This window comes from Rissa tridactyla, chromosome 4 (assembly GCF_028500815.1).
Source record: "Rissa tridactyla isolate bRisTri1 chromosome 4, bRisTri1.patW.cur.20221130, whole genome shotgun sequence".
Taxonomy (NCBI): Eukaryota; Metazoa; Chordata; class Aves; order Charadriiformes; family Laridae; genus Rissa; species Rissa tridactyla.
The window spans coordinates 48,664,527-48,725,474 of record NC_071469.1 but is presented as its reverse complement, the minus strand read 5'-3'; the positions used below and the strand labels follow the sequence as shown (position 1 = coordinate 48,725,474).

Genomic DNA, 60,948 nt, shown 5'->3' with positions numbered 1-60,948 from the left:
TCAGTGGGGCAAAAGGGTGTTCCAAAATTATTCCTAGCACTACAAGATCATTGAAAAATCTTGTAAAAGATTTAACCTTGCAAAGGAGAACTCACTTAACAGTTAGTGATGTTGCAGGTAAGAGCGCCGGGAAGGAAAAGCGGGAGGCACATTGGCTCAGACAAACCAGGCCAGTTCTGGTGTCTCCTGCTTCCTCTGCAAGGTGAAGAGGATCCGAGGTGGCTGGAGATGGGGCAATGCCACCTTGTCCAGCCTCAGGTCCCTTCCCAGCCAGGTCCCTGTGCCGTCCCCCGTGCGGAGATGCCCGCCGCGGCTGCGTGCAGCAGAGCCCTGGGGTTCAGGGCTGCAGGGAGGGGCTGTCACCGCACGTATCTGACCCCAGGACAAGGCGTGTGAGGAATTTGATGGCCCCGCACAACCGTGGCTGTGTGCTAGCGCTTGAGCTGTTTCTCAGAGCAGTCTCTATGGGGACCTGTGGATTTACACAGTAGCTGTACTCCCCTGCCATAGCTGCTGTCTCTAAATTGAGGGTAGTAATTCCTGACCCAGTGAAAGCCAGAGGAGACATTTTGCTGCCCCACCATGCACGTGACCCCCAACATTGACCGTGACCGTGGCAAAGCAAACCTCAGGTGCTCCCTGAGGCAGCCGGCCGTGCTGGGAAGCTATTGCCTGCTGGGGTGCCCGCCAGGTGACCAGGGAGCGGGCAAAGACTCCCAGCGTGGTGGCACCGTGCCCTGTTGGGAAGAAAAGCATCCCCTTCACAGGCCTCTACAGCTCCGTGCTTCACCTCAGACTGCAAGATGGAGAGGAAGGAAGCAGGGTAGAAGGAGACAGGATAATGTTGCCTTCTTTCTAGCCCTGGGTATCTTCCCAGCTCTGTTCCCCGTTCAGCTGGGGGAAGTTGTGGCTCCTGCTAAGAAGACAGGAGCAGCCTGAGAGGTGTCTCTTTGCTGGTGCCAGAGTCCCCATCCAGTCCCCTGCCCAGGGCAGAACAGATCTGAGCAACACTGTTGACAAATTAGGAGGGGATGTTTTGTGTGTGTGTGTGTACGGGGGTGGGGGAAGCCGCTGAAATGCCAGCCGGCTCTTGCTCTTTGGAAAGGAAGATCTGGTGTCAGAAAAAGGAGTGGGGAGAAAAAATGCCCAGGTTATTGGGGAGGTGGTGGTGAGAGGGGACGCATCCCGACCCAGGTCTCACTGGAAGAGGTGCTGCTCCACAGCCTCCCTCTCCCTGCCTGATCCCAGGAAGCTGGGAGCTGCCACGTTCATGCTGGAAATACTCCACTTACGTTAACATATGTACTTTATATGCCTAGGGTAGCTAAAAGTGCTGCATTCAGATCCCCGAGGAGGCAACTGCTGTCTGGAGTCCAAGCGGATGGATTTATTGGGCTGTCCCCATGTGCTCTCTCCGTGTCTGGCGGGCGCTGGGCTGCAGCCCTGTCATGTCGCCCAGGAGATAGCGGCGCTGTGCTCCTTCGCTTTCATCCTCAGGGCAGCGATGCTGGAGGTCTTGCGGTCCGGCTCGCTGTTCAGCTCGTAGCCATTGAGGCCAGGGCTCATCCCGGCTGTGCCGAAGAGGCCGCCCATGTGAGTCTGTCCCACGTGGCTGCCGGGGCCGGAGACGCCGAGGAACTCGGAGACGCCGCCGGCCGCGTGGGGGTGAGCATGGGGGGACATGCAGGAGGGCACCGTCTCGCAGGGGACGACGCACGCAGGCACGGGGGAGGCAGCTCCGTTGTTGCCGATCCAGGAGGGGTTCTGGATCTGGGGGTGGGAAAAGAAGTGTCAGGGCTGTCCCGTGTGGGATGTGGCCGGCGGCTGGCCTGGGGAGAGAGAGTGTGTCCGGCCCTGGCCCCTGGGGCCAGCCAGTGCAGCGGGATGCGGCATGCTGGCCCCTGCAAGCAGTGGCTTCCACAGCCCGCCCTGAGCCAGTGGGTCCCCTCCAAAATCTGTATGCCAGCCCGGACAGCGGCAGGGAGTGTGCGAGACTAACTTGCAGGGGAGCAGGACTGTGCCCCTCCTCTGCCATAGTGTCTCTCTGTTCATCTGTTCCCGCTCCCAGCCATTTCTCTTTCATTTTTTGGTACCACGAGCACTTTTTGGAGCAGGAATGCTCTCGACACAGAAAACCTGGTACCATCCACCGTGTTACTGTGGGCCTACCCATCACAGGGGGAACAGGCAGAAAGGGATGCTGTGGGGCGGCTGATCTGCCTTCCTGCCCCAGCTTGGGGCAGTTTTGCCAAGGCAAAGGCTTTTCGTACCACACAGACATGCCCATGGGAGCTGAGCTGCCTGCAGCCCCCCTGCCTCTTGTTGCCCATTGCAGAAGCATTGCCTGCTGTGCTGCAGAGCAGAGCCCTGCGGGGCCACCTCGTGCAGCCATCTGGGCTCCTGCAGTGTCCCTCATAAAAGGATATTGCAGAAGAAGAGAGGGGGGGGCTCAGTATGTGCCAGCAGGAGTAGGTGCACTGCGGCTGGGGGGGGTGGACACAGGCACGCAGGATGAAAGCGGGGATGAGGCGAGCAGCTGGCTGGAGTGAGAGAGCAAAGGGCCCTTCATCCCACCGCCCCGCTGCACCCCTCACCCTTGGGCCCTCTCTGATCTCTTACCTCCTGCAAATTGCTTTTCATTTTTTTTGATCTCTGGGGCTGGGAGAGGAGGGCAGCATGGAGGGAGGGAGCAGTGTAAGTTACAAAGGCAAGAGAATGGAGTGCTGAAAAGGCTGCTGAGAGCGTCATCTGCTTGAAAAGCTGCTTTGGCATCTCTCAGCTGTTTCATAAGGGCTTCTTGTTCAGTTTGGGGGAGACGCCAAGCAGGAGAGAGGTCAAACGCTCCTGGCTTGGCCGCGGGGGAGCTTTGGTGCAGCGCTGGCTGGGGAGGTAGCTGACAGACGGGGCGTCAGGCGGGGAGGGCTCCCAGCAGATCTGCGAGGACAAGTCGGGTTCAGAGCATCACGCCTGCAGAACTGCGCCCTCCAGCAAATTCTGGGTGGCGGGAAGAGGAGTCGGCAGGATGGAGGGAGTGCTTTGTGGGGGCACAGCCTAGCCCTCCAGCTAATGAACGCCCATCTGCCCTGGCAGCGTCTGAAGGCAGTGTTGTGAAACAGCGGCTGGGCCAGTGCTTAGGAGGCTACTGTGGTGACAGGTTTCCCAGGCAGCTGTGTCACCTGCCTCCTGGGCCAGGGCAGGAATGATCTCAACAGGACCCCGGAGCAGCCCCAGATACCCCAAGAAGGCTGCTGCTACCCTTCCTTTGGAGCACAAACACACAAGCCCCATGGGACGCATCCCCAGACGTCACTGAGCATGCTGTGGGTACCACAGCCCATTACTGGGAGATGGCTCTGGGAATTTGCCAGGGGAAAAATGCTTTTGCCCAGCTGCCTAAAGAAGCAGCATGGAAACTTAGGCAGGGTAACAAGAAGTGTTCCTGAGAACTACTGGCTTTTACGCATGAAATAGCCTTTGGGACCTTTTCCAAACCAGTGGGAAGTTAGCGGGCAGCAGCACACGTGACGGGAGAAGGACAGCGTAACAGGACGTGCTAAGCAGGGTGACCTGTGGCCAAAGGGTGGCCGCACCATATCACGCAGGGCTGGGCTTGGTGCCTGCTTTAGAGACGGCTGCTTCGGGCCAGGGCACAAGGGAACTGGGCAGGACACCCGGCTAAGTAACTCCTGGCCTTTCAGTGCTTGGCCATATAGCCCCAGCCCCGGCGCTCTTGCAGCCTTGCCCGAGGGCAGGTGGATGAACCCGAGAAGGGAAGCATCACTTGGGGGGGAGAACAGGAGCAGAAGTGGTGTGTCCAGCTGGCATCGGGACAGATGGACCAGGGCGGGGAATGCGCTCACCTGGGCGTAGTTCTCAGCACGGGTGAGCAGGGGCAGCTCGTAGGCGGTGGAGAAGTGGGTCCGGACCTGCTGCATCTGGCCAAACCGCTCCCGCTTGCGCCATTTCGCTCGCCGGTTCTGAAACCACACCTGGGGAGAGGGCGACAGGGGGGCTGTGAGCAGGGGGGCCGGCAGCGACTGGGAGCCCGGCAGCCCTGGGGAGCCCACGGGCAGGCAGGGCTTCACACACCAGCCCCACAGGGGAGCAGCCATCCTGCCCTACGTCCCCGGGGGGTCTGGAGCCAGCCTGCCCTCACAGACTGGGAGCACCACAGACAAAAGGCGATGGCCGGCTTTCGGTGTCCTGCCTGTCTAGGGACAGTCACAGCTCTTGCCTCCCACGGCCTGATTTGCCCTGGGATAACCCATCTTCCTCGCGCCCCTGAATCGGTGTTACCCCGGCGCTGGCCGCAGCTCTCGTGCCGTCAGCCAGTCTCAGAGACGCGTGAATACACCCATGTGTGCTGCTGCCAGGCTGAAACCAGCCGCGCTGGGGCTTTCCCCGAGCCTAACCCTGGCTTCTGATGGTGCCGTTGGCTGAGAACTTGCTTTTCTCACTGAACTCTCAGTCTTATTTTTCCTAACTGTGAAAAAAAATAAAAAGTGTAACACCCCTCCCTCCTTAGCTGCAGGAAAGGACAAGTGCCCTCTACAGAGCTTCATGTCCTTTGCTTTTCACCGAGTTTTCTTTGCAGGGTTTGCAGCGCTCTGCTTCACAGTGCTGCCCAGATCCCTTCAAGGCAGAGGAAAGACCAAAACTCTGTTTCTGCTCTTATTTTTACTGGCTTGACATCAGTGTGGATTATTGCACTGTTGTCAGCACCATTGCTCCTGATTTGCATCAGCCTAAGAGAGATCAGAGCCTGGCCCAGTGTCTTCAAAGCCTCTTGAAGCTTGTGAGTCAGGGAAACACATCAATCAAGAGCCGCTTTGAAGGCAGCGAGAGATGCAGGCGATCACCAGGGGCTGGGTTGTGCAGGTCACGCCAGTGCATGAAAGCAGCAGCCCTAGAGACGCTCGGTTCTGCTTCGAGTTTTACACGGTGACCGGTGGGGGGGGAGGAGGGGGGGGGCATCGCTAACGAACAGCTCGGCCCTGCCTGCGCCTGGCCATGGGGCAGCCCGGCTGCTTGGTGGGCAGCTGGGGCAACCAGGCGCCAGGTGGGAGGCTCACATCTGTGGAGAATGGTGGGGCGAGCCGGGCACTGGGCACAGGGTGGGGGGGCAGGCCGGCTTTTGAGGGGGCAGGAGAGCGGTGGCACTTGCAGCCTGCATCAGCGCAGCTAGAAGCTGCTACAGGGAGAGACGGGCTCTGTGGTTTCTGGTCTGAGCTTGTGCTGGAAGAGTCATTTCAGGCTCTCCTGCTTCAGTTTCCCCCTCCCCACCGTGCAGGCAGCCTTGTGCTGGCCTCTTGCAGCTCCCCACCGCGGCCAGCCCCGCGGTACGAGTGGGCAGCTGAGGGGCTGGCCATGTGCTGTGGTCTGCTCGGCGCGGGGAGCAGGCGGTACGGCCCCCGGGCACGTCCTCCCCATGTGGGCTGCAGATGGTGTAGGGTTTAGCGCCCTGCCCCGCGGCCATGGCAATGCCACTGGCATGGGCCATCCACAAGCCAGCCGGACTGGCCACACCCAAAGCAGTAACCTGATATTACCCCCCCACCCCGAACCAAAAACCCTACGAGGATTTTCAGCGGGTGCAAAAAGCACCAGCAGAAAGGGCCTAACATAATCCCAGCTGAGCACACGCTGCACATGAAGAGTGTCCTACTGGAGCGGGTTTGATGCCCCAGGCATCTGTCTGCTTTTCTTCTACCTCTTCTTGGCACGGCCGCTCCAGCCCAGCTGCAGGCCAGTCCCAGGGCTGGCCCAGATGATGCCGCTTTGATCTGCAGATTCAAAGTTAGCGGTGGTGACCCGATTCCTCCTCGGGCGGAGGAGGCCCCGCTGTGCACAGAGGGGTGGAGAGCAGGTAGGGAGCAGAGCGCTGGCTGCTCGCAAGGCTGGGGCGAACATATGCCAGGCATATGCGGCCATTCCTCTAGCCTGGCGAAGGCACCGGCCGGCCTGCCTGCCCGCCAGCCCGGCTGCACACCTGCGCTGCCGAGCCGGGGAGCCTGGCTGAGCATCCCTCCCGGGAGCCGGGCAGCCGCCCTGACGGAGCCACAGGGAGGTTTCCCGGGGCCGGCGGAGGCGGAACAGGGTCTCCAGCACAGGCTTCTCCTCTGCTGCTCCTCATTTACGCATCGGATTGAACTGGCGCTGGCAGAGCAAAATGGTTTAAACTGGCAGTTCCTGCACTGCCAATGCCCACGCGGCTGGTGGGCTGGGAAGCTGTGGAAAACCATCACCTTAGGCCGAAAGGAAGAATGCCTTCAGCCTGGGAGCACTGGAGATGCTCTGAGGGCTGGCAGTGAGACACTGCTCCAAAACGCTTGCGACAAGGTTTGCACTGCTTTTTAAAGTTCTCCTTTTTCTTCTGGTCCAGGTCCTTTTAGGCTGCTTGGCATCTTGCACTCAGGTGTCTCCAGGCCTCCACAGTGCTTCAGGGAAAACGGGTCAGGCAGGACAATAGATAGTGCGACGATGTCAGCAAAAAACCAAATAATCCTAAGTATTTCCTGGCTTCCTCAGTCTTAGAAGACACCTGCTTTTAAAAAGCAAATCTAAAACCCAACAGAAGTCCATTTTCCTTTCACTGCCTGTCACCTTCTGTCAAGCGAGGCTGCTATGGGACAGGGATGTGACAGCTGAGGTTGCAGCAGTCGGTGCAGCGTGTCCTCTGGGGTCAGGATGAGGTACTCCGTGCAGGGATAAGCAGTCGCTGTGGGCTGCGTCTCAGTGTTAACAATTAGAGTGGGAGTGTAGGGTAATGTCATTTATCTGACTCCTGCAGACAATGCTTTGATAAGCCCTGATGTACCAAATCAGCCCTATAAAATTCTACAGAACAGAAAATGTTTCATGTCTCCATAAACATTCAGCCATATGCTGGTACCTAAATCCATATGCATACACAGCTGACGTGCTGCGGGGGGTGGAGAGGCCGGGAACGGCCTGAGACAAAGAAAGCAGGAGGCTCCTGCTCACTGTCCTGCTGCCACCACCCTGGCACCCAGCTGGCGCTGCAGCTCTGCCCCTGCCACCAGGCCCCACGCACCCCGCGCCGGGCACGGCTGGATGGGCTGAGCCGGCACCTCACGCTCTGGCCATGGATGGATATTTGGGGACTGCATTGCTGCATTCGTCCTTCCTCCAGGTTAAAGAAAAAGATGATTTCCCCTCTCTGCTACCTGCGGCGGAGGGGGAGGTTGGCCTTTGCGGACGTGAGGGTGGGCTGGTGGCAGCTGTGGGGCTGGATGCAGCCCGGTGCCCCATGCCCTGTGTTCAAGCCCCCCTCGCTGCATCGCTGCCTGGCTGCAGGCAAGAGCTGCCCACCGCCTTCAAGCTTCACGTGCTCCCGCTCTCCCGCACCATCCATTCTGCCCATCCCTGTCCTCCAGCCCTGTTGCCCTCCTCCCTCTGCTCAGCCTCTGTCTGTCTGTCTGTCTGTCTCTCTCTCTCTCTCTCCAGGACCCCATCCCTCTGGTACAGGCCAGGCCGTCTGCCCTCTTCCCGGAGATGGCCACCAGCCCTTTACTTTCCAGCCTGCAAGAACAGAGCCAGAATTCATCCTTGAGCGCTGAAACTGGACACCATTTTATCAGTGGCCTGGAATGGGAAATTGGAGCCTGGGATGAGAGAATTGAATAACTTGAGCTTGTTTTCATTTCATGTTTAATTTCCTGCAGGCTTAGCTCAGTCTTTCCGCTCCTTCCACCAGCCTCCCAGGGTTTTATGGGGGAAAAGGGATCAAGATATATTACTTCTTGCTTTGCTTTGCTTTTTTTCTTTTCTTTTTTTTCCAAGGCGGTGATTTTGCTACAGCGGAGTTTGACATTTCCCTCTCACTTTCAAGCCCCCGCTGCATCACAGACTCACCGCCGAAAACATTTCATTAATGGTCCCAGCAATCATAAGGCTGGCTCTGGGCGGGGGGGCTGGCTGAGGGGTTATATTCCCTGGCCGCCAAGCCTCCTTCCAGCCCCAGCTCTTTCTCCTCTGCCACAGGGCAGGCCGGGAGGCAGAGGTACTTGCAGCCCAAAGCTGGGCTGGCGTGGGCTTGTGTGTGTGTGTCTGCTTGCAAGGGGAAGGAGCCGTGTGTGAATACACGTGTGCGTCTACCACGTTTCTCCAGTGTCATCGCCTCAGAAATCTGCTGCAGCCCTGGATGGGCTGGAAGAAGCTCAGGCAGTTGCCGGTACCAAGCAGGAACTCTTTCTGGGGCTCTGCAGCCCCAGACATGGAAGAGGAGGAGAAAGGAATGGGGTATGCATGCCATGTAGGATTACACGGAAACAGTGCACACCTTTGCAGGTTTGTTTCCGAGCCCTAGCAGCCTCTCTCTGGTGGGGTGGCTCTGCCTCTGCGCAGGGCTTACGCACGGCTCCCATGTCGGAAAACAGGGACATGCAGTAGCTTAATAGAACTTGGCTGCAAGAGGCCAGGTCGCGGCGGGCAGGCAGGGAAAACGCAGTGGGAATTAGCTTTGACATTGTCAGACACCAGCACCGATGGCTGGCAAGCAAGGCAGGCAGAGGAATGGAGCAGAAGAGGGATCAGGCTGCGGGATGCCACCACTCCGCAGACAGCACGGCCCGCCCCATGCCCGCTGCTGGCATGAGGTCTTCTCCAGGCACCGAGGTCTCCGTCAGCTCTTTCACTAATGAAGCATGAGCTTGGGAAAGGGATGGAAAGAAAACAGAGCTGCCGCTTGCCTGTCTGTGCTCTGCATCTGCCCCTGCCTGCAGCGCGGTGGCTGGTTGTGCTCCCTGGGGAGCCGAGCCTGGCCAGAGGGGACGACCTCCAGCCAAAAGCTGGCTCAGCTGTGGGAGGGAGTATCACACCTCAGACCTGCTGGGCACCTCGCCTTCCTGCCGCTCTGCTTTGCTTGGTTCAGCCTTGCAGGCAGGTGAAGCTGGCCTCCATGAAAGTAGCCCAGGATGCTTGCCATCCCTTAGAGGACCGTACCTTCCTTGGAAAAGGGGCCGTTGAGCTCCCCTCGAAGCCCATGAGGCTGCAGTAGGTGTGTGCCCAGACACCCCAGAGCAGCCAGAGCCCCTGCCAGCTTGACAGCAGGCGCCTGAGTACATGGCTGCTGTTTGGCTTGCAGAAGGAAACAAGTAAGGGGCTCGTGACTTATTTGTGATTTTCACCCTCTGCCTTGGTGCTGGTTGGGCCCTTGGTCCTTGCAGTAGGCATCTGCTTCTCCATTGATCCCCTGGGCTGCTGCCCCATGCCCGTGCCCGCTCTTCAGCTGCAAGCTGATGCCCTCGGAGCTGCAGCGGGGAGGCACTGCAGAGCAGAGCTGCCCAGAGGGGTGGGAGGCCAAAGCCAAGCCAAAACAAGCTACAGCATAACCCAGAGCTGGAGACAGGCGCTAGGGTGATTCACAAAGGCCTTGGTCCCGAAAGCCTCCCTCGTGGGAAGCACAGCCCTGTGCCATCAGCAGAAGAGCCCCATGCCACCCCAGGCTGTGTCCCCGTGCCTCATAGGGGCTGCCACCACCGTGCCAAGGCTGAGCACCTCGCTAGCCAGCACCCCAACCCCCTGGGAACCCACGTGAAATACCTGGCACCCGGGGTGCCCCTGAGCCTGCCCAGCCAGCACCCACAGCACTCGGCACAAGCCTGCAGGTTCTCGCTCGCCAGTGACAGGGAGACTGCATTTCTCCCCACGGCACGGCAGCCCTTCAGCATGGGGCAGTGGCTGGGTGCCAGCCCGCAGCCTGAGGGACAGGGTCCTTCCCAGCGGGGCTGGGGGAATGAGTGAAATGCACGTGCTTACCCCTTTCACCCCAGGGTAAGTGCTCGAGCGGCCAGGCCACTTAGACAAGTCCTTCAGACGCTCTGTTATATGAGCCCTGTCATCGCCATCCCAAGTGAGAGGTGCAAGCTGGCGGCCGGGAGAGGAGAGGGGCTGTTCTCGGCTGCCCATGCCGGCGGGCTGCTGGGGCGCTTCTCTCAGGGCAGGGTGAAACCCCCAGGCTGTCCACCCCTCCCCTTGCCAGATTTCCTCCTGGCTGCCTGAGGAGGTGCTTCTGCTGTCGGCTGCAGTGTTATCCAGTGGTAAAGTGGTGAAAAAAAAAACCCTGAGATCATGGCTCACATGTAACGAACTCGTGGAATGCATCTGGCTCGCCCGCCCTGGCTCTGCTGGCCAGCCCTGCACACTAGCTGGGATGTGCTAGCTGCACACCCGGGCTCAGAGGCGAGCAGGAGGAGCCCGCCACCCTCCAGCACCTCATTCCCATTCCCGAGCTAAAGGAATTTCATGCACCGTGCAGTCGGTAACCTGATGCTGCGCCTGGCCTCCCAGGAGACCCCATCAGCGCTAGTGATGTGTCCCTGGGAAATCAAGGGCTGCGTCCAGCGGCAGAAGCAAAGAGCTGGTGCTTTCAGCGCTGCCTTCCCCTGCCCATCCCGCAGTGCTCAGCACGCTACGCGCAGGACCAACGGGAATCGCGCTGCTTTCTACTGAAATGCAGCCATGTCCGGCCTGAAGAGAAACAGCTGTGGGGAAGAAGAGCATTGCAAACCAATTTAGGCAAGCAGATGAGAAAAATCCCGCAGCTAGTTGAAACTGGAAGTAAATGTACAGAGAAAGGATGTGTTTACAGGATATATATACAGAAAAATGTACTTATGAAAGGATGCTGGCCTGACTGTTTGCAACAACTGCTTGTAAATGTTAGAGCAGAGGAAAAGCTGGACTGCCTGGGACCTGGGAGTCTTCCTGGTATAAGATGATAATCAACTGCCTCCACACGCTAGCTATTCTCAACGCTAAGGCAGGTTCTGGGAGTGGTGAGCTGATAAATGCCTGCAGACGGAAGTCACAGGATTAGCTAGACTGGAGAATGAGAGAGAGCCTAAGCTTCAGCAGAACCTTTGATGGCCATCAAGGCATGAGCTGCAGATGCCCGCTCCAAGTGATGGTGCTCCTATTTGCAAATGCTTCTGAGCTCTGCCAGGCCTTCGGTTTAACCTTGACTCAGAGGAAAGAGCAGTGTTCAGAGAATCATTCACTTCTCCAGTGCGGAGTTTGGCTCTGCTGGACGCCCAGGTCAGTTCAGGGGAGCTAGTTCATGGGAGGTGGCACCTGTGTGGGTGGAGGCGGTGAGAATGCAGCACAGCTGTTTGACTCTCCTGCTTCTTCCAAGATGGTGGGAGCACTTTTTTGCTCCAGATCACCAGGCTTCGTGCAGTCTTAGTGCCTGCTCAGCTGCCTCTCCTGTACCACCTCATACCCTCTGGTACTGAACGTCCTGGTCACCTCCACATCCCCATCTTGCCAGAAAGCGCCCATACTGCGGGAAAGCTTGCTCTTACTCAGCCTAATGAACCTGTGTTCCCTGCAGAGTCTCCTGAAGAAAGTAGGTTTTGTAGTAGCTTTGTTTAGGGTGGTGGTGAGGCTTATCTGCCTCAAGGACAAGAGGCCTCTCTCTGAACACTGCAGCTCGGGACACCAGTCCAAATTAAGGAGCTGACACTAGTGTCACAGAATCACAGAATGGCAGGGGTTGGAAGGGACCTCTGGAGATCATCTAGTCCAACCCCCCCACCAGACCAGGGTCACCTAGAGCAGGTTGCACAGGAAGTCGTCCAGGCGGGTTTTGAATGTCACCAGAGACGGAGACTCCACCACCTTTCTGGCAGCCTGTTCCAGTGCTCTGCCACCCTCAGGGTAAAGAAGTTCCTCCTCATGTTTAGGTGGAACTTCCTATGCTCAAGTTTGTGCCCATTACCTCTTGTTCTGTCAGACATGGATGTACCTCAGCACACTGGATTGGTGTGCCAGCCCGCAGCATAGGCTCTGGGTCGGGCTTGGCTGCCTGCAGGCTGTGGTGGGGCTGCAGGGGACCTCAGGCACAGCAAGGGACAACCAGTTTGCAGGTCTCATGGATTCATTCCCCAGAGAACAGGGGCTTGTTCGCAGCTCGCCCACCCCTCGCCCAACCCCAGGCCACCCCCATTACCTGTACACGAGCCTCGGTGAGGTCTGTCCTCATGGCTAGCTGCTCCCTGGCATAGACGTCTGGGTAGTGGGTCTTCTGAAAGACCTTTTCCAGCTCCTCCAGCTGGTAACTAGTGAAGGTGGTGCGGTTCCTTCGCTTTTTGCCCTTGTTGCTCTCCGAGTCGGCCTTGTCCATGGGACTGGGGAGGTCCGTGCTGGCCCTGTCCTGGGGCACTTTGACCCCGGCCTCCTTCACGCTGAGGTAGCTGCTGTCCATTCCCGAAGGGTCGGAGCTGGGCTGCAAGTCGGCCTCTCCCAAACTGCTCTCCTTACCTATTTGGGGGGTAGGGCAGGGAGGGGAGAGGAGGGCAGGTTTGAGCAGGGTGGGGAGAGAGAGGGAGACGAGAGGGAAGCAGATGTAAATCTTTTGACCAATGAATTGGTCCAACCAATGACAGCTGGCCATGGCGGTTGGGCAGCAGTCCCCACAGGCGGGCAGAGAGGCTGACGCCAGCCTGGGCAGAGGCGGAGGAGGGAGGCGAGGCAGGGGGCTCCCTGGGCGGGCACAGGAAAGATGCCGGCCTCGGCCTCAGGGGTGCTGGCACCCAGCTCAGGGGTGGCCTGGGCACCTGGCTGGGCTCTACTCGAGGGAAGAGTTGGCTCTTATGGCGGGGGGGCTGTTGGCAGCCCACGGATGCCAGCACAGCTGGGGAAGGGAAGGTTGGGGTGAGCTCTACCAGGTCCTCCTGATTCCCTTCCACGAGCCTGGAATGGCACCCCAGCGAGACCCTCCTTCACCCTCCCACTGCCCACAGTGGGACTGAACGCCGTGGAAGACTACATTCCTTGGTCCCAGCCACAGGGGCGGTCTCTGAGAACAAAGGGACCCAAACCCAGAGGATGGTCACCAGTCACCAGCCCATCCGTGCTCCCCTACCGAATAAAACATGGCAGAAAACCAGGGGCACACCGCAGCCACGCGTGGTGCTCGGTGGGATCTGTTTTCTGCTCATGCATCCCCAGGCAACGGTGGTGTGCCAGCAGAGGTGTTCCTGACTGACACCCCCGGTCACCCCCACAGCCTTCTGCGGGGACTTGCGCTGCTTTTGGCAAAGCAGCAATGAACGGCCCTCAGTGCCACAGAAAAGGCTGATGTGAGACACCTGTGGAAACTTGGTGGGATCTTTGGACAAAAAAACATGCCTGTGTGTGGGGCAGAGAGAAATGAGAGGAGTCTGACAGCAGCCTGGAAGGCTGTTCCTGCCTGACTGCCCTGAGCAATTAATAATTAACAGGCCATGACATACGAGAGCAGTACCGTGAAGCAGGAGGTGGACGTTTCAACCGCTGCAGTGAGCTGGTTCCTCTCTAAGGCTTAGCAGCTATGAGTGAAACCAGGTGTACGTGCCCTCAGGCACAGGCAAAGGCTGCTGTGATGGGGCATCCTCTCCTCCTCACCTCCTGCCTCCAACAATGGTGGTGCCCCCTTCATTAGCAAGACCCCTGCCATGCTAGCAGGATCTTGATGGGTACCCAGTGGCATGTAGCGCCTCTGGTGACAAGTGGCCATGGCTCTCCCTTGCCTCCTGCCGCTGCTTCGTGCAGCAGGCTGTGCCCAGACCAGAAGAAGAGGGATTTGTGTGAGCAGGTGGCCCACCGGGCATGTGCTGTGCAGTATGGTGTCCTGGTGTCCTCTCTGCCCACATTTCTGGCTGGGATCTTTGGACAAAAAAACATGGTAGCCGTACTTCAGGGTTTAGCCTTGGGCCGCTACACTCGGCTCCGAAAGGTCTGGGAAAGAAAGGGTGCAGTAGTAGTACTTCCCATCTGTGCTTTCCTTACCAAGCTGACTGGCTATTTTTTTTTTTTATTTTATTTTTTTAAAATTTCTCATTAGCCTATTTTTAAATGTCCTCAGTCCCAGATCAGTCTTTCTGGGAAACAGCTCCACCATCTAGTGATGTCCCCCACTGGGAGATTTCCCTCAGCAGCATCATATCCAGGGTCTTTAATGACAGCTCAGGCATCTTAGTCCATGTCTCTGGAAATTCCCATTTTTTCCAGCACTGATCCCTCGTTACAACATCCTACCACCTAATTCACTGTATATTATGAGTTTAGTCCTTCTGTGAACAGCTCTGTCATGGCTTCACAGCCAAAAGCCCGTGAGCAGGCTTGTGAGAAGATATACATATCCTTGCCCTTTTCTCACTCTCACAGCGGAAAGACTGCATCAAGGTGATTGGGGTGAAGACAGGAGGATGAAATGTAGCTGTTGTTCTCGGCCACGATGGCAAGAAAGACCCAAGTTTAAGCTTGGGAGTGTGAGCTATGAAAGGTATTTGTGAAAAAGTTGCCCAAGTTAGTACAGAGGAGTTAGGGGCAGAACTGGGATGAAGGCACTGGACGTGCAGGGGCTATCTGCCACTGCCACCCTACTGTGGTTTCAGATTTATTGCTTCCTCTAGTACTGTTCCCTAGGGCTTTTGAGGAGCTCCCTCTAAAGCTCAGCAAAGCCCGATGTTGTCTAGCTCAACTCTCTTCACTTTGATCCTTAGGAATATTTTGTCAAGATTTATACTTCCTGGGTGCCAGGACCGGTGTCCAGGCCAGTGTCACCCTGCTTCCTCTTTGCACCTGCACCCACTGATGGGCTGAGCTGCTCCACCGCTGTGGGGGGATGCAGGGGGACAGGCCCGTCCAAAACGGGCTGGGACAGTGCCCTGCCCCACAGCCTGGGTAAATTGTATGCTACAGCCATGATATTTATTCTTTTCAAAACTAATGATGATGAAACAGTTCCAGAAAGTTGCAGCAAGGCAGACCTACTGCCTATGAGAGTCAGTAGAGATGGAGTAATAAGTACATAAATAAATAAGTAAAAGTATTCTGGGAAATTTTTTCCTCCTTTCTTTCTATTTTATTATTTATGATATCAGGAAGCTCAGTACATTTTCCCCATGCCTTTGGGCTGGCTGCCTCCCTAATTCCCAGGTCCCTCGCGACGCCAGCAGCAGCAGCAAACGCAAGACCTGGGGCTTCTCCTCGGGAACTTCCCTGCCGCTTCTTATTGCTCGAGCAGCTCAGCTAGCTGGGGAAGGGTCTGCACAAACGCACACACGCAGAGAAAAGCTCCGGCTCTGATGTCATTTCGTTGGCTGGAGAGCTGGAGCTGCAGCTGGGAGCAGGGCCCAGGGCTTTCAGCAGTGATACTTATCTCTGCCGCAAGCCATCAGCCCCAAGGAGCAAGCGGCGGGTGTCCCCATGCCTGCCTGCCGCCAGCCCAGAGCCCTCCTTGCCAGCGCGGCCACGCTGCTCTCATGCTCCCACGCTGCGGGCGCTGGCAGGGATGAGCTGTGGCCATGAGGGGGGCAGGGAGAGCGGGATGGAGGGTGGGAGGCAGGGAGCACGGACGGCAGCGTAGGGAGGGGATGGCGTGCATCCACCCTCGGCTGAGCATCCAGAGGAGTAACCCTCATTCCCTAAGAACAGGCTCCCTGACCTCAAAACAGTCATGCTAACTGCTGAAGTGAAACAAATTGCATACATCTGCATATGGATATGTCCAGACTTCCTGTAACTGGAGATGGCCTCAAAGTTTCAGTGCAAAGTTTGGGGTGTCTGTTTCTAATCAAACCTAGAGAGACCTTGAGCAACATATTGTGAAGATCTCCATGACAAGAAGGTAATGCGAGTATCATTGCACCCTTACAAGCCTGATAGGACCGCTTGGTACCTCCTTCATTGCTTACGACTCCGTCCTTGCCCTCGCAGCAGTAGAAAGAGGATATTTTATGGCTTCCCATCCTGATACTCTGCTCTCCCAGTGCCTTGGCTGCCTGCTAGACCATCGGCACTTCCGAGAACTTCCCTGAGTCACTCTGTTTCAGTTGCCAACGGGCAGGGACAGCCCAGGACAGCTGGGCACGTGGGCCCCCATCATCATGCTGCTCCTTTTCGGGTAGGAGAGCTGCCTGCATCCCCACCTCACCTGGAGGGGAAATGCCTTTCTGATTTCACCACATCTGTCCTGGGAACCCCATGGAGGAGAAATGGGGTGCAGGAAACAGCCCATGCTGCATGCGTGGCCGTGCGGTCAGCCCCCTGAGAGGTCCAGGCAGCACAGCGCTCTGCTGACACCCCGGCTAGAGGGAACGGGCATTTTAACCTCACCGTCACAACATCTGGATTCACAACTCATATCTGTTTTTTTCCTGAAGTGTGCTATTTTGGGAGGGTGATGACATAAAATCTTCTCTATGTAAGATCTTAACCATGAAATTTAATTTAATGCAACGTCAGCTTGGTGCATCCCAAGCTTGGTGCATGCAAAGTAGAGCGAGATGTTTCAAATACACAGCTTCGGGCCCAGCTTGAAATGACAGGTGTCCTTTGCACAGCACAAACATGACAAGCCGCGGCTCCTTTGTGATAAGACTCCTTCACATAGATCCTGTGGTTGCAGCCCCACAGCCTCAGAGGTTGGAAGACAGCTACACAGCCAGCAAACCCCAGGGCTGCAGGCAGCACAGGGCTCTTTCCCCCAGGCTCCAGGCAAAGAAGCCTCCAGGGTCTTGGTGTTGCTAACGTACTGCTCTGGCAGAGTCTCCTCCAAGCCGTTACGGTCTCAGTGAGGAGCCACAGGCTACCCCAGCCCTGGGGGGCTCTGAGAGTAGCCAGGGACCCCTGGACACCTAAAGGCACACAGCAGCTCACAGAGGCTGCCCACCAGCAGCCAACCCACGTCCAAAGCGTGTGGCACGGGCAGCGTGTGGCCGTGCCAGGTGGCCTCTCTGCTCCCACACTAAGTGGTGTAGGGGCCTTCTGCCTTCCCACCCAGGCATGGACACAAGGCTTTTCTCCCTGCCCATCCCCAGATCCCTATGGCCTCCTACACCAGCCATTTCATGGTGCCTCTCCATGCCTGCAGAGCCGTGGTCTGACTTCTACTTTTCACAGCAACAATGCTTTTTTTAAAAAAAAAAAAAAAAAAAACAACAACCCAAAACTTCTAGTGCAGATGCTTAAGAAGGCTTTTTAAATCCAGTTCTGGCTCTTAATGTCATTCTTTCAACTCCTGCTTAAATACCAGTGCTAAAATTTTGCCTGGATAGGGTTTGGGCAGTGTATTCTACACTTCTTACCAAGGAAGATTTGCAGCACAGCCCAGCCAGCACACCTCCAGGACTTGGCTGGCTGTAGTAACCTTATCCAGACCTTGTGATCTTGCCTTAACACATGCTGAAGCCATTATACTTGTTCCCAAGTTGTCTGTTGCAGCCTTCTGCCTCCTGTCTGTCATTGCAGCCTAGAAGTCAGGGCTATCACTTAAAAAATGTCCACATTTTGGGTTACATAGGATAAAAAGGAGTGGCTGGATTTTAGACGTACAAAGGCCCACATCTTAAGGTTTATTCCCATTCAGGGAGTGAGCTCTCTTGCAGTCTGCAGATGTAGAGAAGAGTTTAAAGATGGAGAGAAGACACAGAATTTTGTGACTGAATCTGGCACTACTGGTATTACTAGCAGTGATCAGATACTTAAACATACCTTCACTTTTGGGCCCAATTGAAGTGTAAAATTGGGCAGCATTCATCTCAATTGCAGGTGGTAAAAGGCTACATAAGACACAAGCTATTGGCATCGTTCTGGAAGCTGCAGTTACCCTTACTGATAAGCAGAAACCGATTGGAGCATCTCCATTTCAACTCTGGATGAGGATGAACACATCTCCTTGTGACCAGCAGTTCCCTTGAGTTTGCATAAAGCAGAGCTGGTTCCCGTACGGAAGCACGCCTGTCCATTTCTCCCAGCCAGGGAGCTCATTTGGTTCATCCTGCAGAACCTGAAGGAAAGCTGGGGTACGCTCCAGGCAGCTCCTCTGTTCACGGCATGGCACGCACCGACTTCCTGCTGTGCTGAGGAGACCACTGCGTGACTGTGCTCATCTGCATGGACATGGTCCATCTCAGCTGAGCCCAACTGAAGCTGCTGGCACTGCTGCTCTGCTGCCTGCAGCCTGCTGAGCCTCTACAGCAAAGGAGGGACACAACGAAACCCACAGGCTAAAAATAGCTGTGAAATACCTGGCTGCCTCGGAGACCTAATTACAGACAGAAAAAATTCCTATGGAAAAGCCTATTCATAGAAGGATGAAAGGGGGAGAGGAGTGTTTCTTTCTACTGTGCTCCTCCTGACCACACCTAGGGCCCCTACCTTCAAGAAGAGACTTATTTTTCTGAGCAAAGCATATAGCAGGGGCAACACTAAGGCCTGGAGCAGAAAAATCTCAGAAGCTCCTTCTGTTCCTGAAAGGCAGTCTGAGGACAATGCCAACGGTGCCACACAGCACTCCTGGGTCCACAGGCTTTTGGTGTCCCTGCAGTCAGTGTATAACATAACTCGCTGGCTCTGTCTCCATTTGGCGTGCCTCGGAGATCATAGAAAGGTTTAGGTTGGAAGGGACCATAAAGATCATCCAGTTCCAACCCCCCTGCCATGGGCAGGGACACCTCCCACTAGACCAGGTTGCTCAAAGCCCCATCCAGCCTGGCCTTGAACACTTCCAGGGATGGGGCATCCACAGCTTCTCTGGGCAACCTGTTCCACTGCCTCGCCACCCGATGCTTCCCTGGGAGTCAAAACGACCTCAGCCCTGGCTGCACTTAGACCCTCTTGTGCTTGGCTGGTTACATTCCCCTCAAGTAAATCACAGTGTGGGTTTGGGGACAGACAGCTTGATACACATTAACTCCAGTGCTGCTGAGAAGCTAATGTCACAGCAAGCCTGGGGTTTGTGTGGGTGTCCGCGTGTGTGTTATTTGTTTGTGGAAGTTGCTGTTCCTCTTGCTTTTTTTCTGCATTAGCTTTCCCCCTCCCACCCCCCATACAAACATCTGCTTTCGGGGGCACGCATTGCTTTATTGTCTGATTAGCTGCATTCACACACCCTGTGGCTACTTGGGGAGAGCTCAGCACCATCTGCACAAATGCAATATGCGCCACTTGCTCCTCTTTCATGTTATTTAAAGGACACTAAGAAAACTGGCTTTTATATAAACAAATCAATTCTGAAAACTCCGCATAGAAGCTGTGGCTAGAGCAAAAAGGCACCGTTTATGCCCCAAGTCCTTCTACACGTGGCACGTTCATTTGAACAGCAGGAAAGAGCTGACTGGCAAATTTTAAAGGCACAAAAATGCTTCTAGGAAGCCACTGTAATTGCAGCTCGCTTTCCGGCTCCCAGAATGTGATACAGGAAAAGAGAAAGAACAAGAAAACGTACTGCCATTGCCTCCACGGGGAGAAAATGAAACTGCTCCATTGGCTTCCTCACTACCGAATGTGAAAGGAGATTATTGTTTATGCCAAAAATTCCAAGGCTGGGCATCTTGTCTCTCTCTGAGGAACCTCTGAATTTCTTAGAGACCTGGCTCTCTCCTCTCTGCCACCTGAAGGTCTTCAGTGCCTTGGGGATGCGCTCTGCTGTGCCAGGATCAGCCACAAGATGGCTTTTTAAGTGACAGTGGAGGGAGCTGACAGTCACCTCCGTGCAGCTCAGTGGCAGCCAGACCCTCAGTAGATCCCACACAGGCAGCCCCGGGCTTAGGGCTGAGGGTGGTCAGCTATGGGTTTTCAGCACGCCAGGCTACATACAAAGTCCCGCTTTAAAGCATGACAGTCAAGATGGCTCAGCTACTGCATTTTAAAATGTGGCTTTTATTTCCCACTGTAGGCATGTCACAAACAGCTGGGAAATAATCGTGGGTTTCTGCTATGTCCTACTTATGCCTTCACCTAAAACAGTGTATGTGAACCAAAAGCCACCTAGTACCTCTGAACTGATATGTCACCAGTGCTTGTCTGACAAGAAAGATGCACGAGGCAGGCAAGAATTGGAAGGTGGCTTGAAAGGGCTTTCAGTTTCCCTTTGGCTCTGAATTTGATACCTTTTGGATAAGTAGTCTACGCCTTCCAAAGCAATCCTTCATTGTCTTGCCATGGCCACGGTCACCTGAGGGTCTTGGCTGTTCTCAAGTCCCTCAGAGCCAGATGTGAGCACTTAACTGCTCTGAAGACCTGGCTCAATGCTGAATAAGAAAAAATATGAGACCTCAGAAAGAAAAAAAAAACCAAACAAATCAGCACCACTAATATAGGACAAAGTATTGAATGAGATCCTCTCAGTCATAGCCTCATACCTACACACAGCCCAAGCTGTTTATTGGGAGCCAAGTGCAAAAAGGTCCGCAGACCCTTGGGTAAATGAAAGGCAGAACAGGCAGCTGTTTCCCGAAGACATTCGTTCTCCACAGACAAGCACTATAGGCAGCCTGGGGCTTTCCATGCCCTGATGCACTGACCCAGCGTGGGGCTTCTGTCCCGCTCCTGTCTGAGCTGAGTTGCCCACCAGCATCTGGGGCAGCATCTGCCCCATCCTCCTGTCTGGCTTATTTTAAGATCATCTGCCTTTCTCAGGGTTGTGTTTCCTTTAGAAAACCTAGATACGGCAAGGTTTCTCCTCCCCTGTTTGGAAATTCTGTCCAGCAGAGTTACATGAGGATAGTCTTTAAGGTAGCCAGGATTAAATCCCCTCCCTGCTCCGAGGCCTTTTAAAGTCAGGCCCTGTACCTGCAGAGGGAAAGGTAAGCGCTGGGAAGCTCTGGGGCTGGTGGCCGGCAGTGCCAGTGGAGACACTGAGGGTTGTTCAGATGTGAGTGACAGACGAGGGTGATGCGGGGCTTAGTGCTAAGCTCTCACTCTCAAATGAAGAGCATAAGCCTCCCCATCGGATGCAGATTTATGTATTCGTCTTAACCTCACCCGTGCCCTTTGGCCACTGCAAAGATCTGAAAAGATCCCTTGCCCGAGCACTGCAAGACAAAAGGGGGCTCTTCACTGCAAGCTGCCATCTCCTCCAGAGCTTTCCCCCACAACCGGTCAGCGCCTCCCTCTTCCCCACAACACACCCTGGACATTTTCCCTACAATTTCCATCCAAGGCTGGGCACTGGGTGAGCAGGGCATCTGCTCTGTTGGGGAGAGAGGGAGGCACAAGGCACCAGTGCAAACTTTCATGGTCCCAACGCCTGTTGCCTTCCACATTAACCACCCACCAAGAGAAGCACCACCAGCCATCGCGTATGACAACAGATATAAATCAGCCGCTGAATTAGAGGAGAGCAGGAGACACTCCTTCCAGCTGGTGGGGAGGACTGGTGAGGCAAAACCACCTGAAGGGAGTCGAGCCTTGCTCTAACGTCTGGCTATGGTGCAGTTTAATTCCCTGCCGCCAGCTTGGAGAGTGATTCACCCCATCCTATGTGTCTGTGCCTGCCCAGACAGTGTTCATGCCGTCGGTCAGTTGGTCTGTCCGTCGGTCTGTCTCTCTCTGCGTTCTCCTGTCTGGCCGCTTTGTGAAAGCAACCTCTTTGCAGCAGAGGCAGCAATGCATTGCTGAAGTTCAGCTGCCTCCCAGAGGTGACTTCCAGTTGCCTGTTCTGTGCTGCTGGTAACAGGGCTGGAGCTGCGACCCTGACAGAACCGACAGGGCAGAGGGGCAGAAGGAGGGAGGTTAGAGCCATTTTGTCACGAGCTGAGCAACAGCTCAGCTGCCTCTGCATTATGGAGTCCTGTTTCAAATTAGTGACAGACGAACTTCAAAAGGCTTGCAGGCACCGGCCAGAGAGGCGTCTGAGCGGGCTGTGCCCAGCTGAAGCAGCCAGCCTGCGGCCCTCATCCAGAAAAGTGCTGCAGCACATGTGTGTCCCTGGACTACCCTTATGCTTAAAGTGAAGCGTTATGTGCTTCAGACGGGCAGTCAGACAAGCCCCAACAAATCCGCCCAGCACAGCTCCTGTGCTGCTTCTCCTGCTTCCCAGTTTGGGCTCCCAGGTGCCCCTGCGGAGAAGAGCTGAGGACTCCGAGTCTGGATGAGATGCTGCAGCTGCCCCGTTGCTACCCAAGTACAACGCATCCGATGGGGATTTGGGTGCTACCGTTTTTGCTTGGAAATTGGAAAGTAGTAGTGATGGAAAAGCAGAAGTAAAAACAGGAAACACCCAAAGTTGGCTGAAACTCACTGAACCACAGAAAGGGTTGAGTTTAAAGGTTGGGCCAAAGTTTGGGCCAGGTTCTTTAAGAAAATAGTTCTGCTGTTCCTCAGTTTTATTCAGCTGATTAGTAAAGAAAGGCCCAGACGAAGGAAAAAAACATTCAGCCATCCCCAAATCTGCCTGTTCTTGGAAGCACAGCTAAAACTTATTTCCATTCTGACTGCACATTGCAAAACTCAAGGCCAGCCAGGTCTGGGAATTGCTAATGTTCCTACGAGCGCTAGGCTTTTAGGAGTATTCCAGAAAGAAATTAGGTTACTGGCTTCACAGTCACTGGGACTGGCGACAGACTGGCATCAGCTTTCACTGGCAGAGAGAAAGAGGGCAGCAAAATCACAAACTGAAGCAAGAGGCACCACAACAAACCTGGGAACTTGCCAACCAAGAACAAAGACAAAATAACTAACAGCAAACCTGACAAGGGCAGGTTTGTTTCCCCCAACCTCTACACCCCTCCTCACTCTGTCGCTCAGGTCACCCACTGCAAAAAATCTGCCTGCCGTGGGGTCAGGAGATGGGGACGGTGCTGCAGTCCCCTGGGGTTTTCCTGCTGAGGCGATGCTGGTGCCCAGGGAGAGGGAGAAGCCTGGAGTCCCAACAGGGTCTGAGGGCACCGGCCACCCTTGCTAGCCAGGGGCTGTCACCCTTGGTCCCCGTGAGCCCCCCATGCAGTACAAGGAGTGCATGGCAGCCTTAAGGTCTGACTGACCAGGAGAGCTGTTTCGAGGTATTGGGGGGGCATATCTGTGCTGCGTGGCCTGGCCATGAACTGCAGAGTGTCTATGCTACAGCTGGGGAGAAAGGGCAAAGAAAGAAAAATCTGTCTAAGACTGACCTGCCTGGAAACTCCAATTGCCCCTCACACAGTCTAAACAAATATTTATTTAAATTACTCAGAATGCCCCAGTCTTCTTATATGTAGCCCCAAAGAGTGTCATAAAATGTCTGCAAAAAGGACTCCATTAACTTCTGCTGCCCTGTGTTAGAGGAACATATTTCAGCTCCAGTTAAACTGAAGTTTAATAAACTCTTGGCCCCTGTAGGATCTCTCCAGCCTCTGCAGCAGCCAGTCCTCCCTTGCCCTAGCCTGGCTCCGGGTCTACATCCACTGCTGGCATTTGACATGAAGAGCAGCTGCCAAGGTGGGGAACCATCAGCACTGCTCCAGCCTTCGATGGGAGCCCACCATTGATCACGGGTGCTACGCTCTCATGCCTTGCGTTTCTTTCTGTTGGGGCCATGGGGAGGAGGGAAAGGATGTTTGGAGTTCTGCCCTGTTTCTCCTCAGCCCTGAAATCTAACCGCCAGCTGAGTGCACTTTTACCTCTGGAGGGTTAGCTCCATGTCCTTCGTATCACAGCAGAGAGAAGGTGCACGTTCCCCATGGGAGCCAGGGTAATCTAAGTCTTTTGAATCATACCAACCGCTGATGCAAGCTGCTGTGCTCGGGAAAATACTGGGAAACCCTGCTCGCGTCATGGTTTAAGTGCAATGTTTCCTTCATCAAAAAAAATATGTATGTGCATTTCAGTAATCTCCTCTTAATGAAGTTCTGCCAGCTTATCAAGGAGTAAAAATGATACTACGTGACCTGGCCAATTACTCTCATGAGACGCATGTGCAAGAGCCCAAGCACGTGGTTCGCAAAGGAAAGGGATGAAAATGATTTACAGAAGCAGCGAGGCAAAGGTTTATTGATAATGAGGCACGAAGAGGAAATGGGATGAATGTGCCTAAGATTCCTCTGGTAAATGAATAATGAATAGTATTCACAGCCAGCGACTTACGTTTTTCATTTTGAGTTGAGAATAGCAAGATGCAGGGCAAATGACAGTTATTAAGAAAAAAAAATCCATTAGGTAGTACTGAACAAGGAAAACATCCACAGAAGTGTGCTCTTATTTGTGAAGGGGGAGTCGTGAATTGCTCAAAGGGTAAACTGTGCCTGTCAAGTAATTCAGAGCGCTATGCGCTCCGAGGCCTGAGAAGGGGGATTTCATTTCACTTGAGGACTACTTCACCTTGCAACACGTTTAATTGTCACCAGGGGAAAAAAAAAAGAAAGAAGTAAGTTTGTACTAGTCAAGAGAATTTGACCTTTACTTTCTTCTCGCCCTCAGTGGTTCACTTCTCCTCCCAGACTGCCCATGCCTGGTGAGCCGTGCTCCCACAGTGTCCGCCCATCCTGCACGTGCTCTCCAGCCACTCGACCCTGGCCACTAAAGTTACCAGGGTCTGGCCACTACACCTGGTGGTGGCCGAACCAGGCCAAGATGTGGATCTCTCACCATCGCCTGCAGCACGCATCCCTTTATAAAGCCACTCTGGAACCAAATTTTTCTGGGGTTTGGCCTGAAGAGGGCATTTGCCCCTCATGCTGTTGCAGCTGTGGATGGTGCCTGGAGCAGTGTGGCTCCACCGGCACTGAGGGACTGCAGCTGCCTCTGCCAGCTGGAGGTGGTCCCTGGCTGCTCATCACCATGATTATACCTAATGCAGGGACCAAACTTGTCTATGGGACAGAGGAGGATGAGCAGTGAGAGCACTGTGCAAATGGCTTTTTGTGCCTTTCCCCTTATTTCCTTTCTAAAATATTTCTTGCTTCCTGGGTCTTTGGGTCATACATACTGCATCCCTACAGTAGACAGTTCGCCATTTTCTTCTCATCATCCAGCATGTGAAGGCAATCCTTACTTACTGCACGGCATCCGCACCCTGCTCAGCAGTGTCCTCTAGGTTTCCCGCAGCATTCACCGAGACATATCGGAGTGTTGCACAGAGATGCCTAAGCCACAACGAGCCCGGTGAGATGAAGCACGGCTATTGCTCACGTTCTACGGACAGCAAACTGAGATGGAGAACGACAAAGGGCAGAACAACTGCCCTGATATACCTAAGACCGAGTCTTAAAAAGTACTTAGCATTGTCTAATATTTTTGCACCTTGGAGATGAAGGTCCTGTTGGCCTCAGTATGTTTCTCAGATGCCCTGAATAATGCAATACCTCTGTATCTTTGCCACCCAGACCTAAGCCCCTGTTCAGTCCAACACGCAACACACTCCCCAGTCTTCAGACCATTCAACCACATCCAGATTTCTTATCCCAGCCTTCTGCCTCTTCCCCAGATACAGTTTTTCTTCTATCTGTAGTTACATCAAACAATGTGCTCCCCTACTTTGCCTGGGTCCAAAGAAGGCTGGACCATCTATGGGGGTAAGTGGCCACTGCAAGAAGAGAGAGTTCAGACCTGGCTGGAAACATGCCCGGAACATGGGAAATCTACAGTGTATTTTGTGTGAAAATCAACGCTGTCGCTACTGAGTCAGTGAGAACCACAGCTCCTTAAGGCTTGTTCTTGGAAGGTTTTTCAGAAGAAAGGCATGAAGCACATTTCCTACCCAAAGCCCAGCTCCTCTGCGAGTCTGTCGTTCTTACTCCACAGCACAGTGCACCAGAAATTTTGAAAAAGGACATAATTATTTTTTTCTGACAAGGAGAAAACAAAAACGTGCTTAGTTTTAGCTATGTTCTTGGAAACAGCTTAATTGATTCAGATGAACTTTAAAAAAAAAAAAAAGTATTATAAAAACAGCTGGAGGCAAACAACTGCTGTGGGAGCTTTTAGGCCAAATCGTTAAGTTTTGATTAAGTTAGAAGCAAGCGGAGGCAGGATTTTGGTAGGAAGTGTCAGACAGTAGACACAAACAACAGTAATTCTGGTAACAGACTTCCTAACAGAGAACAAAAAAATCATGAATCTTGGAAAGAGTGAAACTCCTGGAGCACCACTAATTCTCAGCAGAACTGGACAACAACGTGAAAGATGATGACCATGAAAATCATTCTAAATTAAAAACTGTATCCACATCAGGGGGGCTCATGCCCACTTCAGTGTTTGTTTCCAGTTAACATGCCAGGATGGGATCATATTGACAGGAGTGACTGCAACTGTCAAGCAAACATTAGCAAATATTTACAGAAATGTTCTTTAGAAACTTGTGAAAAGGAGAATTTGCCCCAGAAACCTCCTTCTGCCAGTGATGCTCATCCAACCAGGAACAGATGAGACTCTTATCTCATGTGTCCGCCGTGTACCTACCTTCCACTTACCAGCACAGATCACCATTCTGCTGCCTACTTCTTGCACCGCCTGACACACGCGCGCAATCTGCTGACCAAAGATTACTCACAAACATCACCCCAACAACAATCCTGGCTCCCAGACAGACCTTGAAAAATCACACCTTGCTCGCAGACAGTTTGCAAACATAACGCAAGGGGCGTTTGTCCCTCCTTTCCCCTCTCTCCCAAAATACTCCCTTAGGGGAGCCCTTGTTTTGGGAGATTTCTGATCTACACGTGAGCGTCCATGTGCTGACACAGCCCCCAGCTCAGAAGGGCTTTGCCTAAAGAAGATGCCACCCCCACGCCAGTGCCACAACCAGAGCTTTGGTGTTTAAAAATTGCCTTTTTCTAGCAAGGCAGGAAGCAAGGGGAGGCCTTAAACAGCACGTGGAAAGAGCGACCGCAAGCGGGGTGGCCTAGAGACAATAAAATACACAAGCATAAAACATGGGCTGCAACTGGTGCATGAAAGCGCCGGTCTGAAAGGTGTGTACTATTTCAGAGTTTCCTAGCTGAGAGTCAGCAAGACCCCTTTTCACCCACTCCATCTTCCTCCACTTTTCAGAAATAAGCCTATCTCCAAGGTTATGGAAAGAATTAGATTTGGAAAGAATGGATAAACACTTCAGTTTCCGATGTCTGGGGACTCGTGGCATTATCGGGGCCACTAGACACAGGCTGGCCTCCGCTTCCCAAAGCATCCCCGGCCCTCGGGCTCAGAGGGGCTGTAAGGAAAGCTGCTGGGGCTGCAGTGGGTGGCTTTCTCCTTCCTTCTCATCTCAGACTAGACTTCCCGCACTCTGTCTTCCCGGATTTACTATCTCACCGTACATTCGGGTCGTGATTTTGCAGACTTCACGAGAGGCAAACATGCCTGTACAGGAATGTGTGATTTCTGCTGCAATCCATTTTGTTCATAAGGCTCTCAGGAGAAGATATACAGTGGGATGTAAATAATGGGGCTCCAAACTACAAAACTCCTTCAGTGAACACAGTTATGAGGCTGTAGCTTCCAACAAGCCAGGGTTTTAGAGCCAAGGTTTTAGTGCTAGAGGAAACTGGAAGGTCTCCATGCTGAAGAAGGGGGCAGAGAGCCCCTGTGCTGCGTCTGCTGGTAGCAAGAGGCCTGCCCGGAATTAGGGGTTCTCTGAGTATTTGCAGCTCACATCCCCTGTTTTCCAAAGCAATGATGCACCTTCCCAAATCAGCTTAAATCACACTGTTCTTCCCCATTGACACCTTCTACAGCTGATGAAGTTGACACTTATAAACAGGGATAGCACAACTGCTCTACAGTCCGATTTCCTTCAAACTGTAGCACATACGGAACTAAATAACCTCCCCCTGTAAGTAATTCCTTTGTAAAATAAGTCCCAGTGGAGAGGGATGGGGGATGCGTGTGTGCATGTGTGTAACTTTGTCAAGAACGTGATCTGACATAAACAGAAAAAAAAATGTTGGTACTCCATCTCCTGTCAGTAGATGGACTGTGATGTTCAGATGCTACAGTTAGAAGCTCTATAGATTATTACCAGCCAGGGGCAGTCTGGAAGCCAGTGTGTCATCCCTTTATTTAATGGGTCTTGCCTCCAGGAGAAAACTCTGCCAGGAGAGATGGGGGCTGTGGAGCAGAGCTGTCTGCCTGGGCAAGGCGTGGCCTGGCACCACATCCCTTTGTGCAGGACATGACAGGGCGAGGAGCGGGGGGGGACAGCCCTGCTGGGATCAACCATATCACTGCCACACTGACAGGTCCCCTGCTTACCCCTGCCCCCTGCTCCAGGCACACACAGCCTGCTCTGGAGCGTGCTTCGAGCAGTCTTCGGTGCCTTCATCCCCTGATTTCATCGGCTTGCCCATGCCTACACCACTGTGTCAGTGCTTCTGGAATGGGGCTGAGCAAAAGGGAACTGCTTCGCTCACCACCACCAGGCACCCAACCCTGCAAAACAAGCCCCTGCTCAGCCTTCTGCCAGCAGAACCCACCAGACCCATGGACCTGCATCATCTCAGACATACGGGGAGGAAGAGAGTCAAAGCGACCAATTTAGCTATTTACATACTTGTATCGGGTTTTTCCATTGGGCCATTTTCATAGAGCCAGCTCGAGTTGACGCTTCTCCCACTGGGATGCCACTGCAGGCTTTCAGCTGCTGCTCCTTTTCCTTTTGACACCCTGAGAAGGAGTTCCCAGCAAAGTTTTTGGTTTTAATGAAATCTGTGGGCTAAACCAGGCCATTCCCTGTTTTTCCCCAGTAGGGAACTAATTTCTGTCAGACTCAACATCCACAGCTGTATTCTTGGCTTTCAGGACAGACTCCGTTCCCCTCACAACTCCTCTTGGGCACATTGCAGATATTATCTATTAATGGTAAGGCACAAACACCCTTTGATTAACACAGGACCAGGACCCACTGGCCTCTTACGTGTTAATACACGTAAGTGGCCACTGCTACACACCATGGTTTATCTGCTTTGGGCTCCTAATCTCTCCATCTCCATGGGATGTGGAATCAGCCAGGTTTCTACACATAAGCCTACATCAGAGAACGTGCATGTTGCCTGAGGCAATACTTGCATTTGGCTTTGTCTAGAAAAACCCGAGCCGTTCCACTTGATTTTTGCAGAGTCCAGATAGGCCAGACCAGTGCATAGCAAATGGCCCAAATTTACAAACGTTTTGCAAGGAGTGTGCTATGTTTCCTGGCTAATGTCTGAAAAGGAGAACTGGGGTCAGGCTGCACTTTCCCTTTCTACTTCTCTGAAAGTCACTACAATCAACAGAATAGACAAAGGGCAGGATTAGTCCTGGTTCCTTTGTCATTCTCTTGTAAAATAGCTGGGGTCTGATTCAGTTGCCCGCTCATAGGTTTCTGGTGCCATGCAAGACACACTCAGATCCCTCAGATGCCGACATGGGGCAAGCAGATACCAAGGCCTTGAGGAGCAGCACAGGGAGACCAGGCAGTGTAAATGGGGGCACCTAGGCCAAGCGTCATGCAGTTGGCTTAGCGCTTCCTCCCAGAACCAGCTAAGCTTCCCCTCTCCACCATCTGTAGGATGCTGGGTACCTCCTATTGCGTCTACTAGCATCTGACAAACCTGTTGAAATACTTTTGCCTCAAAGCTCTGCCTTGTTGCGTGCTCTTCATGTCTAGGTCCCCAAATATGGTGAAAAATTCATCCCTTAGAAGCTTGGTTGCAATCACAGCCTCTTGGTTCCTTTTTGGGTAAGCTTCAGGCCATTTTCTAAAGAAATCCATAGCTACCAACAAATATTGTCTGGCAGATTCCATCTCAGGCAAAGGCCCAACAACATCAACAGCAATGAATAGCAGTAAGGTCCCCAGGAGACACTGCTCCGTAGGGTTTCTCCCCATCTTTGGGGACCCAATTTTGAAATACAACCCATGCAAGAAATGCATCACATTTCCTGTAGTAATTTTCCGTCATCTGTCTGCATTTTCCTCAAAACCAGTTCTCTCTTGGGTTGACTAAGGATTTTGGAACGTCAAGATGTCCAATGGTTTTGACATTATAACGAAACCTCAGAACCTCCTTTTTGAGTATTTCGGATATAATGAGCTCTCATGAATACTCATCACCCATTGTTTTATTTCCCCATCTCCTATACAACATTTTGTCTTTAAATTCCAAGCTTTCTCACTATGGCCGAAGAGCTACTCTGCTACTCCAAAGAGAGGCTATACTCCAAAGCAGACACAGTTGCCAAATGAAAGTTTTTTTCAATCACGCCTTGTTTTGTTACTAGGAAGCTTTTTGAGAGACACTTTCAGCTCCTTAAACTCTGCTCTAGCAAACCTACCTCTACTGGATGAAGCAGGAGCATTTTCATTCCTGCAGACTATGAAAGAAAGGAGGAAAAAAAGGATGCAAACTCAGTCTTTTCTTGCTGTCCTGGTGAGGGAGGTGTCTACCACCAAAAAGGCATTTGAACAAGGTGTTGGGAAAACTAGCCTTTGGTGACCGTGGTCTTGTGTCAGTGCTGTCCCCACCCCAGAGGCACCCCCAGCTGCGTTCAGCAGAGACTGCTTCAGCTCTGAAAATGCCCAGCTGCTCTCCTCCCGCCACCGAGGTAGCTTTCCCTTCTCACAAGGACCATGTGGAGCTTTTGTAAGCCTGGGAAGTCCACAGCTGAGCCTCCAGCAGCAGGACCAGTGCCCCGCAAGACTGACAGTGCCCTGCTCCCTTCCCTCGCATCAGGGAAGCACTGCCCCATTGCCCCTGGCTGAGTGTTTTCCCAGGGTGCAAACCTCTTTGTCTACCTCTTTTCAACAGCTCACCTCACTCTGGCGTCTATTTCAGATCGGCAGCCTTGAGCTCATGAAAGCCTGTTTGTAAAACATTATCAGTTGCTGTTAAAGAGTTCACCATGTGCCAGGATATCCTCAGCTATAAGAGAGAGATTGGATGGCTGGCCATATAATACCTGCTCTGTCCGTCTCTCAAGTGAGAGCTGCCTTACACAGGTGGCGGGACACCCATACTACAGTTTGCTGTGGACTTGTCCTAACACGAAAACAATTTTCACCACCAGATATCCACAGTGGAAACCAAAATGAACCTAGTGAGGCACATGCCAGATATTATCTATTAATGGCAAGGCACAAGCACGCTTTGAGATTAACATATTACACAGCAAAGCTCTTGCTCGCCTTTTTTTTCTAACCAGGACAACAGATGAGGTCCATGAGCTGGCTACAAGCTCAAAGAAACAACTCAGGGGCCTGCCTGCGGAGGCAGGTGCCACAAACAGATTGCCCAAACCTCTCTCTTTCACATGAGCCATGTCTTTAAAGGAAAACACCGCAGGTTGAAAGCCCGTGTGCTGACTGACCAGGTATCAACCACAGTGATGTACACACTGAGTGCTAGTTCATCTCCCACCTTGGCCATGCTGAGCATTTTCCTGGATCCTGGTGGTCCAGTCTCCCGCTGGCATTTCTCCTCAGTAAGGACACTTTACCAGTCCCTGCCTTTCCTCGTACCCCCTGGGGTGGCTCCATTTTGGACTGTCCCATCATGTCCCTCTCCGTCTAGTTTTACTCATCTGCAATGCCTATAAAATACACATACGGTAACCCCTCTCTTGCTGCTTGGCTTCCCCTGTAGCCCTCCCTCTGAAGTGGACCGCTGCCAAATGGAGGCATATAGGTTGTACTACCAAGAGCTCCATTTTTTCCCACCAAGGCCAAGGAAAAGGGGATTTCCAGTACAACCAGCCACAAAAGTACCCTTTCCAAAATCAGCTAATTGAAGGCTACAAGGGAAGAGCCAACACCAACTGAACATCAACTTAGTATCCAGCCCTGGGCACGACAAAGCTTTGCTACAGCCTCAACTCTAACTTAAAACCAGTATCACCCAGCTTTGTATGTGCAGCTTCAGGTGCCTTTGCTTCCTGAGTTGAGTTTGGGCCTTTCAGTATATTTTTATGAGGCTCTGTCCTGTCTAGCCGTATATTTGTAAAAAACCTCTCTGTGGATATTTCCCCTCCCCATCAGAGCCGCACTTAACCAAGCCGCTGCTCTCATGTTTGATATAGTAGCCAATCCCCCATTGCTTTTCTGTCCTGCGTAAGTCCCTTTTTCTAATAGCTTGAAGTGGTATGAACTGGATGGAAATACTCTTCTCTCTAGCACAGGACCTTATACCTATATAAAGCAACCAGCTTCCCTCTCTTCCAGTAGCAGCTTTCCAACTTCTGTTCGAGGGATGAAATGCAGTATTTGAGCTCCGCCATAAATCCCACAGCTTCATGGAGTGTTTCTGGCCTCCTGCACAATCTGCCTAAGTGTCTAGCAATTGGTCCATCGGCTATTTATCTTGGAAGTTCTCACTGGCATCTGGAGACATGAGGAACACAAAATGTCTGCAGGTCCTCTGCCAATTTAGGTGGGTCTCTACTTCCTCTTGCCTTCTAGCATTTGGCCGTGTCCTGTCTAGCTCAGACTGATATCTGGCTCCAATCTGCTTATGAAGGTTCAGACCAAATCTTGATAAGCTGGGTTATGTCTATAACACAGGGCTTCTCAGCTCTCAGGTATGGGTCCTTGCCACAGCTGTGGTCCTGACTCCGCTCCAGGATAAGGTCTGGGCATGCACCATCCTAGGGAAGGCTGGAAAAGAACCACACAGTGCTGCAGAAGGTGCTCCTCCTGATCCGGAGTCCAGCACCACCGTCCAGGCTACAGGGTGTACCCCTGCCCCAGTGTCTGACCTCAGGCTCTTCTCTGTGAACAAGCGCTGCAGAGCAAGGCTCCGTCTGGCTCCTCTTTCCAGCTGGCCACCCAGTGGCAACGGACATGCGTCAGCCTCCCATGGGGTCCTTTCTCTAGTGGCATTGCTGAGGTTGGAAAAGTCTGATGCTGTGGGCTTTCCTGTGCTTGCGTTACAGAGGACACACTCTGGAAATGGCGAGTCCCACAGGTGACCCAAGCTCTGCCTGGCAGACCCAACAGCCTGAGACCAACTCCACACCCAGCAGGCTGGTACCCTGGTGAGGCTTTGCTTTCCTTTTGGAGATGGTTTTCTGTTCTTTCAGAAACCTTGCTGTGGCTCAGGCCTCTTATTAAGTTTCAGGCTGAATAACGTTTTCCTCTTTCCCCTGTTTTGTGAAACATCTTCTGGCCTGTGTCACACACGTTCCCCAGCACCTCGCGGAGTCGGGGTCTTGCAGCTGTGCCTTCAGATCTCTCTGGGCACTGTCCCAGCACAGAGTCTTTCTTTGATTGTTTTTGGCCCATTCTGGGAAAATTCCCGATATCGCCCTCTCTCCCTGTGTTTTGATTTGATTTCATTCTGGTGTGAATTCCTTTCACTTTCCAGCACTCCTGAATAGGTTAGATGTCTGCAAGCACCTTTGTTATCTGATCCCTCTTGCATCAAAAGGATTAATACAGTTCCCCGTTTCCCTCTTTGGAAACTGCATCCTACCCCGACACCAGCGTTACTGCTCCCGACTGAAGCAGTCAGCCGATATCCCAAGTCCTAAGGAGGGAGTTTCCACTACAGGGGGGAACTGATGAGACCCAAGGTATTTGTTTTACACTGCGGTGTTTGCACACAAAGCACTATCTCCCTAAACACGGTAGCAATCAGATAGGAGTCATTTCAAGACATTACAAGTTTCTTTTATTTCCCCCAGACTTCTGCCTGCCCAAAATGTTAATTCTGTCTTTTCCTCGGGTTCCTTACTTCCCATTAATAGCACTTTTCTGATGGGCCTTGACTTTCTGTTGACTTCCCCTCTTTGGTTTCGTAGTGTTTTCAGACTTGTACTGAATAAAGGCGGTTGCTACCTTCATAAGCCCCTCAGAGTTTCCACCCAGCCTCAGCGTACAGCTTGCCTATCAGTGACTAAACCAGCTTACCTTTCAGGCTCCATCACCAGCTAAAAACCCACTTGCCTGACAGCTAATGAACACAGTTCTTGCTAATAAAGAATATATTTAGAAATAATACTGATTCAACCATCTGTTTCCAGCAAGCAGATTAACTGCTTAAACCCTTAAATCGCATCTTCACCAAAAAAAAAAAATAAAATCAGATTTAAATTGACATTTAACTGCTGAGTTAGGCAATGCAATGGTCTCCAATCAGTGCAGATAAGGACAGACCATAGCTCATGACATACCAGCTTGTCATGGCTAAATCCTGCTGGGACCTGAAGATAGCTACTAAGTGTTGAATCACAGCACTGTCAATGGAGAGATAAAGAATTTGATGCTGGTGGATTCATACTTATATAGTCCATAAAATCAGTTGCAGACCATGTTCCATAATAGCGGTGAGTCTGCCACTGCTCATCACCCCTCCAAGATATCTCCTCTTCTTCTTCCCCTGCCTCTTCTCATTCATCTCTGTTCCCTCCTCCCTCCATCCCTCTCCCCTATTTCTTGTTGACCCATCTTTCTTTGACCAAAAAATGGCTCTAAAATTATCGCGGTGATCACAATTGCTCTTTCACGTCATGCCTACTTATGTGACAGTCAAAGGATGAAGATGACATGCAAATATGAATGAAAAGATGACCAAGCAGAATCACCAGTATGTATAATAGCATTGATTCATCTGAACTTACACAGAAAATAAAGTGGAGGTCATTTATTTAATAGATGTAAGCAGCTTTCCTCCTTTAGTTATGAACTTTCATTTACAAGTTGAGGCAGCTGAGAGACATGTAACTATGGTAAATTACTCTAACGCTTTATTTATACGAAATGTTCCCATCCGTCTTCTAGCAAATGATTCTCAAGGGGTCTTACATTAGCTGTGTTACTGCTCAGGTTCCTTCTAATCCAGATCTCTCTTTTCTTCTGAAAATGTATCTACATTAAGATAGTAGATGTATTCTTTCCAAGCTGATTAACAATTGAGATGGGATTTTTTTTTCCAAAACGTAGGCGTAATACCTCAGAAACACATGACTTTTAGGGCAGGGATTTCTCAGCATTTTCTGAAAGACAGTGACCAACCCACAGCTTGTTTGGGCCAATATAGTTTTCCCACGCTGATGAGTTGCTTTTTAAAGATGAGACCATTCATGTGGATTGACAGGTTGAGCCTATTTTATGTACTGAGAGACCTCAGCATATGAGAACACGCCAATTGCTATGGCTTCTTGCACTGAATAAGGACCTGGCCATCAGGAAACCTAAATTCAGTCCCCTCCAAAATTAAACACAGGATGCCTACTCTGTAAGTTTTCCAACTCCGGCCGTGGGCTCCTTCTCCAGCCCGCTGAGAGCCTCCTTCTGCAGGAGCCCCGGGCCCTGGGAGGATCACACTGATGCCACTGAGTGGCGACAGCTTGACCTTGCACAAGCCACTCACACACAGGTTCTGAGCCTCAGTTTTTCCGACTGCATAACGCGAAGAAAAGTCTTTTACTGCTACAGAATGTGTCACACTTTTTACCTGAGAATTGCTACAGCTACCCAAACGCCCTGAACAAGACTTAAGGACTCCAGAGAGCTGGGAACTAGGGCAACCGAATGGACAGGGCTGGGGCTGGAGATGTCCTTCAGCAGCAGACCTTGGCTCCGAGCCTCCTAGACACCACCTCCCTCTTACAAGGGAAACTCATCATGGCTTTGAATGAAGGGCTTGGAAAAGGAATAAATCTTCAAGATCTGATGGACTGAAGTCTGCACATTAGCTCCCCTTAAACCCTGAGTGCATTTAACTTGGGAGGTTAGAAACCACAGCCAAAGAAATCTCTTTTGATTCACAACTTGTTTTGAGCAGTCACCCATAAAGCAGCCAGTGAATCACTCCAGCCAGTTAGTCATGCAACCACACTGACTGTACACTCAAAAGGCAGCACAAAATAAACAGCCTGCAGCTCCAGATAACACACACACAGCTCATTTGCGCTATCTGGCATCAGCATATATTGTTAATAGGACTCCTACACCAAACCCTTAGGAAAAGACGCACTCAGTAAGCATCTCCAAATCTCTCTCCCCATCAGTATTTTTCTCGTCTGCTTCGCACTGTGTTGCTTTCAAAACAATTAAGACTAGTAAAAGTTTTAAGACTCTTTCTTTTTCAGCACCCGTCTTGTTGCTGGTAACGTCCTGCTGGGGTTACAAGCTTGCGCTGCAGAAGTGTACGGCTAAAGCGGAGTTAATCCCAGTCAGCAGCGGACAAGTCGAAAATAAACAGCTCTAGTGCGAAAAGAAATCTTCCTGCAAGGAGGGAGCGGCAGGAATACTGGGGGAGGGAGGCTCCCGGTCCTTTGACACATGAGTGTTATAAACAGCTCGGGTCAGGAATCCTATAAAAGTCTCCAGCCAGATCTACCGTCCAAGTCAAGAGAAGCGCAAAACATCTTTGGAAAGAGCCGCGAATAAATCTTCCTGCGCAGCCGGAGTACGGAGCGTGAGCCCTACCTTCGCGTCCTGCTCCCTGAGGAAATCCCGCAGGTTTCCGCGGAGGAGATCCCGCACCTCCGAGTGTCTGTTCAAACAGAGGCTTAGCCAAACTCCTGGCGAGAGCTCCCTCCCCTCCCTGGGAGGGTGCCGGAGCCCTTGAATGGCAGATCTGGTGGCCCTATTGTGGAAAAGAGAGGGCGATTGCCAGGGCGGCGTCAGCAGCACGCCGGGAGCCGGCGGCCCTGCCGGCCGGCCCTGCAGCACCCGGGAAGGGGCCGGCCCCACCACCCGGCTCCCCCGGCTGCCCCGGCTCCCCTCCCGCCCTCGCTGGCTCCGCTCGCTGCTGCTTCTCCCCGGTGCCCGCCAGGGTCCCGTCCCCCGCTCCCCACTCGCGCCTCCCTCCCGCATACTTCTCCCCTTTATACTTCCCTGTTGCCCCCCGCGGGGATCAGGGCAGCAGCATCTCCCCACCCCCGGCCCCCCCCCTCACCTCTCCCCGCCGGGGTGCGGGGGGAGCCCGCGCACACCCCTCCTGCCTCCCCGCCGGCGCTTTTATCCGCGGGAAGGAGCCCAGGCAGGAGCCGAGGGCCCAGATCAAAGCTGAGGCGGGGGAGGAAAGGGGGGACAGGACCGGGGCAGCCGCCGCAGCCCGGCATCCCTCCCCCACGCAAAGCCCTCTGCACCCTGCGGCCGGGCGAGGGGCAGCGGCCGCCCCCCGGGCCGATGGCAGAGCGGCTCCCGCGGAGATGCGCAGCGCGGTGAGCGGAGGCCCGGGGGAGCCGTAACAGTCCCAGACCTCGGGAGGAAAGCACGGCATTGCCCGATGTGGAAGAGCCCTGCAAGAGTCCCGGGGAAAGCAGCCCGGGAGCCCCCTCCCGCCCCCGGCTGGGGGCTGCGGCTGGAGCCGGGGGAAGGGGGCAGATGCCGACGGTCCTCCCCGGCGCACCGCGGGCTCCGCAAAGCCCTTTTGAACATCGGCGGGGGCGCGGCGCGGCGCGGCGGGGAGCCCCGAGCGCCTGGCAGCGAGCGGTCTCTCACGGGAGGCGGAGGGGGGACCGCCAGCGAGCTCGTTCCTGCCGTGCCTGCAGTTTACATTACATTAGGGGGAGGAGGAGGAGGAGAAATGCATTAAAAGCGTCAATTTAAAAAAGCACGCAGCGAGCCTCTGATTCCTACGGCAGTTGCTTTCTGCACTTCTATTAATAACGCACTTTAGCCTGCACTTTTTATTTACTCGCTAAATGAAAGAAATGGTCGTTATTTGCATAACCCGGCACTTAAAGAATTTCCTCTGTTACAGAAAGCCCGTTTCCTTTCTCCTGTCTCCTCTGAGCAAACATCCCCATCACATTCGCCTTCACTCCCCAAAGGATTTTGTTTTCCCAGACCGTATTTCTATACAACAATATACGTATATATTTGTGTGTGTGCATGGGTGTATGCATACATATGTTTCAAGACATATAACTTACTTCAGCTCCACGCAGTAGAAATAGCAAGTCAGATTACTACAGCACATAAATCATTCGAAAGCTTTTTCCCCTCCAAAGCCAAGATATATAACCTGCTCTGAGGGCTTTTATTTAAGATTTCGGCTTTAATTGCCGGTGCTGGTCTGCGGGGTAACCCGTACCTCCCCTTTTTACGGCGGGGAAAGCAGGGAAGCCGTGCGAGGCCGCCGGCCCGGCGGCAGCGCGCAGGCAGGAGGGCGAGCGGCGGGGGAGGCGGGGAGCCCCACCGGGACCCCCCCAGGGCCTGGCCGGTAGCCGCCGCACCGAGGGGGCCGCGGGGAGCCCGGCCGGGAGCCCGGGCCGCCCGATGCCACCGGCCCTGCCAGGAGCCGGGCTGGAAACGCTTCGGCGACTGCCGCTCGTGTCCTCCGTGTATTTACGGCCGCAGCTCTCCCTGGCCTATATTTATCCGTACAATGCAATGGAAGGGCTTAGATCTAGAAATAGAAGCCGGGAGCAATAGATGGCAGGCACGGGCTTTTTATAACTCGAAACGACTTGTTTATTAAAGAATTAAAATAAAATTAAACAAACAAAAAAAAAAAGGCGGGGGGGAGATCTCCACTCTCTCCGCTTCGCGGGGTGCCCACCGTGCCAACCGCTGGCCGCTGCCCGCGCCGGGCAACCCCGGGGCTCGACAAGGCAGGAGGGGGGAAAGGCGGAGGCTGCGGGGCGGCCGTGCGGGGAGCGGCGTCCCCGAGCAGCGCGGAAACCCGCCCGGGCGATGGGCCCGCAGCAGCCCCGGGCTCGGCTCCGGTCGCCGGGGGGAAGCCGGCCGCCTGCGCACTGCCTGGCGGCACAACCTACCACTTTCTCGACCTCGGGTTGTTTTTTTTTTATCTTTTTTTTGGGGGTGGTGGTGGTGGTGTTTATGTGACGTTGTTTTTTAAATTGAAGGATTTACGGGCACAGCGTCCCACCACCCCAGCATCCTCCTCAGCCCCAGGCAACCGGGAAAGGCGGGGAGCCAGCAGTCCCTGCCGCCGCCGCGCTCCTTCCCCGTCTGCACGGCAGTACCAGCACCAGAGCGGCCGCGGGGGCTCGGCGGGCGGCAGCGGGGCAGCCCCTGCTCCCCGGCTCCCCGAGCAAAACCCGTCTGCCGTTCTCTCCACCCGCCGTAACATCCCGCCCGCGCCTTAGCGGGCCGCGCTTGTGCCCGCTGCGGAGAAAAAGGACGGCTCCCTCTTCCCCCGCTCTCACCCACGCCGAGGGTATTTAGCCGGGCTCGATGATCTCCCGGTCCCTTTAGCCGGGGCGGGCATTCCGGGGGCACAACGCCTGTGCCCGGCGCGGTGGGCTTAGCCCTTCGGGAGAAGGCGGAGAAGCACCTACGGGTGCCGCCGTCCCTGTGCAAAACCCCGATCTGGCTATTATTAGCGAGTCTCTCTCTTCAATCATTATCCATTAATTATTATTGCTATTAATTATCCTCGCGGACCCATGTGCCTCTCATTACAGCCCCATCGTCCCTAGCCGCATCACGCGGGGCTCGCAACGAGCGCGGGTCTGGGCCGGGCCACCCTCCGCCGACGCGGGGCTCCCACTGAAGTCAAGCCTGGAGCCCCGGTGAAAATAAATCGGGGGGACCCCGGTGGTGTTAAGGAGGGTGATAAATTCGTGTGGCTCTACCAGGGATTGCAATGCGTCATCGCAGGCTAAGCCGGCTCCCTGGGCTTTGCAACCTACAAAAACAAGAGAGCCGGTTAGCAGGGAGAGGACGGCAGGGCAGGGCAGGGCGGCCGGGAAGGCACCGGGGCTCCCCTGCGCTCCCACTTCGCCCGGCGGGAGCGGAGAGCGGGTCCCTTCTCTCCCCGCGGGGATTCCCCGGCCCCGCCGTGCCCTTCCCCGTGGGTCCCGGCCTGGCCCCAGAAGGCCTTCGCAGGTGCGGAGCGGGCCTTGGCGCCGGCCTGGGGTTGCCCGCCTACGGGGAAGGGGGCAGGGGAAGAGAGGGAACGGGGGAGAAGAACACCCCAGCCTCGGCCCCGGCCAAAACACACGAGAAAGCGGCCCCCCAGCCAGAGCACGCCGTGCCCCTCCTCAGCTCCGCGGGGACGTGCCGCGGGAGACGGGCTGTGCCTCCCGGGTGCGGGCAGGGTCAGAGCGATGCCCGAGGCGGGGGAACGGGACCGACCCCTGCCCGAGTCGGCCCGTAGGAGAGCGGGCAGCGCGGCCGGGCGCAGGGCATGCGGGCTCCGCCTGTGCCCCCCGGGCACGGCTGCCTGGCGAGGACTTCATGCCCTTTCCCCAGGAGGGGAGTCACCGGTGCTGGGGGAAGCAGGGCCCGCGGACCTGGATCCGGGGAGGGGTGCGGGGAACCCCTGGCTGCTCGCAGCTGGTGATGGACGGCGCCTGAGAGCGCCCGGCACACCGAGGTTTGGAAGACGGACAGAGCGAAGGCGCCTCTGCCTCCTTTTAAGCCTAGAGACGGGGCAAAGGGAATGTGTGAGGGCAGAAAGAGAAAGTAAAGAGGGCAAGGAGTACCCAAAACGACGGCGAGAGCCCGGGTCGCGGGAGGTGGGAGCGCCGGTCCGACCCAGGCCTCCCCCGGCTCCCCCGCGCCCCCAACCCGCAGTCACCCCTCGTCTTAGGGACACCCCGGAAATGTCCCTAAGACCCAGCCAGGCCTTGTCCTTGTCCCTGCCTGGCGAGGTCACGGTGGACCGGTGCCCCGAGGATGGGGACGCGGCCACCCCTGTCAGCGGCGACGCGCTGAATCAAGGCCGGGACAACCTCTCTTTGCCCGCACAGAGAGCGCCGGGATGGAAAGGAAGAGATTTCATTTCCACTTTCCTTTATTCGGAAAAAATTAAAATTAAAAATTGTGGGGTGTTTTTTTTTGTTTGTTACTTTGGGGGTTGGTTTTTGTTTGGGGTTTTTTTTCTTTTTCTTTTCTTTCCCCCTTCCCCCCGCAATTCGCCTCGATATAGCGGAAACCTCCCGAAGAAGCGTTTTGCCTCTTAAACCCACGCTCAGAATCGCCAAGGGAAGCGATCCCGTTCAAGGCAGTCACGCCGAGCGCCAGCGCAAAGGAGTGTCTTAATTGCCGCTAATGACCCGCGGAGAGGATGCGAGCGGGTTATCTGCAGCCGGACAGAAATCAATTAGGGGAGTGGCAATTAGGAGAGAAAGTGAGAGACAGAAAAGTAGGAAAGACCGTTACAGAGGGAAGTGAAGATTCCGGTGAAATTTTCCAGAAATTCTCCCCCTAGAAGAAGGTCCCCGTAGGGAAAGTTTGGGGCAGCCCGACGGTCCGCACTTCCTTTCTCTTTCTGTTTCTCTCCCCCTTTACTGCGGATTTCCCCGCGTTGCCAAAGAGCTAACGTTTTCCGGGAGCGCATCGGCTCCGCTCAGAAACGACGATTAAAACTACCGCAAAGCGGGAGGAGAGGGAAACGCGGCTTCCCTCGGGCATCGCGGGCTCCAGCCCGGGCTGGGAATAAAGATACTCGAGGCGGGGGGACACGGCGGCCCCCGGCCCCGCACCGCGGCTGCGGCGGGACGGGGCTGGCCGCGGGCGCGCTGCGCTCCGCCGCCGCAGCCGGCTGCGCTGCTCGGCGTGCAGGAGCCAGGCAAGGTCTCCTTGACCCCGGGAGGACTTGTCCTGCCGGGCAGCCGTTCCCCGCCTCTACACCCCCCCCCGCCCCCCGCCCCCGGGAGGCCCTTTCCAACCCCGGGCGTCTCTCTCCGGTTTCGCCCCCGGTGCTTCCCCCGTCGCTCGCCAAGGACTCACCGTAACAGGAGACTTGCAGAGCTCCGTTGTGGCCGCTGCTCTCTTGCAGCTTGAGGTTGCTGTCCGGGGGGGTTTTGCAGGGGCCTCGCTGCATGTAGAGGTGCGGCGGCTGCTGCTGCTGCGGAGGGTATTTGTTAAAGGAGGCCGGAGCCCCGGCGGAGCCGGGAGCCTGCACGCTGCCATCCAGGGACTGACATTCCTGCTGGCTGTAGCGGCTCCGGCACTTAGTGCTGCTGTCACCAAAGCCTTGTCCTTTGCTGGCCAGGAAAGTAGGGCTGAACTTGTCACTTGCTTGAAATGCCCTAAAAGGCGAGGAGCCTTCTGTGCCCTGGGAGGCTGCGTTGTAGTAGGAATCCATGGCAGCCGGATCACAATAAGAAACACAAGTATCAGCATTCATTCCTAAAATTAAAAGGCCCGAGTGTCCTTAATGCGCTTGGAGGGGCACCAGGAACCTCTCTTTCTCTCTCCCTCTCGCATACACACACACTCACAGCTGGGCCAGGGAGCTCTAAGAGGATTCAGATGTTCTTGAAAGCTGACCAGATCTCCAAACCCCCTTAAGATCTCGCACAGTAAAAGGGGTCTTTTTCTTTCCCTCCCTCTCCCTCTCTCTCTCTCTCTCGCACACACACACACTTGCCCTCCTTCTCTCCCTCCAAACTATCTACACTCTACAGAGACTCTTCTCCGCACTTTCCCCCCCACTCATAGGGGAAAAAAAAAAAAAAAAAAGAAAAAAAAGAGACCTCTCCCCCAATTAATATGTAGATGATGACAGTGTAGGGGAGGGGGCCCAGGAAGGGGTGTGTGTGTATGTGTATGTGTGGAAGCGGAGAGGGGGGGGAGGTCATATCTTTTGCGTTAAAAAAAAAAATTAAAAAAAACCCAACAAAACGACCCCAAAATTTTTTATGATTAAAAAGCAGAAAATCAAACAGATGACACGAACGCCACGAAGGGATGGATGTGGGATCCGTACAGGCGGAAGCACCGGGGACGATTTTAATGGTCGTGACACGCTCGGTTCGCTCCGGCCCTCTCCGCTGCCCCCAGCTGCGGGGACCCCCGCCTCCGCGGCCCCCTCCTCTGTATTAAAGGCAATACGGATTTCCCCCCGCAGCTATATGCCTTTAAGCCTCCCCCGCCATTAACCTCTTCAGGGCCAGCGTCTCTCCCAGCGCTGCCCCGATGCCTCCCCTGGCACGGCGGTGCCGTGCTCGCCCAGCTCATCGCCAGGCAAGCTTCCCGCGGCCTCTCGCCGCACGTTTGTGATCGTCGTTATTTATTTACCTCTAAAAACGTGCTCTCTCCAGGTGTAAAACCACTGGATCAAAAGCGGGAGGGCAGCAGGGAGGGAATTTTAACAGCGTCGCCAAGGACATAAAATTGGCCCCGGCTTCTGGGACTGCCAGAGGTGAACTTGCAAAGGGACAGAGGCTGGCAGGAGCCCTTTTTGGTTTGAAGGGTCAATTGCAACCCAAAAAGGGCTTAAAAATAAATCAATACTCACCTTCCGCCGCTCCCCCCCCCTCGCCATTCAACCTGATTCCCCTCCTCCCCCGGTTAACTCCTGCTACCCCTTACACTTACTCTTACCCTGCCTTCCTCCCATCCCCACATCTGGTTTCTATTGCTCGCTTACCTTGAAGTTTTCAGTAATAAAGATATTACGCAAACTACATCCACAGTTCTTCAGTCAAAAAAAAAAGGGAAAAAAAAAGCAAGAAAAAAAGGAAAAAAGAGAAAAGAAAAAAGAAAGAAAAAGAAAAGAAAAAAGAGAAAAATAAAGGAAAGGGAAGAAAAGAAAAGAAGGCCCTTAACCCCTTCGGGAGCGCGGGCCGCGGCGGGGCCGGCTGCGGGTGGGAAGCGGGGGCACCGGCGGCGGTTCTGGGCTCCCAGCGGGCTCCCTCCGGGGCCCGGCCCATGTGTCCTCCCTTCTCCCCCCGGCTGCCTCCCCCCCGTGCAGAGCGGGGGAAGACTCGTGGCTTTCATCTGCGTGTGTGTATCTGGGGGCGCGGGGGGACCGGGATGCGGCCCCGGGGGGGGTGGGCGCGGGGCGGCAAGGCGGGGGTGCGGTCCCCGGAGCGACGGTTCGGGGGGGCCGTGGCCGCCGCCGCCCCCCAGGGCCTTGCTCCAGGAGCAAGACCAGTACCGCCGTTTTCATTAGCTCGGATCTGACAAGAACAGCCCCCCCCCCCCCCGCCCCTCTCGCCCCCCAGATGCAGGGGGGATTTCTAGCGAGGTCGTCGTTAAAACAGCCAGAGACGGGTTCATTTACTAGATTTCAAACCATTTTGAGAGTCTCCCTCAGAGCAGCGCTGCGCTCGCTCAGCTTTCTGGTCCAAGAAAGCTTTCAGCGGATTTGCCTTCCTTATTCCCTTTATTACCTTGCTTAATTCTTTCCTCGTCGTTTCTCTCTCCCCTCCCAAACTTCCCCCACCCCACCGCAGCCCCCTCTCTCTCACTTCTCCGCGACTTAATAAAAAGCAAACCGACTCAATGCATGAGAATCTTTCTAAAAACCACTTCGGGGCGGCCGGGGGAGCCGGGGCGCTGCCGGTACCCGCAGCCGACGAGCGGCAGCTGCCCAGCGGCGGAGCCCCGGTACCCGCAGCCCCGACTCCCGCATCCCCCGCAGAGGACTCGCCGCTGCGCCATTCATGGAGGAGAGTATTATGTGTGTGAGCTCGTTAAAAACGAGTTTTCCAGCCGGTTACTTCCCCAGGAATTATTCTGGCGAACGGAGAAACAGGCTGAAAGAAATGATGTGAGGGCAGTCCTCGATGCTGAGGCGTTATACTCGGCCTCGGGATTTCTGTTCGGCAAAGTTAAACAACAGCAGCAACAACAACAAAAACTAAAGGGAGAGATTACGGCATCGGGCAGGAGAGTTATTATTTTTTATTTTCCTTTTTTTTTTTTTTTCTTCAGAAGCGCTGCGGTGCAGGGACTCGCAGAGGCACTCCGGCTTGGCCGAGCCGAAGGAGGGCTGCCCGGGGTCTGCCTCGGCCGGAGCGCTCCGCCAGCCCCTCCTTGCATTAAACTGTAACGAAAAGTCCATTAGTTCCCAATCAGGGCTAATCCAGAGCCCGCGGAAAGGACCGCAATAAAATCCTCTCCCTAATGGCCAATTTGTGTCCCTAGAAGTGGGAGGTTAATTCGGGAATCGTTACCGACGGAAAGGGTGCTCGCAAATACCTAGCGATCTGGCGGGGGGTGGGGGGGAATAACCGGGGAATCGCTTTCTTGACGGTTTTCGTTTGCCTGGGTTGGGTTTTGCGTGAAGTCCTCTCAGCAAGTTTGACGGGGGATTCCCACAGCCCCCGTTAGCTGGGAGCGGAGCCGTGTGAACATAGAAGCACACAGGGAGCCTGCGGCCGCCGTCCCCGTTAAACGAGGCGAGGGGGACTGCGTGTCGCGGCGCTGCCGAAGCGGCCGTGTCCGCCCGACGGGTCCGACGGTGGGGCTCTGCCCTCCCGGCGGAGTCGCGGCGGCACTGGGAGGGCTGCCGGCTCCGGGGCGAGAAGAGCATCCCCGCCTGCGGGAGCGAGGATCGGCAGAGCAGGGACAGAAAGGGGCACGCACCGCTTGAAACCCGATCTCACCATTTTTCCTCTGAGTGACCCCCAAACTGCCCTGTCCCTGCACCAAAGGCGTCCAAAAGGGAAAGGCGAAAGAGCGGCCGAAAGGTCTGCGCTCCGCAGCAGCCGGTTGCCAATCCTGTATGTATATGTGCTTTGTACCGAGACCGTTTTCAGGTACAGTCGCTGCTGGTTTTGGAAAGGGTCACTCCCGAGGGTGCCTTCCCACAGAGGGCTGGGGAGCCCGGGTGAGACCCCACTGGTCCCGCGTTTAGGGACGGCGGCTCCCAGTCGAGCAAGTCACTGCTGGGGGAATCGCCCGGGTCTCCAGCTCCGGGAGATCCATGTGTCCCCTCCCGGCGACAGCCCCGGGGAGAAGGGAGCAGCCCAGGGCAGCCCTGCCTGGCTTGTTTTCGAGGAGCCGTTTCCTCTCGACCGGGACAGGAGCGGGCATCGCTCCCGGGTGAGGACACGGTGCGAGGGGCAGGCGATAGCGGTCGGATTCTACAACTCCATCTCTGCAAGAAAAAAATCTTTATTCCCATGCGATTTAGACACTCAGGCTTGTGTCACGTCCAGGGAAAAGGCAGAGGTGCAACCTGGTCCCTGCACACCGGGCGTGGGGCTGCGGGGAGCGGGCAGCCGGGAGGGCGGCGGGGACGTGCCCGGCTCTCGCAGGGGGCCGGGAGGAGGAGGCAGGAATGTGCTTCTCCGCTTTCACAGCCACCGCCGGGAGAAACCCACCGTGTCCCCCCACAAGCCTCCACCGTCCTCCGGGGGCTCCGGCCGCCCGCTCCGGGCCGGCCCGGGGCTGGTGCCGGTGGCTGCAGCCGGAGCGGCGGCGGGGTGGCTGGGGGGAGGCACGGCGAGGTGCCGGGTACAGAACCCCAGGTCCTCCCCGCTCCACCCGGGGGGTGGGAGAGTAAATACCTCGGTTCAGGGAATGGGCTCACTGCACTGGGGAGGGGGACGGAGAGAGGGGGATCTTTCAAACCGTTCCCTACCGGCTCCTTGGCAAACCCTGCTCTTGGAAACTGCCTCCAGTTTGTTTTACCATTGGGCTGGTTTGTGTGGTCACTTCAGAGCCGCGAGCTCCTTTTGTACCGGACCGAGATCTGAAGGCGACCTATTTATAATACCGCTGCCGGCGGGGGAGAGAGGGGAAAAAAGTATTCGTGCTAATCTCCCAATTTTTTTATATATTTTTTTTTTTTTTTTTTTTGCCTTTTAATTTCCAGTGGGACGAAGGCTGCGTCTCTGTTTGGGGAGCGGAGCCTGCCTGGCGACAGTGATGCTGGTACCTGCGCTCTGGCTCCCGCCGAGCGCCGCGCTGGGGCCTGAGCTGCGTCGGCGCGGGGGCTTTGCTCTCCTGCCCTCGGTGCCTTTCCTCGGGGATAAACGTATATAGACTTATATGCGACGTCGATTGTTACTAAAACACATTCTTCGTGTCACGAAGGAGCTTACAGAGAGACGGAGCTGACTCGCTCCTCTCCTGCCCGGGCAGAGCGAAGGAGGAGGCTCTGAGTCCGGCCAGGCTCGCCCCTGCCCCTCCGGGCTTGTGCTGGCAAAGCTCTTCTCCCCCCACCCTCCGAGCTCCTGCCGCTGCCTCTCACCCCGCTTCAGCAAGGCCTCAAAGCTTGCTCCCGGGCTCCGCTTCCCGCAGGCTCTCGCCCCGCAGCCCCGATGCCCACGGCTCCCCCCGTCCCGCCCCGCTGCTCCGGGGACGCTGTGCTCCGTGCGGATCCATAGGTGTGCGCGCAGCCGTGTATATCTAGACGTTTTCACCCAAACCGGGCACCTGCCCGATCCCTCGGGCGACGGGTGCGGGACAAGCCGGAGCCGCGCTGCCCTCCGCGGCCGGTGCCTGGGCTGCCCGGCCCAGGCGGAGGGCTCCGGGCTCTGCGGACCTTGGTGCCCATTCGGGGAGGAGGGAACCAGGCGGGGGCCCCGCACCGGGGACGGCAGCAGGAGGGGACCGGAGCTGCCACGGCCTGTTCCGCTCCACGGCCCCGGGTGAGTCCCCGTCTCCCGGCGCCGGTCGGGCTCGGCGGAGCGCTCCGGGCAGCAGGGGCTCCGTTCAGACTTTCTAGCCAAGGCTTTTTTTTTTTTTTTAAATTTATTTTTATTTTTATTTATTTTTTCTTTAAATTTTTCATTATTTTTTCTTTTTCTTTTTTTCTTTTTTTTTTCTTCTAATTTTGTTTTATTTTCCAGGAAGTGCCGCGGTCGCTTCAAGCTGCAGGCGGCGGAGGGCATTTATTCACCCGCTCCTGCAGTCAGCGCCCGGGGCCGCCGCGGCCGGAGCAGGGCGGCAGCGGAGCCCGGCATCTCGGGAGCAGCCCGAACCCCTCGGTCCCGTCCTTCCCCCTCCGTCCCCAGAAAAACATGGAACCGAAAATCAATGGTTTTGGCATCGCGCTGCCGGGGGCCCCCGGTGACGCCACTACGTGAGAGCCAATGGGAAGACGGAGCAGGGGCGGCCCCGGCGCCCCCCGCGCCCCGCTCCGCGCCCCGCTGCGCGGCGGAGCGCTCCCGGCCGGCGCGGATGCCCCGGCCCGGGCCGAGCCGGGCGGGGAGGTTCAGGCCTCCCTCGGACCCTGGCCTGGGCTTAGCCGGTCGCGTCAGGCTGGGATAAAGCCCCTCCGTGCACTTCGTCCCGCTTCCAAGTACCCCGAACACGATCTAGGGGGGTGCGCCTTTATTTAATACGCCATCCCAGGGCTGAAATTTTCACTGGCTATCTGTAAATTCCTTCCTGCGGGGAAAAATCCACTTACTATTAATTTCCTCGATATTTTCCGTTTGCGTGTGACCTTGCCAGACCTCTCTCTGCAGTCAGGGGCTATTTTTTGCTTGAATCAGAAGCCCCGGCGCAGGGAAAAGCAGAGCGGCTGGCAGGCTCTCCGGGTGGCAAGGCGGGCTAGCGGCCCGGCTTGCCCCGCGGCTCCTGCACAGCTCTCACGGAAGAGTGCACAGGAGAGCCCGGGAGAACCGAGGGAGGCGGCGGGACGGAGGAGCCGAGGGATGCGCGCCGCGCTCTGGGTACCATCCCGGCCGTCCCGGGGGCTGCGCTACGGGACCGGGAGGACCCACCACCCCAAGCGCCCAGCGCCGGGCTCTGCTCCCGGGGACAGGACAAGGGCAGCCCCCGGCGCCGGTGACCTTTCGGGGCCGGGGCCGCGATGCGCAGCGGGGGAGGTATTTCCCCGTGGGGTGCGCCGGCCTGGGAATGTCCTCTTTGCCCTGCGCACGAAACAAAGAGGCCGGGGAGGAGGGGGCTCCGGGCCGAAGGCATCCAGTGGCATTTGGTGCACCTGTCACCGGCTCCCCCTGACCTTTACGAGCAGGGACAGCCCGCGGCGGTGGGGGTGGGGGGGGACAGGCTGGGGCAGGCGGGGAGGCCGAGCGAAGGGGGGCTGTGAGGAAGCTCGCCCCCGGACCAGGCACGCCTGGTGCTGAGAGCCGGCCCCGCCGCCCGGGCCCCGGGGACGCCTGTGCCCCGGCCCGGCGACCCACCTCCAGCATCTCTCGGTGACGAGCAGCTGGTGCCTGCTGCCGAGAGCGGATGAAAAGCGCTCCCAGGGAAGCGTGGATATTTTTAATTACAAATATGAGGCACTCGGGGCAAGGCGAGCCCTCGGGCCGCCGCGATGGAGAGGCCGGCTCAACCCCGTCCCCGTTACCACCCGGCCGTTGAATGCAGTTTGTTTCTCTCCTTGCCTTACCCCCTGACAGATTTTTCACCCCGTGTCGTTTGTAAAAAATCCACCTTTCTCGTCGTAATCTCAAAGCAGCTCCCTAAAACCATCCCTAAACCAAACAAGAACAGATCTCCCCAAATACAGCAACTCCTGATACACTGCTAAGAATAATAACCGTTGTGATTTTTTTTTTTTTCGGATTATAATGGTGTCCCAATTCCAGAAATCACGACAACATATTAGGCCGTCAACGCACCATGCACAAATTTATTTTCCGTGTGATTTGCGCCGAAATCACCGCGGCTAAGGCGCTCAGAGCAATGCCTGCAGGGTGTCCCGGAGCTCCCGTCCCCGGCGGGGAGAGCCCGGGCTGCGCTCCCACGCGTGCCCCGGGGCCACGCCAGTGGCTTTGCCGCCATCCCGCTGCTGAGAGCGCGGGTTTCCAGGGCTGTGGCGCCGGAGGAACCCCCCTTTTCTTCATCAGGTTCGTTCGGGGAGGGGTACAGCAAGGGGAATATGGCTTTTTTGTTTTTTTGGGTTTTTTTTTGTGCGGGGACAGAGCTCAGGCAAGCCGTGGAAAAGCCCCTTCCAGAAATATCCCGGAAAGACAGAGGAGCAGGACAAGGAGGATTTGCAAACAGCGTACTCGGCTTCTTCGCACGGCTGCTTCTCCCGGGACACTTCGCAGCCTGTCCGCCGCCCCCCGGCTGCCCCCGCCGCCTTACTGCCGGCTGCGGGGCCCGGGCTCGGCCGCCCCGCCGGGCGCACGCACCGCCCTGCTCCCGGGCTGCCCGGCCCCGCCGGAGCTCCACCGCTGGCAATCCACCGCCCGGCTCTCGGGCTGCCCCGTCCCACCGGAGCTCCCCGACGGGCTCAACTTCCCAGCGCCGTCGGGTCTCGCAGCCGCTGCGGTGGGATCTCCGAGCAGATGTGATTCCTAGCAGGGGCTTAATGCTGCTCTGCTAGTCCCCTGGACCATAGCTGTGACCTTGTCTTTTCTGTTACTCGTTTGCTTGTTTATTATTTTAAGCCTTCCAGGAACGCTGCTTTTCCTTATTTTCAGGGTGGTTTTTTTTTGAGCTCCCACAAAAATTCTGATCAAGGCTGATTGTGTCAGAGCCCTTGCTAATTCAGGGGAAAGGGGTTCACAGGGTTCGCAGATTCCCTCCACAGGATGGCCCAGGGTTGCTCTTTCTTACAGAAAGCAGCCAAGAAATTTTGCGAGCAACTGAGGGGTTGCCTGGATGTACATGCCACGAGGATGCCACTTATTTATTGTAAAGCCTCACACTGAGGGAAGCACCCTTGTTTTAAAGCAGAGAAAATGAGTCTCAAATGAGTGATTGCCTGAACTCACACTAAGCCACAAGATCTGCTCTCTACTGGGAGCCGTGAAAAAGCCCAGAGTCCTGCAGGTCTCTGCCCCTCTCTCCAGCGAAAGTTCAGCAGCACCAGCCATCCTCCCAGCTGAGCAGCTCAGCAGAAGCACCTTATCTACTGACAGACACAGGGATAAAAGTGTTGGGTTTTCCCCAGGTCCTGAGCTTCTTCAGCTTCCCCTGGAGCCAGTGAAAGCTGCAGCAGCTCAGACAGAAATCAGGCTACTGTGATTTAGACTACTGAGTCAGAAACCATGGTGATGTGCACCCAATCTCCAAATTGCCTGGCCAGCAATATTGCTCAGCCACAGCGAGATACCTCTGCCCAGCAGCCGCCCTCAGCTTTTAGGGGTCATCCACCCATGAAACCTTCTCGTCAGGAGACTACTGCATCCAGGACATGAGAGAAAGTCACCAAGAAAGCCCGGAGAGGAGAAGCCTATGAACGACATCGTTCGGAAACCCACTATAAAGGCAGGAGCAATGACTCAGGGTTACCTTTGGTGGCTTAAAGTTCATAAGGACAAAAAACAGTGAGTAAACCCAAGAGCAACAACAATAACAGCAATGAAACAAATGCAGAGCCTCCACAGCCGTTGCAGTCTGGGATGGAGACAGCCTGTGGCTGTGCTGATGCTGGGACGGGGTAGGAGGACAGACAGACAGACCTTCCCCGAGTTAGAAATGACAGTCCGGTCAGCTGAGCCCCAGGGCCACCTGTGTCCTCCCTGCTGCTCAGATTTATAGAGTGTAACATTTTAATAAAAAACACACACACCTCTCCACTTTGGTGCATTAAGAGATTTCTAGCAAAACACAGTAATGTTGCTATAAATTTCCCTCCCAGCACCCTCACAAGTAATAACTCAAGCCCCAGCATTTTGTATTTAATGTTTATTTTGATGGCTGCATTCCAGAAAGAAAAGGGAAAAAGAGGCAAAATCTACTCAACCACTCTCCCCATTGCTATTAGCCTGATGTTTTCAATAAAATTTAGTGCAAACTGGGAAACAAACACTTGGAAAAAGAAAGGAGGAAAACAAGCACACTTGGGCAAAATTCTCCTAGACATCTGCCAAGGCCTGGGTTCAAATCCTGGCTTAAATTACAGATGTCCTGCCATGGGTTCTCATTATGTCCTCCTCCCTTGGCATGTTTGAACAGCACCCCAGGGAGCTGTACCTGTGTTAAGCAAAGTTCAGCTGTGGGATGCTCCAAAGGACTGAGACATATGGAGGCTCGAGGCTGAAACAGCCAAGTCTGGAAGTTAAAGGCTGAGGTTTCTTGGCCAAATAACGCAGGGCAGAATGCTAGGAGTGCTGCCAGTCATGTTTGAAGTACGTGGCAGAGCTATTTAAAGCTTTCAGAGCACCTGCTTCTCTGTGAAGCCACCAGTCCTTCATGTGCACCAGCACTTAAGCGCACATTTGCCACTGGAAAAGGACGAAACCATGCGGACAGATGGTGGTACACCCAGACAAGCTGCGGGCATTTCCTAACCAGCATGCACGCTTCAAGAGACGACTCTAGACTCTGGTGAGAGTAGCTTAAACCCTCATACAATGGTGAATATTTACCCCCATGTAATCTAAACTTCTGATTGCTTACCCAGAAGTAGCAACCCTTGAATTCAACTTGATTCAGGTGTGGTTAACAAAACTGTGCCGAGAGCAGCAGCGCTTCGTAACCAGGTTGCTAACTAATGAGAGATGTGTCCCAGGCTCGCGGTGAGCACGAGAGCGTGCAGTCTGCATGGGCTATGCCCGGAGAACTGCGCATCCAGAGCACGTGAAGCCCATCTTTGTGCTACAGACCAGAAGAAGTCAACGGGCTTAAGGAGTGACCAGATTTAAATGTCGCAGAAGCTTTTGGGTCACCCTTTCTGCAAGGCACACTTGCATTCCCTGTCCAGTAGCCCGGGCGCATGCCACTACGGCTGTGTTTGCATTTCTGCATATTAATCCAGTTGAGTCTAGATCTGGATTTTCCAGATTTCCTTCTCTCCACAGATCATTCTAGACTCCAAGCCAATGCAGGGACTGACCATATTGCTATCGTGATGTTGCACTGAGCCATCAGCGCCTCCAAATACTCACTTAGGACAAACTCTACTGGTCCCTGAAGGCACAACCAACTCAACCAGTGCTCCTCTTTCCCCAGGGTTTCTCTGGTCTCTGAATACTTATGTACGGTATTCCCTTCCCCCTGCTTTTCAGCAGGGGAATCGGAAAGTTTCACTGCACTGAATCGTCACCAACCAGTTCTGCTATGGTGGCACGGGGGTGATTTCAATCCCTTTTTGCAGTCAGGCCAGCCTCACTCTTGAGTTCGTGTTCAACAACTGAGGTTTCTGTGGACAAAATTACTCTGCAGATTTCAACCCCATTGTGATGTTTGGCTTATGACATTAGGTTCATCGGGCAACTGATATCTGTTAAATTAGATATTATGGCCCTGAATAACTGGAGGGATCTATTATCTCACACTAATTTTTAGTGTCTGTGTGGACTTCTGCATTGCATCCTATCATATCAAGCGATCAAAGGCAAAAAAACCCCCAAGTCGCAGAGGGCCAAAATTGTATTACTCATGCCCACGGTGCCTTCCAGTGGGCCTCTGTTTTTTTCAGTGGTATGAAACAAGCATCAAGAGTTGGTCCTGAGCACACTGATCAGAATGAAGGTATCACTGCTCGTAGAGGGTCAATAAGGTTTTCTGATCTCCATTTCTGAGCTAATCTGATTACTTGCATTTGAATTAATCCTAGTCACACACCTGTCACACGATGTGTGCATAAGGTGCGTGTGAACTCACGCCTGCTTTACAGGAAGCAATAGGCTCACAGTGATGGTGAGCTGCTCACCAGCAAGCTCTCTGCTCACAGGAATGGGAATGGCTCTTAGCTCCTTGTCAATGATTGTCAAAACCATATTTGCAGCCAGAATAGGGCTAGAAAATGTCAGATTTTTTCCCTACTTTAAGTTGTTTGCTCTGTTGACTTCAGTGCTGCTGAGTGGTTTCAATGAAGAGAACACTAGTTTTACACCTAAGAGCTGGTCCTTTGCTTTCTTTTCATTCTTCTCTTGAACAGAAATTTCGTTGAGCACCCTAAAACTCGGCAGAGCGAGGCTGTTAATCATGCTGGGACTTTTTGACTCATTTTAAGAAACGCATCGGTTAGTGAGCCCGTGGGTCTGAACTGTGAACCTGCTCTTTCTAGAGGAGTAAGACACATCTTTTTACCTGTTCTGTATTTTCTCATCTTCCTTCCCAGCAGAATTCTTTGCAACAGGCTTAGTGCATTGAACACCCAGGCTGGTTTTTTACCTGATAGAAATTGCATGGCTCTGGTGACACCATGGAGATTCACACAAGGCATTTGACTGCTCGGTATTTATCTCAATTCAAAAAAGGAGAAACCTAATGATGCTTAAAAAGGATAATGATGTTCAGAAAGAGGGCTGCATGGGTTTGGGTTGATTGCGTCCCAACGGTCAGAATCAGCGAGACTCTCAGCCAGCCTGGACAAGAGGAGAGAGTCCAGCGATGTGTCCATCTGATTTCTTTTTTTTATAGAACACACAGCACTGCCAAATATTGGAAGAGGTATGGTAGTTCCTCCTCAAGGCCTCAAGCAGCATGAAGGAAATATATTCACTAAAAACCTTAAATTGACCCAGTGGACCGATAGTCAGTTCCAAGAAACTCAGCATTTTATTCTGTATTATTATTTTTTTTTACTAGGTTAATATTCTTTTTATAAGGAGAATGGGAATAACAGTTCACTCTGGATGAGCGGCGTGATTTACTTAACTGCATCAGCACTCTTCCAGCTCATATTCGAGGCAGCTCTTGGGTGATATTTCCGGATGGGCAATGGAGTTGTGTGATGCCATTTAAACAAAACAGAAAGCTGAAATATGTTTTTTTTTATATATCTTGAGAGACAAGAAGAGATTTGTTTTAAAAACCTTCAGTCGCCTTAAATCCATAAATTTATTTTACCTCAGGACAAGCAGCGAGGATGAGATCACCGAACTGCATGGATGAACAGAGACCTCACAGATACCACAGAAACAAGAGTCTGGTTACTTCCATGGTTGAGGATGAAATGGAACTCTCTCCACCGCCTCGTGTCCAGCTCCCCCTCCCCAGGGACACCGTTTCTGTGTTGCCCTGGGTACCAGCCTGGCAGACTGAGATGGTGACGTGGCTTGGGCAACTGCCCAGGAAACCTGCTGTAAGGGGCAGCAGGACCATTTGGTGGTGTCCTCTTGGACTCTTGGCCCTGACCTCTGTTCCATACCTGCACAGGCTGCCAGGCACTCTCTGGGTTCGTTAGCAGAAGCTAGCCTGAGTTTGCTAAACCGATCCTTTTAGACTGTTCTCCTTTGAAATCCCTAAATAACTACAGCAGCAAAAGAAAAATGGTGTGATTTTGACTGGGACTGCAAGATTGTCTCCCTGTCCTTTGAGCTGCAAATATGGTCATGGGGAACTGAATTTATCTGGAAATTAAATTAATCCACTGGAGAAAAAAACCCCTTCACTAAAGCTCGATGCAGTGATGTTGCTATTCAGCTCTGCTAAGGATACACCTCTTGCGTTTTCTCCTTACAGAACCAGGGGCCAACTCAAGGTCTTTGTACCGATTTTTAAAACTCTTGGGAGATTCCTCTGGTAAGAGTACGAAGGACCGCATACAACAGTGTGGCCTCCCGACAGCAGTGGCTGTTTACGGTATTAAAACAGCGACCTGCAAAGAGATATCTGAGCTGAAGGGTGCAAGAACGTGCAACAGTTCTGACAAGTGTTCAAAAAACTCATTTCTCCAGCCCGTCTTTCCAGAAAAAGTACACATGCATATATGTGCAACTAGTACAGGCACGTGGACTTTAAAGTTTGTTTTTCAACCTGCTAAAAAGAGAAATATATATTTTTTCTGGAGCTGTCCAAGAAACATGCGTCCAGGTCTGCGAGGGAAGTTGAGTTTTGGGAACTCTCTCCCTCTCTTAGTCATATGAAACACCAGCATTTCAAACATTTGGGTGGACGTGTTTCCAAAGGGAAATCTTCTCCCTAACCTCCTGAGACTGTATGTTGGCTCATACAATCTAGATAGTGACTTGTCCTAATTTCTGTGTGCCTGCGCCCAATGTGGCCTGCACTAAAGTCTGTAAAAGTTTTGCTGTTCAGCTCCTTGGCAGCGGGATTAGGCTTTCTGTTTGTATTACTTTTTTATCTGTGATTTAGCTTTTCTGCCAAGGCCTTTAACCATTGATGTCAACAGATGATAGGGAAGGCGAGAGGAGAGGCAGAGACGGCATTTTTCTACTTGAAATACTATATATTGAGCATTTAAGCATCTTACCAGTTGGTACAAAACTTACAGTTCTTTATGCAAATGCCTGCCTTCCCAGCTTAGAATGACTTGGCAAAGTTATTCTGTACGTCACCTTTGCAAAATAGCTCTTAAAGGTATTTGTACACCTTAAGCTCTTCAAGTATTATGCCAATCGTTTAAGAGCCAAGAGCAGGAATATGCCCATGGGTTGTTCAAAAACTGAGTAAAGAATAGTCTGAAGTTATAGTTAACTTGCTTTCCTCTCTCTCTCTGTCTTTCTGTGCCTCATATGGGCCGTAAACCAATATCCTCTATTCTCCAGAAGCAGCAGGAGCAGTGGCTAGTAGCATAAACACGCAGATATTAAAATTTGAGCTCATTCAACCATAATTGACCAAAAAGAAAATGAAGTGAAAACAAAAAACTTAGTTATACAGCTAAGAAACAAATAATGTCTTTCCCAAACACATAAGGGTACCTTTCTCCCTCTCTGATTAGAAATCCTCAGGAGATTCGGGTTTCAAGTGGGGTTAAAAGCTTTATGATTTGTTTAACCAACTCACGTAAACCCAAAGGCTATTTTTGACCGGGAGCGTATCCTTGGCGCAGGGAGCATTTGCAAAGAGACAGTGACACCGTCCCGTCTCTGCCGCTGCCCAGCTGGTACATGAACATCCTTTCTGTGCCGCGCTGGGAGCCAGCGGCTGGAAAAGCAGCTTGGGAATGGCAGTCGTGGGAGGGGGGTTTCTGCACAGCAGGGGTGAAGACCAGGACGGCCAAGGGCTCCACAGTCACTGCAAGGACACCGTGCCCTGGCCGGGGAAGTTGAGCTATCCCCAGCCCTGCACGGCAGAGAAAGGAAGACAAGTGCCTGAGGGACGCCTCTGGCTCCCAGTCCTTCCTCCCTCCCAAGCAGGAAAAGCTCATGGTGGGCAGCGGGCTGAAGCCTTAACGCAGCCCAGCTCCCCAAACCTTTGGCAGACAGATGCTCTTATAAAAAAAAAAAAAATCCAAGGACAAACCAAATTTTCCCTAACAAAGTAACAGACTTACAGGCACAGGAATTTCTTGTGGGTTTGGATCATTGCTGCAAAATATTACTGTGAAAGTATCCTCGCTATGTCCCTTCTCCAGCACGTACGGTTAGACAGAACTGCTCCCAGTTGCCCAGACTGGGCTCTCAGTTACACAGAGGTAAATCTAGGGCAAATCCACAAGGCTCCGAGCATCAACAATACGAAGTCTGGGACTGAAAGGGAAGATTCAGGCAGCTATGGACGGAGTAGTCTGATATCGCTCACGGATTAAGTAGTGCAACGGTTATAGTAAACAGCATGGACAAAAGTCTTTTGCCAATACATGGCTTCGCAGGAACGGGTCTTGTAAGAGTAACTGCTTGTCTTTTTCAAACAGGAATACATCCTGCTTGGTAAAGTCAACTTACATTAAATCCGCCTACTCGTATTTCTTGACGATGCCTGTCTTAATACTGCCAGATTAAAAACTTGTAGTATGTGGTATTAAGGTGGAACTTTTTAAAGTAAAAGCAAATTTGTTCATGGATTTTAATGGAAATACTGCCAGTGTGCCACCAGTAGTAACGCTGCATGTTTCTGGGAGCGGAAGTCGTACAGCGCTTGGTAAGGCTGCTACTCAAATGTTGCACCCCGTTCTGCTCTCCTCTGGCTCTGCAAATGCCGGGAGAAGTTGGAAAGATTTTTGGCAAGGCAAGCAAATAAATCTCATAGCAGGACGCTGTGTAGAGCACGATCCAGTCATCTTACTGGAGAGAAAAGGTTGGGAGATCAGTGCCTGCTCACACTTGCAAACAGAAGCGTCTGCGTACATGGGGCTTCTCCATCCTGCAAGGGAAAATGCGTCACAAGATGCAATGGCTGGATGCTGGAATTCATCCTTGGAGCAAGGTATCATTTCATTGCCACTGAAGGCACCTCTCTCTGTCCCGGCAGCAGAGGGGCTTCCTGGCGCTTGGAAGTTTTAAGCTTGGGCAGCATTTGGGAAGACAAGCTTTAACCCAGCTTCTGGGAAAAACCTATTGCCTGTGTAATACAGGAAGTAAACAAGATGATCACAGCCGTCCCCTCTGGTCTGGGAACCTGGGAATAAAAAAGTGGAGGCGCTTTGCTTTTGCCGTGACATGTGGTGATACGAAAGCTCCTTGGTCATTTAACCATTTTGGGGTCTTTATTTTATAGGCAGGGATAATGTCTAAATACACATTATTTTTTTAACACCACCACCCCCTCTTGTGCTTTGTAGAGTCCCAAGCTACAGTTGCAGAGCTGTGGTCAGGATAAAAGCCGACAGACCAACCATAAATCAGCCAGAACCGAGTTCCTTAACCTTTCATATTAACCTCTTGCATTGACTTGAGTTAGGTGCTACTCTCTGCTGCTATAAATCATCCCGCAGTGAATTTATGAGCTTCAGCACAATAAAGGGGTTTTTCTTTATCCCCCCCACCCCACCCCTTTCTCTTAGTGCATTTTAGAAATTATGCAGGAAAGGCCTAATGACTGGGATCTGTGAATATTACTAACTCCCCTTCCCTACCAAAGGGATCTGGCAGGAAGATGTGGGGGTTGGGAGTGGGGCGAGAGAGACTCTTAATTTCACTTACTGGTGACACGATCAGGAAACCCTGTTCTAAAAATCCCAAGAAACCATTAGCTGCCCCTTGAAATAGGAAAAAAAAAAAAAGCTAGTAATGAAAACCATTTAGGGGTTAAAATAGCAATTTATCCATTCGGATGCAGTCATCACCCCGCTTCCCCCTCTCCACAAAGCACTTGGTGCATGAAGACGGTGGGTTGCTTTTCCCCATGGACCCTGGGCGCCCTGCTCCGGGCATCCCTTTGGGTTTTGCTGGTCCCAGCCCTCTCCAGGCTCCTGAGCCGCACGTGCCGGAGCGAGCCGGCGGCAGCACAAGGAGACCCCTTAGAAAACCCCCTCCCTCTCTGCATTTGTTCAGCGAGGCCATGGCACTGCAATGAAAGCAGCAAGGTCCGGCGGCCCGCGGGGCAGCAGGCGTGCCGGGCTGCTCCCAGGGTGGCACTCCGGGAGGGGACTTGGGGCTGGCACCACTGAAGGAGGGCGCGCAGATGAGGTTCCTGGTGTTACTGGGAGGGAGGAGATAGTTTCACATGGACACCAAACGCCACAGATGCCTTCCAGTGCGAGTGGGAGCCTGCCAAATCCTTCCTTCCTGCCGTTACTCTGTAATGCTCCGGTTTGCTGCCCTCCGTCCCAGAGCTGGCTGCATTTCTGCGTTATTCAGGGGTTTGGCAGTATTTTGAGATATTTATACAGTGATAAAGTATGTGTCCTGGCATCTTTCAGCCTGTCTATCTGCAGTATTTCCACGGTGCTGGCAACTGCAGCATCTGAGGCGAGAGCTAAGGAGCTCGGTGTCGCTAACACCGAGTTTGCTCCTACCTCAAGCTCTGACACTCTAATGCAATTAAAATGCTGATGAACATCACACCGCAGAGATGCCCAAGGCCTGCTTGGCCTTGCAAAACCAGGCTCTCTGACCCCGTGGCCAAAGGCAGTAAATACATTGTGCACGCTGAAATTTTGGGGGGCTTCTGCACCTTGATATTTTGGTGCCTGACCTGCGAGTGCTCTCCCAGGCGGGAATGCTGCTGGGGCCGGGAGTGCTGGAGGCACAGCCTCGTCGTTTCCAGACCAGCACCCCTGGGCCCCACATCACGGGGTGGTGGGGATCGGAGGTACCTCAGCTAACTCTGACACAGCTACCTCGGGACCAAAGCATTGTCAGCGGCACGGCTCGCTGCTTTCCTGACGCATCCGCTTTTCTGCAGTCCAGTCAAAAATAAGCAGCCCTCTGTCCCAGCTGTGGGACACTCCGTTTCGGTGGCTCTTTCAGAGACAAAATGGCTACTTCAGTTAAAGATAACTGCCGAGCCCCAGAAAGCCTTCTCTTTTTCCCAAGGGAGGTAATTTTATTTTGTTATTTGTATTTTTTAGTAAAGCTGGTGCTCCCTAAAACCAGAGTGACGTTGCTGAGGTGCAGGGAGCCAGCTGGGCTCTCCTGCCCGGGGGGTGGTGGGGAGCAGGGGCCGTTCTCCGGAGCTGGGGATGGTTTGTGGGACCGGTGCGGTGCTCCCTACGGAGAGGAGCAATCCCCAGGGCTCCGTTCCCCATCCCGGGAGAGCAGTGCAGCTGTTCCACGGGTCACCGAGCAAGTGAAGCAGCGTTAGGGAGCAAAGCAAATACCCTGCAAGAAAAAAAAATTAAAAAGAGCAGGGTTCCTGGTTACCTGTGGTGTAACCAGGTAAGGCAGGGGTGAGGATCTGTGTATTTGTGTTGTTGGTTTTGTTTTCTTCACAATGGGCGAAAAAAGCTGAAAGGGGTTTGGCTGGAAGTTTTTCTCATGCTTTCTGTTTCTCCTTCCCTTGCCCGTGGCTGCTGGGTTTCTGCGTCTGCCCATGACCTTGCTGCTGCTCACCCACATGAGATGTCCCGGGAGCACCCCCAGCGTGTGCCCGCTCGTCTCTCACCAGGACATGCAGCCTGGCCGGGCTGTGCCCCCCCTGGGCTCCTACACCAGCATGGGGCTTCCCAGGCTTCCCTGGGCCCTGCCGAAGCCAGCGGGCAGGGGAGAGACCGCAGCTTGTGAGGGTAAAGAAATACTCCCAATCCCCCGTTACACAATGGCCTCAATTTATATTATCCTCCTCAGAGTGCTAAGGAGCGTCTTGTATCCAAAAAGCTGGGGTGCCCCCTGGGCGAGCTGCGTGTCCTCCTGCCCTGGGCTGCGCCACGCTGGTGCCACCAGCCTGCCCCAGCCAGGGTTCTAGGAAGCACGAGGGAGGGGAAGCAGCGTCCATCCCATCCCATCCCATCCCATCCCATCCCATCCCACCGGGATGCTGCTGGGGGGACGAGGCCGGGCTGCCCTCTGACCCCCTGCGGCCAGGCAGCCTCTGCTCCGGGTCCCGCGGACTCCGGCGTGGTGGGCACAGCCAGCTCCCCGCCCCAGACACGCGGGAAACAGCACCAAAAACAAGAAAAAAGGGAAAACAATAAAATGCTGGACCCTGCCGGCTGGATCATTCGGGGGGATATTTGTAGTTCCCCGTTTGTTTACCTTATAGAAAAGTTAATTGGCTCCTTTTGATCTTACAGTGAAAACCACAAAGGAAATTTTTTTAGAGTAGGAGCAAACCAAAGCCTGCGAGTTCCTCTGCTAGCTCTAGAAATTCATTAAAACAATTCTGTTTGAGTCTTAATTTAAAGAAAACATTAATTTTTTTCCCCTCGCTTATTATTAGGAGCCCACCACGTCCTTAGGCTAAAGCGCTCGCTCCACAAATAACCTTCCCAACAGCTGCCAACTTGGTGCAGTTTATAACCTGCCTTTACAATATATATATATATACACACATATATATATGTGTGCATGTACATGTATATACAGAAAGAGCTGTGTTTATAGTGGTGTCATCTTTAAAAATTGCCAAATAGGCAATTCAAGATTACTAGAAAGCTTAAGAGGCTAGAGGAAAATCCTGACAAGTTTAGAGAATGCTACTTTATTTTTTAAAATATGAGTTTTCCCAGT

General features: G+C 53.8%; 1 protein-coding gene across 1 annotated transcript; it reads right to left on the bottom strand.

The window, feature by feature from the left end:
- Nucleotides 1-1,384: 1,384 nt before the first annotated feature.
- On the bottom strand, nt 1,385-41,729 carry ALX4 (ALX homeobox 4). Its single transcript, XM_054199850.1, is given in 6 exon segments — nt 1,385-1,770; nt 3,861-3,989; nt 11,972-12,282; nt 22,478-22,493; nt 22,495-22,544; nt 41,330-41,729. Coding segments are annotated over 6 exon segments (1,230 nt in total). The 3' UTR covers nt 1,385-1,446.
- Between the last annotated feature and the right edge of the window lie 19,219 nt (nt 41,730-60,948).